Source organism: Lampetra planeri, chromosome 6 (genome assembly GCF_965212315.1).
Source record: "Lampetra planeri chromosome 6, kcLamPlan1.2.h2, whole genome shotgun sequence".
Taxonomy (NCBI): Eukaryota; Metazoa; Chordata; class Hyperoartia; order Petromyzontiformes; family Petromyzontidae; genus Lampetra; species Lampetra planeri.
The window spans coordinates 9,436,087-9,491,527 of record NC_136112.1 but is presented as its reverse complement, the minus strand read 5'-3'; the positions used below and the strand labels follow the sequence as shown (position 1 = coordinate 9,491,527).

General features: G+C 42.0%; 2 protein-coding genes across 6 annotated transcripts; one reads left to right on the top strand and one right to left on the bottom strand.

The window, feature by feature from the left end:
• Positions 1–11,616: 11,616 nt before the first annotated feature.
• LOC144719513 (serine/threonine-protein kinase TAO1-like) lies at positions 11,617–48,421 on the top strand. Of its 5 annotated transcripts, none has more exons than XM_078595508.1 (22): positions 11,619–11,883; positions 17,524–17,586; positions 19,980–20,066; positions 22,429–22,561; positions 23,491–23,562; positions 24,084–24,185; positions 25,507–25,552; positions 26,694–26,790; positions 27,350–27,463; positions 29,715–29,806; positions 30,288–30,381; positions 31,557–31,638; positions 31,977–32,144; positions 32,841–33,044; positions 33,846–33,992; positions 35,036–35,272; positions 36,164–36,292; positions 36,891–37,094; positions 37,765–38,004; positions 38,722–38,934; positions 39,057–39,239; positions 40,600–48,421. In XM_078595508.1, the coding sequence occupies exons 2-22, from the start codon at positions 17,573–17,575 to the stop codon at positions 40,984–40,986; spliced, it is 3,045 nt and encodes a 1,014-aa protein (XP_078451634.1). In that variant the 5' UTR covers positions 11,619–11,883; positions 17,524–17,572; the 3' UTR covers positions 40,987–48,421. The 5 variants fall into 5 exon arrangements, with proteins under 5 accessions (XP_078451635.1, XP_078451634.1, XP_078451632.1 ...); XM_078595506.1 differs by having other exon boundaries at positions 39,057–39,245; XM_078595507.1 differs by lacking the exon at positions 11,619–11,883 and adding an exon at positions 14,673–15,560 and having other exon boundaries at positions 39,057–39,245.
• Positions 48,422–51,815: 3,394 nt separating this feature from the next.
• On the bottom strand, positions 51,816–54,857 carry ATP5ME (ATP synthase membrane subunit e). The gene is made up of 4 exons (XM_078595511.1): positions 54,624–54,857; positions 53,628–53,682; positions 52,628–52,729; positions 51,816–52,165 (listed from the first exon to the last, which is right to left on the bottom strand). The coding sequence occupies exons 1-4, from the start codon at positions 54,657–54,659 to the stop codon at positions 52,143–52,145; spliced, it is 216 nt and encodes a 71-aa protein (XP_078451637.1). The 5' UTR covers positions 54,660–54,857; the 3' UTR covers positions 51,816–52,142.
• Positions 54,858–55,441: the final 584 nt, after the last annotated feature.

Sequence of the window (55,441 nt, the reverse complement as noted above, 5' to 3'; positions counted from 1 at the left end):
AATTAAATATTTAAAAAAAATTCCCTAAACAGTGTAAAATTTTTGAATTTTTTTTTCACGAAAACGCATTGTCACGCACAACGAGTCTGTGTGCAAAATGTCAGCTCGATTGGATCACGGGAAGTGGGTTAAAAAACGACCGAAAGATTTGCACGGTCCTAAGCAAGCAAGCGAACTTAATATAAAGGATTTAATAAGCCAGATGAGACACGTGGTGTCATTTCCTCTTCCAGGTTTTTAGCCTTTCCTTGTAATAATGGATGACTCGGCGCCACCATTTGGAAACCGAAGAGCTTTCGGGTCCCACAGTTCATCATCATCATCATGATATATCAGGCGATTATTTTAATTCGCATTCGGTGTATAATGCTGCATCGATCTATGCATTAACACGAATTCTTGACCTCACAGTATACGCGTGTCGAAGCGTGTGTGAGATCGATGTGTTTTGATTGGTTGTATGAGATACTGGCTTTACTATACCCGGCTTCGCCCTTGACTTGGATTCACCACGCCCGGCCGCCTTTGTCCCCCCAGTGGCGATGTTCTCACAGCAGACCAGTTACTCGTTTGAGGCTGGGTCGACCTAGGGGAGGCCCAGGACCGGTTAAAATAATCGTCACCGGCGGTGGCCGTGAGCGGGAATCGAACTCGGGTCGCTGGGTTCGTAGTGCAGCTACCCACTACACTACAATGCGTTACGCTGCCACATGCGCAGGTCACGTGACAGATTTGACGTCACAGCTGACTTGCCGTGCAAAAATAAATGCATTATTGAGCTCCCCCCCCAAAGTGTATTTTTATACTTTTTGCATGGTGTACAGTCTGGAAAGTACCCACATGGCAAATTTCAAGTTTGTTGCATGTCGGGAAGTACGCTAAACATTTTGAACAGACACATATAATCACAACTTTGCCTTTTATACATATGGAGATAAATAAGCAAGTTTCTAAAACCCCACCGCCGCCTCTGTCCATCTGGCAGTATGATTGGGCACACACCACAGTTCGTCGGTCGGCATGTCACGTGCGTGGTGGGGTCAAATGTGGCTACTCCCACCTCGTGCAAAAAGTCTGTTCAGTGTGGAAGAGTAGGCCAAAACAACCCTAGAGAGGTTTGCCAGAGCTCCCTCTAGCGGTGCTGCTTGAGTTCAGGGCTACACATTTTCTTCTTCTAGATGTTGTGTAAAACGGGTTCACTGAGAGTGGTGGGGGGTGAATCCTGTCACGAATCTTCCTCTGTCAGCCAATGTGCTTAATTGGCATGTAAAACATTCACAACCATCGTTGATCGGTGACATTGGAACACAATAATATCAGCTGCGCCTGTTTCAATGAGGCTGCCAGTCTGGCAATAGATGTGTCTCGCCACGGTGGCGAGATGTTAACTACCTCGCCTGGTCTGCAGGAGCCCGTGGGTTTGACCCCGACCCTGTCGCCTGTATACAGTATTTGGAGTTTGCATGTTCTCTCCGTGGTCGCGTGTATTTTTCTCTGGGTCCCCTGGGTTTTCCCCTCTACAATTACAAACACGTGTTTTGATTATTGACTGCTATACATTTCCACGTAATAAGCCACTTCGTTGAGCTATCATTTGTGGCCAGGTCGCTTCAAAAAATATATATATAGCTCCGTGGGCCTTACATGGTAAAAAAAATAGTTGAAAGAGCATAGGGCAAGGAATCCGACTACAGAGAAGGCGTGGGCTTCACATTTCGAGTGAAAGGTTAACAGATTGATGCAGGATTATACACCGAATGCGAATTAAATAATCGCCTGATACATAAGAGAGTAAGATGGGGAGATGTTGAAAGTGTGGTCTGGTAAATGACTAAACGTTTGACGGTAGATGGTGCTTTTTGCCCGTGTAGCGGAGGTGTCGTGGTTAACGCACTGTCCTACAAACCTGGCCGCCACAGTTCGATTCCGGGCTACAACCAACACCATTAGTGAATATGTTGTGCCGTAGAACCACGCGGAGAAAAGGAATGCTGTAAGTGCTGTAGCCGTTTATTAAACACAGTTGAACTCAACACTCGAACTCACACCAGAGGTTGGTGTTCTCTATCTGGGCTCTCCATTTTACCCCGGACTCTGAACAGTACCTGGTCCTGCCCTCGGCTATCCTTTAGGGCTCTCTCACTCGTCTGCCCAGAACGGGGGCTCATCCAACATCATCCGGCGACGAGGAGAGAGAACCCCTCTCTCAACCGATCCCTACTGAATACTCCGGACCCCACTCTCGTCTATTTCCTTGGCTCTCCCACTCGTCTGACGAGGAGGGATAAACACCTTGCAGCCGATCCTTGCCCTGGCTCCCCACAACGACCACGCCTTCGTCACGGGGCCCCCCTCAAGAAGCTCCTCCCCTTAGCTCGGACCCGCCTTTGTTCCCGCAGGTGCCTCTTACACCCCCCCCCCCCCCCCGTGACATGACGTGATCCTTAACTGTCAACTCGCTCGCACCTCTCTCTGTTCGCCCCCTCATGGTTGCTCACAATACTCCTCGACAAATATGAAAACCAGTTATGAGCATTCATTTCGGTCAACTCAGCCTTAAATGGTAATACTCAAACACAGACATAATTTTAACCGTGATGATGGGTACAAACTGAGTAATCATTGGAAAGATGTTATTAACCATGCAAAAAAAAGATTTAACTACACATATTTGGACCATCTTATTTGACAGGCACTATTCTTTAGTTACCGTACAGTTTACTTTTATTAATTTTAATTTTATTTTTTACCTACGTGACTTTACCGAAAAAACCTAAGAGTATGAATCCTTGCAGTCACGAAAGCTTCAAATCTAGAATTGAATGGGTAAGTTAACATCAGGACTGGGAGATACAAAGAGGGCCGGATTAAGGCGTGGGGGCTTTAGGGGCTGCAAGCCCAGGGGCCTCTGCCAACTGGAGGGCATCCAGAGGTTAAGTGAAAAGTTATTTTTCATTTGTGGATGCTGAATTTTATTTGTTGTTAGCCTTGTAAAAATATTTTTTTTTATTTAACTTTGTTTACCTTTTGAAAATATTACTGGGGGCCTCACAGTCGCTGTAGCCCAGGGGCCTACGAAATCTTATTCCGGCCATGGATACAAAGGTGGCCGGGAAATTGGGATAACCGCAGCACCCTGTCACGTTCCGTGCTGGCCTTAATAGGTGTTTGCTAACGCTACTTTCCCCAACAGTCTGGTAAAGGCTACATAGGGGATATTTTATTTTGTAAGCAAGAGTATATGTGCCTAAATACAGATTCTGCATATGTGGATCACACTTTGCATACTCTAATATTCCAGTGGTTAATGCATCGGTCGCATACACAGTTTGAATGGTTCAGTGGTTCGATTCAAGCCGCTTCTAATGAATACTTTATATATATTTTTTTAAAATGTACTTGGCTTTTGCAGCCCATTGTCAATCCACTGCTGGATGAAGTTCTCACCATGCCATGTTGGTAATGGGGCTAGTTTTGATTGACCATAAATAAAACTTCACCACGCTGATCAGTACGAGTTGGTGAAGGGGTGGGCCCAGAATCAGTCCTGATATATCACTCGCCACTGATGTGGGCCGTGGGTGTTACTGTTACTTAAATTGACAACGCTACATTCACTCTCTGCGGCTAACTCACACTTTAAAGCGTCGTCTGCTCGAGGCGTTGTCATCTCTGCGATTGTAAAAGTGTAACTCTTTTCCTGGAGCATGCACATTTTATAGTCCTTTGTCAATCCACTGCTGAATGAGAGACTCTCCAACTCCATGTGGGGGTTATTTGACCAAACTTCACAAAGCTGGTGAAAACAGTTTCAGTTTCATTTATTTGGTATCACCCTGTGAGCCATTCGGCTCTTGAATCGGGTGCAACCGCAACAAACAAAAAACAAAAACATGAACAAACAGAAAATCCAAGAAAAGACGGCAAAATATTGCAGAAAAATCACCGTACACCAACACTGTGTGCAAAATCCCAGTGGGATGCAAGTCAAACAACAACCACAAGACAACTTAGATTAAGGCCATCAGTCTAACTCCGTACTACAACAAACAAACATGGCCAAACCAAAAAACTTTTCGAAACCACCAAAATAAAGCCATAAAAGCAATGCAATAGTGATCATAGGAACTGTGACCGAATTTTCACAATAAACGACATAAACAACATGTACCACCAAACCCAGCAGCCATAGCTGGCTGCATGAGTCCCTCCACAACATCAGGAGCATCAGTCGGCACTTGGTGATTTGTGTATGTGTATGACACAAATCACCCAAAATGTGCACCCATTTCGTCAGATTTCGGAAGGCAGTGGGTTTGAACTTGTCCATCCAGTAGTGCTTGGATGCGGCGAACACCATGCATAACAGGTGCTGAATGTTGCGAGGATACAAGTTTGGCAGCAGAGGGCAGTGCGTTCAAAATCCATTGTTTCTCGAGACGCTTTCTCTGTCAAATAATGTAATCGACTCAATAAACAGAAGGTATTCTGTCTGCTGTATCAATAATGGTATTTTTTGTTGTTTGTTTAACAATGCAGCGAATATCGGTTTGAGAATTTACGCCACACCCCCGTTCATCCCCCTAGTCATTTGTTGAATTGTCACGAATCTGAGTCGTAATTGTAATTTGAATCAAGAGACAATATTTTTTTCACTGCAGTGATTGTTAACGCCTCTCGTGGCTGCGTCGGTCACGTGACGCAACAAATAGAGGGGAGAAACTTGCTTCGGCTATTATATTTATGTTACCGCATTATTTCACCACTATTTCTATGTATCAATGCGGCTCAGAGTTTTCATCATTGAGCTGTTATTTTTTTAAATCTTTGGACTTCAGTGCAAGGTTGAATAGCATTTTTGGGAGTGCATAGCTTGGAACATTACGTTCCGAACATAGATTACTTAATGTGGTTAAACACAGTCGAATTAAAGCTGCGTTTTTATTTATTTATCTGTTATATGGTATCTTTGATTAAACATCTAATGTTGGTACAAAAATGTGGTATTTGAACGTGGGTGTTTTCAGAAGTGAATTAGTAAAAAAAAATCTTGAACCACAATGTCATCAGGATCAAAAGTGTGCTTGTATTCGTATTTTTTTATGTCACATATTATTGCAACTATTGACAAGTGTCTGAAATAAAACAATTTAAATTTCCACACTTTCCTTGCAATCCATAAGCTGCAGAATCTTAGCCCACGGTGGAAGTGCATATATTTTTTTTATCTTCTAATTGCCATTTTGTTACTTTCTTCAAAGATTGCATTGGCGATCTATAAACATAAACGGGGGGGGGGAAATTGGAAACCATCTCAATAAGCTTCATCAATAAGAGAATACATTTGTTATATGGACACAACTGGGAAAACAGAGCACAATGTGTATATTTATGGCAATTATTGCAGGTGGGTGAGTTTCAAAATTATATATTTAAGAGGCCCAAGAGAGTAGGATGGAATACTCTTAGAAAACTGCATTTGACGATTAAAAGCAGCATGCCAATGTCCACCAAACAGAAAGTTTTCAATCAGCTTATATTACTCACCATGACAGATGGATCACAAACATGGACAATGGCAGAACAAATTGACAAAAACGGAAATATATGCAAAGAAGTATGGACAGATGCATGCTTAGAATCACACAGAGACTAAAAGAGGAACACATGGATCAGGAGCAAATATAAATGAAATACATCATCATTAGACCTCCTTTGCCAGTACCAAAATATAATAATAGGGGTTTTCCCCTTTTTTCTGACAACAAACCTGAAACCTTTTTACAACGATTCATGTCTGCATTAACCGCAATACTTGCAGTCAAAATGCAAACAAAAAGGAGGTCTAATGATGTAGATGCTCACCCCGGGCCCTCATTACTTTGATATTGCATTGTCTTTGAGCTGTACGCCTTTTGGCGTCCTTTGGTCGAGCACCAATTGAGTCGAGGCTCAAAAGAAATATGTCCCTTCGTGTGGACCAATCAGTTTCAAAGACAATGCATATATTATCATAGTGTGTTTTTGTTTGCATTTTGACTGCAAGTATTGTGGTTAATGCAGACATGAATCCTTGTAAAAAGGTTTCAGTTTTGTTGCCAGAAAAAAAGGGAAACAAACCTATTATTATACCGGTGTACGTTTTCAACATCAGTAAATTAAACTGTGAGTAAAGCAATAAACGTAATTTCTTTACGATGTTGACGCTCACCGGTCTGCTCTTTTGAACGCAATGTTATTATCCAGTGTTGATGCCTCCTTTAGGGAATTGAGGCATCCTCTGTTGAATAAAGGCAGTGTGTCATTAGCAGATTGGCAAGCATACCACGGACTGGGCTATCAAGACAATAGAGAGAGGCCAATATAATGCAGTAGCCCAGCATGCTCATCGGCGAAACTGCGAATTAGCCTCCAGATGCGGGATTTGTTGCCTGATGTCAACACCTTGAGTGTGACGTCATCCCTAAGCCAAGGTGGAGATAAAGTGAAGGTTTGTGAATGGCGACAGAGGGATTTGACCTAAGCTGCAACAGCAGCACACAAAGCCACTTGTCTGCTCCTCGACATTCGGTGGACCACAACATTAAATTATAATTTAATGGCCAAAAAAACCTGCGCTACAAAGGCTTCCTTAAAGGAAAAACACACCTCAAGAGAGAGCCAATATCAATGTGGAAACACGGGAGGAAATGTCAGCCAACCGTAGGCAGTGGAGAAGTGCTGTAGCCGACCGGGTCGAGTGGGTTAAAGAAAAAAAAGTGGTGGGGGGGGGAGAGGCTGGGAGGAAACCCCTATCAGCATCAACACCAGAAACGCCGCAACACAAATCTCACCGAGCAGACGAGCAACTCTTGCCCACAGTGCGGCCCGATGCTTCCGATCAAGGGCTGGGCTCCCATCCCACCAGCGTGCAGGAGTATGCTACTGCGAGCTGTTGACCGTAGTCGTCATCGTTCGCGATGGGCAGCCAAAGATAATTAATGTATTACACTGCAACTTCATTCATAGAGGGCGTAGATCAAATGAAAGGTAAAGGGAGTAAGGGTACAGCCCTGTGATTACATCCTCTCGTCACTGCTGGTGGAATGGCCTTCACTAGAGGGACCTCTTTCAAGGGCATTTTGAAACAAGCGCATCGTTTCAGAATCAAATACCGTATCTATTTATACTGGAGGAATCCAATTAGCTATAAAGCTCTTTTTCACAGATGTCCAGTCGGGGCGGGTAAGAATGTTACAACAACAAACAGTATAAAACATGATAGTAGTGCCAAGTACAAGAAAGGAAAACAAATCACCCAAACACATAAAACTAAGCGATTACCATCTTACCAGGCAAAGTCCACTGAGGTATAAACTTATTTTTCATAAGCGACCTGGCCACAAATGGTAGCTCAACAAAGTGGCCCATCATTTGGACATTTTTAGCACCAAAACAATCTCAATAATCTCAATGCATGTCTCATCTGCCACACCGGGAGATTGAACCAGCGAGTTCAGTATGCTTACCATTACACCACAGCAGCATCCGCATAAATAATATGAACGTCTTGTCAACTTGTACAAACCTCCTGGGTTTCAGGTCCCTCTGATCCAGGTGCTTCCTGCTGTACACATCGCGTATGTTGCTTTTTGTCAGGAGGATATAGTCTGCATCTCTTTAGATTTGACTTGAAAACATTTTATTCCAAGATGTGTTACACTTATTACAACAACCAACTGCAACAACAAGCCACAGCTTGCTTTTAGATATTTTAAACAACTGTAGATAGTATGTAAATATACATATTTGTTCTCATTGTTTTAATTTGTTTAATGTTATGTTGAGTAGTATTGTGATGGTGCTTTGAGTTGCAGATTTGTGCCAAAACGGCGCCACGTATGTAAACAAAAATAAAATTTGCTTGGCTTGATTGATGGTGTTCGACTGAAGCAACAACTGAAATATAGTTTCCCTCACTATTTTGTTCAATAACTAATTTTGGTTTTAATTTGTCCTGAATTTAACGTGCAATTTAAAGATAGTCTCAGAAGGAAAATAGGGTGAACTGAGTTTTAAAAACATTTGCCAAATGGCCTGAAAGGCCACTGCTTATTCGATAATATTTTTACGCTCTTATGTTCTTATAATAGTATGCTGCATTTTCAAAGGTGGGAACAAATTGCATGGTGGGAACAGAAAACAATCCCCTCTAAGCTGTTTTGTTTACAAGGATTAGCTACATTCTTTCATGTAAAGTCTAAGTCCTGGTATGTAATCTCTTGTGCAGCTAAATGTTTGCACGGTATTTTACAGATGGTCCTGTGTGAGCACACTTTTCCTGCAACTGTGAGGCAGGCACTTCATCTTTACACCTGCAGAATGATTCTGTGATGAGATTAAAAGTGCACATCGCCCGCACGAGCTAATGTTTTATCCTGATGGTGCTGTTATGCAATAATGGTACAGCTTATTCTTGTGATCAGTAACTTACATGCAGATTTATTTTCTGAAATTAAATATATCTGGATTCAAAAGATGGTTTGCGGTTGGGTTCAACACACTTAGACATTCAGCATTTGTAAGAAAGAAAAAAAAATATTGGGCCAGAAGAAAACTTTGTTGATTCCAAACTTACGAACATGTTACATTAAATTTAATCTTTCTTTGCTCTTTCGAAAACGTATTTGAAAGAGGATGGCGCCTTGACAAAAAATACATTAGCAGACCGTTAACTTTCAATCATATATGTCTTTATGTACAGGCATTGGAGAGATAACTTAAGAAACGATATTCGTTGTAAAGCTAAAAGTACAATTAATTTACATTTAAGAATGATTATGCATAAGAGGTAGCCGGGTAACTCAGATGCTATTGTTGAGCTGGGACTGCTGATATCCTGCGCTTGAATCCAGGCAGCCACCTGTGATTGAGTTCAGTTCACAATTGTTGCAAGTTGATGGTTTCAGCCTGGTCACCCACAACTGAACAAAACCCATTGTTTATGGTTAAAGTAAAAAAATACATGTTTATCTTGTATTCCTAATTCATTGTTCCAATCAAACATGCAAGAGCTGCACTGTTTTTCATAATTACCATTATATTAAATCAACTCCCAATCAAATACACAACCTATAATGAGCAAATATGAATGTAATCTGTATCAACATTCTTCATTCAATACGTTCTTGTCTACGCAGCATTTTCAATTTTACACCAGTCGAATAAGCTCTTGCTATGTGCAATCTGATTAAATATTCTATGCATTGACTTTCAAAATAAAACAGGCTGTATATATTTATATACTTATACTGTAAATATATAGTATATACTTATACTGTAAACGCATTTATTCTCTGCAGCACAATCTAGCATAAGCAGCTCTACTCTGCATTCGTGTAGCACTATCCATGAAGAAGTTTTGCAGTAACAGTTGACATTTCGAGCTTTTGAGTAAATTATTTTATGCATATAGGTGTACTGTTGAATTTTGAAGGTTTTGTTTTGGTATTCAGTGTACTAAAGGGAAATATATTGTGTTAATTCAAAACTCTTCTTTTGTAAACTTGATTAAAACGTCCAAGTTTTCTGAAGGCTTCGTATTGTAAAGTAAAATTTCCAAAGTCAGTACATTTCTCTTTCCCCCCTCTCTCTCTGCTCTAAAGAAGGTCCATTGTCCGAAATGTGATTTTATTTGATTGTTTTTGAAAGGCAGTGCTAATGATGAATGTGTTGAGTTTGTTTTTACTGTTTGCACTTGTGCACCACTGCCAATGCAGTCTCCACGCTTCTTGCTTTAACCCTTAAAAATATTTTCACTCTTGTGGTTTTTGCCAGGCCTTGGTTTTACTTGAAAAATATTTTATGCCACCACGAGGTGGGTTTATGGCTTCCTGGCAAGGTTGAGTAATTGTGGGATGCAGGTAACTTCTCCATATATCTGTCCCTCCACATAAAAAATGAAAGTTTTCTTTATACATCGCATCAGCCATAAGGCCTTCTGGGAATGCATAATTTCAGCAGCATTCATTCAGTAACACGCAAACTCCACACGGGTTTCGAAATACTGTCTCCTGAAAATTACTCTTGAAACTCACCGAAGCTTGCCTAAGTAAATAAGACTTTATTTATGTATTGATCAAGGGGCCACTGTGATGTCGTGGTGGTGGTCAGTGGAGAGGGGCAGTTTTTTTTACGTGAAATGAAATGTAAGCAGAACTTAATTTTGTATCCACATACAATGATTTCGTCCATCATCCTATTGGCTTTCCAGACCAAATGAATGAAGCAGCATTTGCTGAAGCAAGCAAACTCTAGCTCAATTTCGATATTTTGAATCTCATCAGCAGTGACAGGCTTGTTAAACAAATACTGCTGGTTTAAGCCGATTTTAATGTAAAGAAACACTCCATATACATTAAAACTAAGTATCTGGTGGTGATGCTGCTCTGGCATTGGTGCACAAGCACAAATATCAATTACAACGTGGCATTAAAAGGGAAAAATAGATATAACAAACAAAGTCTCGGGCAATGATCCCTTTTCATGGCACATGAATCCATATAAAATACTGTAGTAAAAATAATAATCATCATCAAAAGAACTCACAAACATCTCGTGAAAGACCCAACGCAGAAGATCCCTGAGTTTGATATTTCACGAAGCTAATGGTCCATCCTAAATGGCATTCACTGCACAAACCATGGCAGATGCGGATACCTGATGCACAAATGGAAAATGGAAAACTCTCCAGGAGTGTGCGACTGTGGTCATTCAGAACAGACCGTGCAACGTTTAATGACGAAATACCCGATCCACACATACGAAGGGGACATCACAACGATACTCTCCGTGCTACTCCTGACGCGGTTATATGGCTTGACCACCTTGAATGTGAAATTGTAGTTGTTGCTCTGCATCTACATCAGCCATACGAAAAAAGAAGACTCCATATAGAATACAACGAATTATCTTGTGCTGCTGGTGATGCTGCTGCTGCACTGGGACACGGACAACTAACATTTACACAATGGCATTAAAGGGAAATAAATATCTATAAATAAAAACCAGACAATGTTTGTATTTGCATGTTCACCACAAGTATATGTGGTTAATGTAGACATGATTCCTTAAAAAAGGTTTCTGTTTGGTTCTGTTACATATTGACACCTGTTTTATTGCCAGAAAGGGTAAACCCCTACATGTGTAACAGGCGACCCCTACATGTGTAACAGGCGACGTTTCGGGCAATGATCCTTCCTCATGGCATATGAATCCACATGAAATAGGAACAATCATCATCATAACAACAACGTGGTGGTAGTGCCATTTGAAGAGCTCCATCCATCATCCATCCCTCCCCATTGCTGACCGCGGGCACAGGGAGGGGCCCCGGGGCCCTGATCCGGATAACGAGAAGGGGGGGAGGGGCCCCACCCACCCCCACCCACCCCCACCCACTTCCACCCCCGCATTAAATTTCCCAACGCTCATTAGCGGCGCCCGCGGCCTCAAAGCGCGCGCTACGATTGGTCAAATTGGCGTTACGTCATTCCATCGGACCAATCGTCGCGCGCGTTCGGTAGCCGTTGCCCACCGACACCGCCCCCCCCCGCAAGCCCGTGCGGTGGCCGCAGCTTATCTGGCGTAGCAAATGTGATGGCGAGTTAAATGTTAGAAGGCTCGGCCGCGATAAAAACACCATAAAAACTGCGCCGCAGCTGCCGCCGTCGCCGCCTAAAGTTTCTCGTCGTCACGGCGTTCATCCTCGTCGGCGGGGATTTAACCGCGTCTGTGTGTGAAGGGGGGAGAAAAAAAAAACCAGTCGCCTCGTTTCGTTCTTCAAGAACCCCCCCCCCCTCCCCGGAGACCGTGGACCGCGACGTCGCTACCGGTTCGACGTGGGTACGTAGCCCGCGATCGGCGCGCTTCGGCCGGCAGAGCCGCTAGTCGAGCGTCGGGGGTTCGGGCCTAAAACGCCCGATGGCGTGGGCCCTCTTTATCACGGCGCCAGACCCACCCCCCCCCAAAAAAAAAAGCCAACACAAAGACGGGACATTTCTTCGGATCGTTTGATCGCCTTTGGTTTGTTTACGCGTCGCATGTGTGAGTATATTATAGGCGTCGTGGCGATGTTTGATATGTGTATTGGGAAAATGTCCCGTTGTGCGGGGAATGCGATAATGTATTGTGGTAACGATCTTGGTCACGTACAGTAGAGACACGGGGGAGACGGGATGCCTTTTGTATTTGAAAATATTACATGGCACGATGCTGCCATGTAAACAAGAATACGTGACCCCCCCCCTCTCTCGTCCATGTCTTCTTGTGCCTTTGTTTGCGATGCGATGTGTTAACAATAATTAAAGGCCCACCCAATTTGTGGCGTTGTTTTGTACATCTCACCTGTTTACAGTGAAAATTTGTACAAATCTGGGCATGTGTTTTTTTTCTTCATGAACCAGACTGAGACACATTGTGCCGTGCGATATGTCAAACTGACACTTTTTCGCCTTGATAAAATATGAATGCTCGTATGAATAAAACCTGGCCGCGTGTTGGACCAACGTTATTTTCATATTCATTACTGAGCAGTAGGTTAAGAGTACATGAATGTAATTTGCTTATACGGCTGAACGTGGCCACTATAATAGAGGTCCCTTTTAATTAATAATTGGAGCGATATGACCTGGGAATTTAAACACACGAAGCTGAACATTCTTTAACCAGGACAGGTTTGCAAGTAGGGCACGTGTTGGTCCCGGTGGAGTTATTTGTGAAGCAAGGTTTTACAAATAAAATTGTGTAAAATAACCTGCGCTGCTCGCAAAAAAACTGCATATTTACTGATATGGCATGCGGTGATTGAACAAGCTTGGCCAGTATCGGCTATTGGTACCGTTTATTTTTATAAATGTCATTTTTTTCAATCGTGTCGCACACTGGACCGTACGGCCTCCTTCGGTTCAGTCAAACAGGCAGGGGACGTCTTATTGACGGCTGCCCAAATGGCGGTTTTTCTTAAAAGTATACATTTGCTTACTCTTTACTTCACATGCATATATCGGATTATCGTACAAATATACACGCAAGGAAACGATGTATTGATCGGTATATAGTCTATACAGTTAATTTAAAATCTGCGTGAGGCTCAGAATTACTTGGTATGTTGCCCTATGTAAAGTACATCGTTTTGTTATGGGGTGACGTTACAAATTAGGTAGACAGCACAATGACAAGATGTTACGTAAGTGTAACATGCCAATGATGTGCTTCATCGAAATACTTACCTGACGTGGGGGGAAGTCCCTTAGAGTCTTAGACATACAAGAAAGAGAAAAAAAACTGTAGAAATAATTTTGGCAGGGACTTTTAAAACAAGTTTATTGGTCATAACTGCCATGCTTATCCGTATCTCGTTTTTGACTACATCCGTACCAGTTTTTTTCCCCATGGAATTTGTAGTCGACAATTTGTCCATTTGGCTTTTTCTGGCAGAAAGATATAAATAGATGTTAACATTTATTTGGAGCTATAAGCATATACATTGTATATTCAAGTTCTATCGGCCTATAGGTTTTGAGCACGGGTGGGTGGGTTATGCGTGCTTTGCGGCATTTTAACTAAATTAAAGTTATCTTGATTATAAGACTGTCCATCCATTTTATAGCCTATAAATATTAAAAGTCAATATTACTACTGTGATTATCAACAGCGTTGTCATTGCTAGAATGTGCTACTCGTCTAAAATCTCAAATGAGGGGTCTGATTGACTTCTATGAAATTAGGAGATGTATCATTTGCTGCAGCAATGTGTGCGATTCCCAAACTTGCCGATTGCTGTACATAATTGAGTTTAAAATGGGTCCATGTGTTAAGTGTTTCCAGTTAGCGAGTAGTGCTGTCATCACTCTGATCATGGGGCCAAGAAAGGCTCATTGGACTTGCTGAAACATGTCTGCGTTTCAGATAACCCCCTGTAAGTGTTAAAATGTGGTTCTTGTCCTGATCATTCTTGGCACCAGTTCAACTCCTGCTTTTATTTAGACCAACTCTGGCTAGATCCCGTCCTTTTCTCGTACCATCCAAACTCTGTTGGACAGTTACGATAGTTATATCCTAGGTTGCTTGTCCAACTTAGCTGTAATGATGAACGCTCTGAGTGGGCCAAAACATGGATGGGTTTAATTCAATGGAGAGGGATATAATGCTGTTGTTTTAATCATATTCTGTCACAAGCTTGATCAGCAAAGTTGCAAGACAATATATGAAGAGCACTGGAGCTTTTCTCACGGTATATTTGCATTTGTTTCTAATTAAATGGTAATATTGAGGAAGTTGAGGATAAAGATTAGCTTGATACTTATACAGTACTTGTTTCTTCATTTCTTTCTTGACAGCTACGTTTTGAATTTACAATCGAGGCAAAAGGGTAGTGCCAAAATAACGTGCCATGCTTTTTGTGTTTAGTTGTCCTTCCCCCACACCTCTGATTAGCACGGTTGGCTATGTAAGGTTCAAACGAAGTTCAACATTCACACATCATCATATGGAGAACTTGATCCTGGCCTAAGTAGGCATTGTATTGGAAAGCCATCTTGAACAAAAATGGTATGCTTAAATCGTACTATTCAACATGCAGAATTTCATGCATTATTATTTTAAAGGTATAATTTAATAATGGTGCATGAGGAAAAAAAACACCTTAAATGTGTATAACAATATTGTATTATAAAATAACTGATACATTATTCCATTGTATAGATATGCAGGTGTGTTGATGTTGCAAGATGGCCTTGTGAGTCACTTTTAGGGATCATGATTCATCTTAACACCTCTGCAGTAGTCTGCCCAAGTGAGTTGGAGGTTGTTTCATCTCAAGGATCACAGATCACATCCCTGACCCAGTCTTTCGTGCTTAGAAGTGAGTGTAACATTGCAATGGCAGGCTGTCCTTTGGAGGTGACGCCAAGTCATTTCACCCATCCGCTTTTGGACTTTAAAGGTCCCCTGACACTTTGCACAGTGGAACACGGTGTGCTAGTGTGACCAAATTAAGCATCTGCCTTGAGTCGTTATTCTCAGGACTTGCATGCAGCTGTGTATCACTTAATGACACTACCCATTTACGTAAAGATACTTGGTATTAATAAGAGTAATGGCTTCAGGGTTGTTCTTGTCCCACCTCCCCTGACTACCTGCCGCTATCCGCTCCAACGTATGTTGTCCTGAGACACTTTGCATCGCTAGCTGTTTGTCAAGCATGCCAAGCTGTGTGGTGCCTCACAGAAAGGTCACTGACACGAGTGAGTCCACTCATGGTTCTGCTGTAGTGCAAGGTATTCTGATTGTCCAGTGATATTCTTAGTGCTCACCTGCACCACATGAGTAGAGTTATTGGTGTCTTCCTTTGTGAATGAATGTAGCTGTTGGATAGTACCTCTTGACCGTGTTAATACTTACTGGTTCACTTGTGTGCTTACAGATTACTCACTTTTGTCACATGGCAGTGGTGTTGTTCATTGATGTATTTGCTGGGGCAGATTGATTTTAGCCAAGGTAACATGGCTGTCCATTAATAGGTAAGCTTGTCTGACTCTCCTTCAACATGAGAAATTATGTTCATCCATCTAGTACGGATTTGTAACATTGACTTCCCTTTCAAACAAATTTGTCTATGTCAAAAAGGGTACGAGTGTTTTTACCAAGTTATGCCGAATATTAATTCTGAAAAGTGTGCCTGTCCACACATGCTGGTTTGAACGTGGCAATTATTATACCAGATTGTGCATTGCTTCTTGGAATATTCTTGCCAAAATTATGAACAATTTTAGACAATAAGTATTTGTATGTAGGAATAGTTTAACCCAAATGTAATGCTTTTACAATTATAACTTTTTTTCTTATTGACACTCCTGTACTTGGTAACAATAAAGTATTTAATGGTACTGCTTTGTAGGCAGAACCATATTAATGATATAATTGCACATTCTTTATTCAACATCATCAGGGCTGTTTAAAAGGTGGTAATTTTGTTTAATTTGATACCTACATCCAGGGAAGTCTAATTAAAGTGCAGATAGCCTGTCCACAAGCAGGGGCCCGTTTTTTAATGTAATGCATTGAAGCAGAGTAGCTCCATTAAACCATTTATGGCCCCGTTTTACAAGGAGGACCTGTTTTGTTATGACCCTCTGCTTGGTGCGCCAAAACACTCGATTTCTTTTTACCCAGCCTCTCAGAACGTTATCGACACGTTGCACCATTGCTTACACGTGTGTGGTGGCATATCACCTGTTACAATTTGAAGTCGTAGCCTTTCTGTTGTTCTTTCCTGCTGTGTGTTGTTTCGTCTAGCAAAGGAGATGTGAAACATTGCTGGCCCATTGTTAATATAGGCCTGTATGGGGATGAAGCAATATCTTCAAAAATACTTGAAAAAATTGAAGCAGTGGAGTGACAATTTGTTTTAACGTTTTAATGATGCAATGATAACTGATGTAAAATGTTGAAACATATTTATCAGAATCGGAATCTTTATTTAGACTTTTTCACATGTCCAGAAGAGCCATATATAAACATACCCTATTATGTATGCCTTTACAGCTGTACTAAATCGATGACACATTTTTCAGTATACAGCAATAGTTACATTATCAGCAATGAGAGCACTTAAACTTCTGGGTATTATTTATTGACTAGTTAATTAATACAATCTAATTGTGGAAATAGCTTATGCAAGCACGTGGGAATAAAGCATATCATATTACGCGAATTTAAAAGGGAGATATTTGTTGCTGAGTGCACTACCTAAATAATAATGAATTCCCAAAAAAAACCTCTTCAATGCTTCCATTGTTTCATGCCGATCCATTCTAATTTAGTAAATAAGTCTTTCCCTCCTTGTGCTGCCCGAGTACAAAGAAACCAATCGCCACCAGCATACCAGAAACAAGAGTACAGTGTAGGACCACGTGACTGATTGCCGTGACGCTAGGAATAAAGAGTGAAGACGCTTCTTACTCAAGTTGGCCAAGCAGACGATATGTCTCCTTAATATATGTTTCCACGTAAAAAAATATATATAAAGGTAGTTTTTTTCACACCCATCAGTCTCACGGCCTTCTAGAAGTGAATAATTTCTGCAGCATTGATTCAATAGAAGCAAACTCAGGACCAGTTTTAACATACCGTCTCCCATCAGGCTTGCTTCACTCAATGCTGGTGAACTACTAGATACAAAAACAAGGGGCGGCGCCCTATTTAAGATATGTGTCCAAGTTCGACCCAAACTGTTATAATACATAATTCAACAAAATCGTTTGCGTAGTTGTGGGGAATAAAAGAAGACAATGTTTCCTTAATATATGTCCTTGGACATATTTTTTGTATTTTAAACCCCATTGACCCCACGGCCAAGTTCGATTGAATCAAAAGGTGCATACATCTATAGCCATCGGTAATGCAGTGTACTGAAGTGCAGCAGCTATTTTATTTTTGTTTGTGTTCGGTTTTTTCTAATCATTTACTTTTATTTTCTCACAGGAGTGCCATACCATCCGTTGGACCCCACAGGCTTACACTACCGGTGTCCATGAATCAACACAGGTAAGCATAAGGGGTCCATGTTTGTCTTTAACCCTTACTTTGCCACCGACGCCACAGGAAGAGAGTGTTTTATTATAGCGAAGTGTGGAAACTGCGGAAACCCAAGATTGTAATCATATCACATTTAACCCAAGCATTGACGTCCGATTGGGTTGGGTGGTTGTTGAAAATCGTTGTATCCTGCATTTGAACAATTCTATTTTGTTTATTGATTTAGTAATTTATACACTTCATGCTCTGGGTTATGAGAACTGAGTGGTTAATTTGTGCTGTAATATGGAGATCACGTTCTTAAAACACGTTTGAACAGCGATGTCATTGTTCCATTCTGACAATACATGTTGGCCCTTGAACCAATGCTCGTGGATAGTTTGTGGTCCTTAAGGTATGCAATTGGATAGGACCACGTGTAATAATCTCTTGCCCAGAAAGATTGAACGTTATTAATTAGTGTTGAATCATTGAGCCCAACAAGGAAGCTGGGAGTTGTCCACATTTGTGTGTCTGTTTGAGCTGTGGGAGCAGGGAATTGTATCCTGGTTTTGGCTTCATTACAGTGCTGGTTTCGTAATTTATGTATCGTAAAAAATCTAATTATTTTGACACATGCCATAGTTGTCAACCACCACCTGGGAAGGACGCTGAATTTTGATGCTCCACACTGCACGAGGTGTAACACTCTGTAACTGACTTAAGCCTCCCAGCATGGTGCAAGAAAGAGGGATTTGGTACCAAAAAAGTATATCTCCCGTGATGCTTTGTCATCATAATTAATTATATTTTTGGGCAGGCAGCTGTTTTTGTAGTTACCAAGCTCACATGTAGATAAAGGCCTCGTAAGTGTGACTACAGCCGTAGGCACCGAACGATGCACAATGAGAATATTCCTGAATAATCGGTCTGGCTGATAATTTACGCCGACATTAAATCCCCTGTGGATTGTGATAATTTTGTGAATTTACCATGGCTGCATTTCACGAGACTATTTAATTACTAAATGACTGCATTTTTCTATTCTTCAGTATTTACAAGTGGTGGATGATGTTTAGAAAATTGCAAGGAATTATTCAGTATATGGATTATTATCTGAAAACGATTTCCTTAATTGTATCATCGCACGACTACTCTCATGCTTAGTTCTGTCCATTACGTTCGAGATGAACAACTGCATTAATTGATAGCTTTGGCATGAACACACTGATAAACGTGCAGCTACACTCCTCACTGTCGTGTATTGTCCTTGTGCTCTGGCAAGACAGTGGTGCAACTTTTATATTTCACTGCAGGGTTCCGTTTTGTGAAATTGGGCAGCCAGAATTGTGCCACACTGTCCCCTTCAGTCACATGAATCTTGGCACACATGACTCACCAAGCACGCAGGAAGTTGGAGGCACATGACCTCCTTCTTGTTACTTATTGGGTGTACTAAGCAATGGAAGCCACATAAGTGGAATGCAAGCATTTGCCTCACAGGGCCTGATCTCATAACACAGGCAAGTGTTGCGACAGAATTTGTTCTGTTGTGAGGCTTATCACCAAAGGTTGATCTACTGCTTATGTCCACTTTTAAACAAATGTAGATATTCTACTGACTACTGACTATAGCCACAGGCAGTACAACATCGTCTCACGAAAACAGATTATCGCATACTTCAACGATAAAATGTGTTATTGTCGACCGAAAGAAAGGCCAAAAGTGGAAAAGTGTACATATCTGTTTAAACTTTAACCATAGTTGAGTGGAATGAGGTGTTAATAAAAAAAATTGTGATCTATTAGGTGAGAAGGGCTGAAATGTAAATATCTACTCTGAATAAAGGGAGCAAAATCTCCTATCACATGGCATAGGAACTAAATTAACACGGGACCATTTGTTGTCAAATCATGTCGTTGCTTTCCTGAAATTCTCGTCATTATCTTTATTTTGATGTAAATAATTTCTCCATCCGTTGGTTGAATCAATAGTGCAATGTTATGAGGGTGCTAAGGGAATTGCAAGATTTTTCTTTATTATTGTGGTTTATAAGAAGGTAGAAGAAAACCCTGTTATAAAACCAATACATTTCCACAAACTGGTTTTGACTGCCAATAGTTTGTGTGCATGTGCCTTCCATATATGCACATTTGCCTTGAAAATTGTACATCATATTACACATGCGCTATGTGCAGTTTGTGTTACACTGTACTCGTGTCCCCATTGCAAAGGTGATGCATGATCTAAATGGTCTTTAATATATTTAAAGGAGCCTCTCAAATGAATTTTAGAAACCAACTCAATTCTGAGAATTAAAATTACGTTTCTCAGATTTTAATTACACGTGCTCTTCGGTGACGTATCAACGTGATTTCCTGCTTAAATGAGCATTGAGGCGGTGCTCATTTGTTGTTTACAGCCCTGAGCCATTGGTGGAAATTCCACCATCCTATGGTGGAGACGAGTCTGTCCATAGGACTCCCACCGTTGACTTCCCCACAAACTGGTACTCGTTTTTATTGACCCCGGAGGGATGATGGCCTGAGTCAACCCCCAACCAGGATTTTAACTTGCAACCGTATTGTTGCGAGCAACTCGCAATACAGCTGAGCCGCCTGGCCGGATTGATTCAATGTACCTCTTATATTAAGTGATTTCCAAACTAATTTTTGTTTTACTCCCAAAGAAATGGGTTAAATGCATCAATGTTAATGTGTATAATGGATATGATAGGGTTGCTATCAAGAGGTAACTTATTTACATGTAGACCACTGTGACTTGTCAATTTGCCTGGCCACAAGCGATGATTAATCCACCGGATATACATTTACAAGGAAAACTGGTTGGGTCACTCAGTATTATAATTTGCGGTCTCACGAAATTGAATATAATTGTAAACTTACTAATATATCTTGATGTTTTTATTGTTGTTCAGTAAATCAGTGTTGTAAATATGTAAAAAGCTGTAAATACCATGGTTTTATAATGTTATTGCTGTGATACCTTTATGCATTGTACAACAACATACTTAAGTTTAAGCTACCTTCGTGATTCATATCCATTGTTAACGCATCGTATCATAAATGCATGTGTTTTACGTAATGGTTTGAATGAGTATTATGACCATCTTTGTTTAGTTTTGATCTTGAGAATTCACCTGAATTCCAAGAATCAACTTTACACCTTTGCTCTCTTCTTAGAAAAGGTCTTGCACAAGCTGGATGCAGTTTATTACACCCTGCCTTGTCTTTCCAGACAGTTATAAGCTAAGGTACCCTCAATGAGGGCTACCAAAGCAATAAGCAGTGTCATTTAATCTTTTTAGGAATGGAAATTTAGCAGCCCAATCTTAACATTATGCAAAAATGTATTATTGACGTTGAGGTACAGTGTATTTCAGAGTTATGCACGCACTGAAGCGAAAGCCGTCTTGTTTAGTTATTTTGAAGACTTAAAAATGTCTTCAGACGAAATGCCAGAAGTATATAGAATAGAGATATGAATGTTTCACAGAACATTCTTCAGCTATCTCCTGGTGTCCTGTATGTGTTTATAAGCAAGCGACTGTTCACACTGTTTTCTTCAAAAATGTAAACTATTTTATATAACATACACATAATCCCTGAATAAATTATAAGTACATGTTAGAATAGAGATAGGGGTGGAGCACGGGTGGCCCTTTGGTTGTTACACTGGAGCTATAATAAACCTGACCATCTAAGTTTGAGTTCCAGCCACAGATGTCGGTGGACAGTGATATCTTAAGCCGTACTGGGCCTTCTCTTCGCCAACTTGCACTAACCAATGGAAGGAAGTATGGTCAAACAATTCCCACAATAGCGTGGGGAGGCCGTATTCCAGTAGTGGATTGATGCAAGGGCTGTCCTGTATATTATAAATTGTTCCAGTTATAATACACGAGAGATTTGTTAAAGTTAATTTCTTATGTGCATGTCACGGCCCTGAACGATTGTGTATCAAATGTATACGTATGATGTTTGTACAACAGTGAGTTGCGATCCTATTTCATGGACTAAACTGAGGGGTGAGATGGTCGCGTCAGGCAGGGCATAGTACGCCACAACCTTGAGTACACATCATTAAACATTCTTGACAGGACATATCATCCAATTTAACCAATAATATCTGAACATATTACTCTGGGAGACTTTTTTTTATTCCAGGTAGCCATAGGCCTGCATTGACCCTGGCCCCATTGCGATATAATTTTCACAATTCAGGATTTTTATTTAAATAAAAAATCTGTTCTTTTTTAACATTGTGGTGCATTGTACTTTTTGTAGCAGCAGGTGGCATTGAAATTATTTACACCCAACGTATACGAATTGAAAATAGTCAAAATGCTAATTATTAGCTGGTATCGTGTGTTGATATCAACATTGGCGAGATCAAGCAGCTGGGCATGGAGATTGTGACCCCAGCCCTTTGTGCCATGCCAGCCTTAATAACAATTTACCATGTAACAATTCGTCCTCCAGTGATCAGATGAATTGTCACGATTCTGAGTCATGATTTGATTTATGAATTGATTATTTTTCATCTAATTTGCTGTCTTTTTGTATGATTTAATTGCCATATCATTTGCATGTAATTTATTTAAAATATGTAAAAGGATCAATTCTTATAATATGATGCATGTAGCGTGATTAATTATCGCTTCTAATTGATAAATCGGTGCATTGTCGCAAGCCTATGTAATAGGTACCCTCGAGTAGCACTTATGCTTGGAGTTCATAGAACGAGAGATGGTGGTTATTGGGCTTTTCTTGGCTTGCTTTATAGTCGCGTGCAGCATGTACCAACTTGTTTGTGTTCGCGGGATCCCCACTCCCTCTGCCTGTTTGCAGGATGCCGTCCAATAGTCGGGCAGGAAGCCTTCGAGATCCGGAGGTGGCAGAGCTCTTCTTTAAGGAGGACCCTGAGAAGCTGTTCTGCGACCTCAAGGAGATTGGCCATGGCAGCTTTGGTGCAGTCTACTTTGTGAGTATCTGTGGGAACTAATGAAGGGAGATGGATATGTGGGGGGGGACACCTGTATGAGATGTTGAGGCATGAGTGATTGCAGGATGTGATGGAAAGTCTCATGGATGGGTACTTTTCTTACCTCATTCTTCATCTTCTCATGAGTAACTTGCACAATAAATCACCTGTTAAGTTTATTTTTTCCACATTAGCAATGTGTGTGTCTTATAGTAGGAAATGTTAGGAATTCTTTCTCACAGCAGATATGACACTTTAAAGTAACCTGCATGAATACAAACATGATGCAGGTAGTGCCCACATAGGCACTGCTTTTTTTTGTTACGAGGGAAGCTACCAGAGCCACATGGTAAGGTTTTAGATTGTTTTGGTGTTTGGGCTGATCTTCACGTAAATTGCAGCGTTATGATGTTACAACATAATATTAAATAACGGCCATGCATAAATACTATGTGACGGTCATTTTTCTGTTATATATAATCTTTGGTTCTAGATAGTTTGAGTACACTAATTATTAATATTGAACTGCATATCATTGTCAAAACATAGTAATGTGATAGAAAATGTAATTATTGTTATTAGAATTTATTTCGCATGAATGCTCACCAAAAACCCAGTGATGTTTGAGGTGTCTTAGCCAGAAATGTGAGTCATGTTCTGGGATTCGTACTGAGATATTTTACGTCCAACAATTTGCCATTAAAATGTGGTTTTACTTAATACACGACTTGGACACATCTTGCTTTTGCATACGCATTCATACGTATACATTTCCTGAATGCTTGAAAAACAAAAAAGCCCCCCTGCATGTACACAAACGTGCACATACTTTACAGATGACCCGTAACTTAAGTTGGCTTGAGATCACCTTCAAGCAATCTTGTGGTTATATAATTAAAGCCAGAAATGTGTTTTATTGTGACTTGCAGGCACGAAACATCCACACCAGTGAGGTTGTGGCTATTAAGAAAATGTCCTACAGTGGAAAACAGTCTAATGAGGTAAGGGAACGTTTTCAGTTTGCTGTATCAGTGTTTTTTTTTGTAATTGGTTTAATAATAAAATTCTGCTGGTGTTTCCTAGGGTCAGTAGCAACACACAGCGAGTTGAAGTTGTTTTGGATTGTCAAAATAATAAAATATTTCTGAGCATTGGATGGAAATCTTCACTGATTTCGTTACACGCCCCTGTTGTCGGTTTACTGCATTCTGTTTTTATTGTGTTCGATGCATTGGTGCTCTTGGCTTGACTATCGCATATCATAATCATACAGTTTACTTAATTCTGATACCATTGCACTGTGTGAAGACCTATTAAAATATTTAAACGAGACTCTAGCTTAAATACAGATGATTGGTAATTAGATGCACTTGACTCTTGTCTTGATCTTAGTCCTCTGCCGTTTAATGTCCATAACATCTGCTAATCCACGCGTGGACATGCCATCACATGACTGTAGAACTTGAGTGAACCTTGCTATGTGTGCTTACAAGCTGTGCTCCATTCCTTTTCTTGTTCCCAGAAATGGCAAGATATCATTAAAGAAGTTAAGTTTTTGACGAAGTTGAAACATCCCAACATCATTGAGTACAAGGGTTGCTACCTCCGTGAGCACACTGCTTGGGTGAGTTCACGCGATGAAAACAAAAATAAAGATGCATGATTTTCGTTCATTGAACATGTTTTTAAATCATGAAATGGAACCTAATACATATCTTTTAGTAAATAGCAGAGGTGTGGACTCGAGTCATGTGACTTGGACTCGAGTCAGACTCGAGTCATGAATTTGATGACTTGCGACTCGACTTGGACTTGCATAACAATGACTTTGTCTCACCTATGAGATGTGGACTCGAGTCATGTGACTTGGACTCGAGTCAGACTCGAGTCATGAATTTGATGACTTGCGACTCGACTTGGACTTGCATAACAATGACTTTGTCTCACCTATGAGATGTGGACTCGAGTCATGTGACTTGGACTCGAGTCAGACTCGAGTCATTAATTTGATGACTTGCGACTCGACTTGGACTTGCATAACAATGACTTTGTCCCACCTCTGGTAAAAAGCAATATCATCCTAAAATACAAAGAGTTGATCATTAACAGTTGTACATTCAGGCTGTGGTTGGTGAGCCAGTGGCTGACCTAAGAAGTAGCCTGCTGAACATATATCTGAAATATCTGAATTGTTGCTGGCGAATAATCTTGAGCGGGCAGTGGTGTACTGTGTGGTTCATGTTTTGAGATTGGTAACCGTAGTCCCACTGGTTTAAACGCAGTGTTCCTTTTAATGTACAAAATAGCTGCATCTCCCTTGTGATATTCTGATGTGCTTCAGTGCATACGATTGTTTGTGGAGTAAATTTGAAACTAGGATGTTCTTCCGTGGGCTCGACAATGAAGTGCATGTTTGGTTCACTGGCCATATCCCAAATTGCGCTCTCTCCACTGTGGCTTGGAATTGAATGAGAGCACTTTTCAGAGCTTACGCGCGATTCTAAAATTGCCCAAAAGTAACTTTTTCTTACAGTATAGTGATTTTTCTTAAATCCTAAACGAATTGGAGCCACACTGAGGTATGCAAATGTAAATTCTAATAACATGTACAGTTAAGTGTTCATAATTAAAACTTTAAACAAAGTAAGTGGGCTTCGGCAGGACATGTTGCTGTAATTGATGAATGGCCAATTGGATGTGCAAGTGACGGAATAGTAACCATAGGAGAGAGCGTTCCTGAGTTTGTGCAGTAGTGAGACGATTGCTATGTCACAGGACACTGAGGGGGAAGGCTTTCATCCAGCAGTGAATAGGCAATGGCCTATTATGATGATGTTTGTCATGACTTTTAAGAGGTTATTTTGACTTGTGGTTGTCAAGCAATTTTAATTCACGATTGTTGCATATTAACAGGCTTGTGCTATAATATCTACTCTGTATTTTAGATGATAATGGAGTACTGTCTTGGATCAGCATCTGACCTACTTGAAGGTAAAATTGTGACCATAAACAGTATATCTTTCCAGATAAATGCCAAAGATATACAGGACACAACAAGAGTGAAATACAAAAGGTTGTAGTAGGAGCGGCATTTGAAGCTTCATGAAAAATTAAGTGTGCCAAAGCGCTGCATTATTATATTGGATTGTTTTGGATACCTTCACAATGGAGTCACATTAAAAGCAGTTTCAACTTATTAACTGCAAATATTTAATAAACTTTAATGAATCAGTTACAGCATTCAAATATTGCTCATTGTTGCTTTAGAAAATGTGGCATTTGTGTGTTTTCATCTTTTGTGGCCTGGCTGCTGATGATAGTGCCCAGGCTAATGTTGGCTCAAATTGAATCTTATAGCCCAAGAATGATACAAATGAGGGTTGGGATTAAATATCTTGCCTATGGTAAGGGCATTATTAATGGCCATATGGAGAAAGAGTAGAACTTTTGACCTTGGTCGTTAATGGTGGCTTGGCAAGTCCGGCCTCGTGTCAGCTCATCAAAGGGAGGCGTGAGGCGCTCCTGTCCGCTAGCCTTCGGGGCATCCTTGGGCAGGGTGAACTACCCCATCAGCTTCCCAGGTCAGGGCACGGTGAACCCCCATCAGGAGTAGCTCTGGCCAGCTTGTGCTTGTACGAGCCATCTCGCATGGCTCGGCTTGTTCTGCGCCTGTGGACATTGGCTAGCTTTGAGAAAAGGGTTAGGTCAGGTTTCAAGGCAGAATCTGCTGCTGTAATGACAGCAGATGGTAACGCCTGCAACGGTCAAAGTGAAATGCCAAGCAGCAGTTGCCTAACTTGACAGCTTGGGCTTACAGAGAAGGGTTTTGACCTGCGAGGTAAGGGAGGAGCCCCTCAGAAAACCCACCTCGTGCTCACAGGGGAACGGTTTTGACCATTGAGCCAAGGAAAGGAACCTGGCCCAATCCAAGGACAGTCAGGCTTGGCCAGCCGGTTTCTAAAATTGTGCTCTTCAAAATTGTGCCCTGTAGCCATCTTAATTGCACAAGGCAAAGAAGACTTTAGCCTAGGTCGATCTAACCTTTCCTTGCTGGCCTTTAACGGTGCCTGGTGTGATGTTGTTTTTTTGATGCTTTGTCATTGAACGGTTTGGGTTTATTTTTTGTGTACAGTGCATAAGAAACCTCTGCAGGAGATTGAAATAGCTGCTATTGCTCATGGAGCCCTCCAGGGTCTGGCTTTCCTACACAACCACACTATGATCCACAGGTAATCCCGTCCCATTTGATTTGCCTTGAACTCACAACACCAATCACCGGCGGCACTTTGATAGCGTTGACGTGATACATATTTTAGGTTAACATTGAATTGCTAGAAGAAGTAAGTGAGTGAGCCTCGATTGCATTGGTATGTGGAACTTGCAATAAAATTTGTAACAATGCAGGAAATGTACTATTTGCTACAACTGTTGTAATTAATTGACGTCACTTAATCATGAGTGTGATATTCATGCAAAACCTGCACTACAAGCTCGCAGCATCATCCACCACTAACCCATCCATTACATGTTGTGAAAATTGTTATTTGTGGAATGTTCACTAAATACAATTAATGACTAATACAAATTATGCATTCCTTGCACTGCTCATCTCACGATAAACCTTAGTCTAATTATTTGAGGGTAGGCAGTTGTTATTCATTGGGTGTGTGTAGGAATGCATGTGTGCAGGCATGCAGACATGGGTGTGGTGTGCGCGTGGTTGTTGTTTTATTTGTGTTTTTAATTGTGTGTGTGTGCGTGCGTGCATGCGCTCACATGCGTGTACAGGGATGTTAAGGCGGGAAACATCCTCCTTACAGAACCCGGCCAGGTCAAGTTGGCAGACTTTGGCTCTGCCTCCCTCACTGCACCCGCCAACTCCTTCGTGGGAACGCCTTACTGGTAAACAACGCATAGCTTTAGCCAGTACTCACAAACAACTCCACGATGTATTGGTATCCATGGCTCGTTCAAAATAACACATCAAGTGTAATACATGCCTTGTTCCTATTGTAGTTCCAGCCATCTTGAGTGTAACTTAAAATCGAATCACAACAACCTTTGCAGTCTCTGCTTTCACACTGTTTAAAAAAGTTATGTACAGTGCTTACATCTTTAATTCTCTCTACATTATTATCTTAAGTCATTTTAGGATTGTGAAAAATGTAAAATAATGAAAAACCAAGGTTATAAATTTATTAATCATATAACTATTATGATAATTAGCTAGTACTGTCAAATGCAGTGGAAAATCCCAGTACAAAAATGTTTCCTTGTAAGGTTGTGAGATTTTGAGATTTTGATTGCGCAAGCAAACAGGATGGGCAGGTTATGATTGTGTCATTTCAAGGCAGCATACATTATTTTCATGGCAGCAAAGAGAGCAAGTAGGGGGGTGCAACATAGCTCAGCTTATTGAACAAGATTTCCAATACTGGCATATTACATATTTAATCATAGCTATACAATCAATGTTGCAGTCAAATTCAAAATAACAGGTCAATAAATAGCTGTAATCAAAGGAATATGACCTGCCTTTCTTTAGTTGAGGTGCTTGCTGGCTCGTAAACTGTGCCCAGTCCTATATTTTACGTTTGCCAAGTGCTGGGGGTTACTCATAATATTCCGCTTGAAAGCAAGGAAGTATTTTTATTCAGTTTTAAGATAGACCATTGAACAGCCATCTGTCAAATTTTAATTCGTAGTCGAGTAAATACCAATCGGATATCAGGTTCATCTTAGTTTTAGGAGCAAACTAATGATCAATTCAATGGCAGTGTTATTGACATGTGAGTTTTTTACTTGTCAATTTTATTGAAAACCAACTGCAGTAAAATCAAACCAACCACGTTGTTTTTTGCCAAAGTAGTACTCTAAAGCATTTCAGATATTGTTTTAAATGATAGCTGTATATTTTTTGTGACATCAATGCAGCTGGAAAACATTAATCCTCACTTTCAGCAGTGATGTTATCTGGTGTACATACGTTGTGTGTATTTAAAGTTAACATCTGTTCATCATCTCTAGGACCCTTTTCATCTTTACATCCTTATTTCTTTATAAATGTAAGGTGTTTAATAACATTGTAAATGCAAATAAATTAGTAATGAAAAGAAAAGCAGAGCAACACCAACAAACGTGTTACTTTAATGACAACATGAAAGCAACACGGTGTGAAAAAATATCATCAGGTGCATGATGGTGTCATATAGCGGTGCACACTTTTATTCAAGCACCTTCGAGGCAAGGGCTGGTGGATCACATAGATTGTGAGACTTTAATATTTTCTGGTTTGCAAAGTAGCCAGGAAATGGAAATACAGCATTTTGAGCCCATCTATGCAACATTGTGTGATGTATGTATGTTGAACTTCTTTAAAAGCATACATAGCCAACCGTACTAATCTCAGGTGTTGTTCCCTTTTTAAACGGTTTTACTTAACTTGAAAGCTGTGTTGTGGTCAAATCTTGTAATCAAAAGTTAGTCGACTTTCCGTTTTTTAAATTTTGCACACGTACTCAGATCCGGTGACAATGCATGCCCGTATTGAAATCGGCATCAACTCATCAATTAATTGCCTCCTTTCAAGCAATACAAAAAAATTCATGGACGGCATATTCATTATATATTTTTTATGTAGGTGAAAAACGCCGCCATCCCTAAACAGTGGAATCGGCTCGCTCAGATGTCGTCCACGTCCTGTTGTCCCATCGAGTTATTTACCTTTTAGTGCACTTTAAAATAAAACCGTTGTTTAAAAAAAATATTTTTTAAAGGAGTTTTTGTGTGTGGTTTTCTCCAAGTACTCTGTTTCGTTGCACATTAAAGACAGTTTTACATGGAACTAACCAAACGTCTCAATTCCGGGACTTTTACGTAAATTGACATGTGTACAATTATACTTGTGTTTATATAATACACATTTTGCAATTCTTAAGAATTGTGTAATACTGTAATAACAACATTGTATGTCAATGATTCATACTTTCCCCGTGACTAGTTACATGAATTGCGTTTATCTAGCGTGTATTATGTCACCGTAGAAAAAACATTTTAGAGTTGTAATCACGATCATGGTCAGACCGGTTTATGGTAGAGCTGGCCAAGGAAGAGCTGCTCTGGTGAACTCCCCCCCCCACCCTGCTATGTGCAGGATGGCTCCAGAGGTGATTCTCGCCATGGATGAAGGCCAGTACGACGGCAAGGTGGATGTGTGGTCTCTGGGCATCACGTGTATAGAGCTGGGTAAGTGCACTCCGCTACAGCCTGATTGGCTCTATAGAATTGCACCAGTGCTGCCCATTTCATTTTAGTCACTGCCAGCTGTAACAATATCTTTATAAGAATGTCACATAATTGTGTAGTGATTACTTGTTTTTGTCTGGGGCAGTCTACAGTATGTATTGCTAAAGAATGTGTGATTATGCATCTGTTAGAGTAAATTTATATGCATCGCTATGCATGTTTTAAGTTACTCGGGTAAGGACTAAGAATTGTAAATGTCATACATTTTTAATTCATAGGCAAAATAATATGGTACAAAACAAGGCAGACGATATGAATGAAACAGAACCACCGACATGACACAGTACAAAATAAGACGAACTAACCAAAATGAATCTATGCTTAAAATAAACTGAACCCGAATCGTAACGGTTCATCAAATCTTGGGAAGGTTAAAATGTTCCATGCCTAATGATGTCTTTTTTTCTTTCCATGTTCTTAGCCGAGAGGAAGCCCCCACTGTTCAACATGAACGCAATGAGTGCCTTGTATCACATAGCGCAGAATGACTCTCCCACACTGCAGTCGCCCGAGTGGTGAGTACCTCACCACATGGCGGGGGAGTCTTGCTTTACCCTGTACACACACTTTTGTATCGCCGTGACACTATATGCCACCATGTTCAGCTTTAAGCAGCAGCTGCTAATTGCCCCTAGCAAGTGTGCACACCTGTCCCCTCTTTCAACAATTTACTATGCTACCATAATAATCGGACATGACTGGCGTGTAGTCATCAGATGCTTGAGTTAAATTATTTTGTCTGAAACATGACATTGCCTATGTACATATGTACATGTCAACTTTATATAGGGGTGACACGGTGGCAAGATGTTAACTACCTCACCTGGAATACAGAAGGGCCATGGGATCGATGCCGACCCTGATGCCTGTATATTTGGAGTTTGCATGTTCTCCCCATGGTCGTGTGGATTTTTCTCCGCGTCCTCCGGTTTTTCCCTCCCATGTTTTGAAACGCAGTATTTGGCTACGATAAATTTCCACGTGATGAGCCACTTCGTTGAGCTATCATTTCTGACCAAGTCGTTTCTGCAAAAGAGCTATATAGCTTAGTGGCTCTTATCTGGTAAATTAAAAATTGTAAGTAGTTATCCTAACCATTGAAGTTATCTCTTTATTTAATGATTACTTATTTGCAAATTTGACCACCATCAACTGCTATTTATTGTAATTGGAGTATAAAGCCAATAGCACTGATCTGAACATTACTGTACAAGACATCTGTTATACATTTTTGTTTACGTTTTACTTAAGAATGCTAATAATTGACCTGGTAAAAACGTCAGTCCCAAGACTTATTTTAGGACCGTCATACATTTGGAGGTTTTACAGTAACATTCATGAGTGTTTGGCTTCGTGTAAGTTAAAACTATAAAACCCACAACAAGGGGTTGCAAGTTGGCCAGAAAATGGCCAACTTGCAGCATGGCAAACCCTGGTGTCACCCATTTAAGAACTAATCAGACTCAGCCCTGCTTAGTTTCTGAGATGCCACGATCAAGCACATTCACGGTGATTGGTTTTACTCAACATTAAATGAGATGTAATGTTCTTGTTATTACTGATTAATTACTCTATGAGATTAGGAAGACCTTTTTACAGTCATTATTTCAGTGCCGCATGCTGCCTCTGTCTGCTGTCCTGGCATAAGTAGCCACTGACACCAACCTCTTGACTGTGAAATGTCATGCAGGTCGGACTACTTTAGGAACTTCGTTGACTCCTGTTTGCAGAAGAATGGACAGGATCGACCCACTTCTGCCGGCCTTTTGCGAGTAAGTACTGTACCATGCTTTTTTCTTGCTGTGACTTTGGCACATACTTGTAAGTTGACGCAATTTCGAGCTGGACACATGGGTATTGTAGGGTTGACGAGGTCAGATTGGGCGTCCAGATAAGCCCACACTTTAAATTTGGACAGGTGCAGACGATGATGCTTACTGCGGAGGACTGCCTTTATCACCAGACTGCACGGACACCTTGGAGTATTGAACACTGCAGACAATAACGCTGCAGCCTGGCTTAGCCCAGTACGCCTATACTAGACTAATAAATGTGTCTTGACGTGTGTGCCTGTGCCCACCCCCCTCCCCCACCCCCTTCTTGTATCCAGCACGCTTTTGTGATGCGAGACCGGCCCGAGTCTGTACTCATCGAGATGATCCAGCGCACCAAGGATGCGGTGCGCGAACTGGACAACCTGCAGTACCGAAAAATGAAGAAGCTGCTCTTCCAGGAGACTCAGAATGGTCCGTCTGCAGAACCACAAGAGGACGATGAGGTGAGCTTGGCCAGGATAATACCTTTCAAGTCTGGTGCAACACATTCCTCGGCCACCCTTAATGTACGTTGTGCTGTTGATGTATATATTTAGAATGATGCATTACTATCAAGATGCCTTCGACCAAATCACCTGGAATGCATCCGATTCCAGACGCCAAGCAGGGTTGAGCCTGCATAGTGATTGGATGGGTGGCCTCCACGCATAAAACAGTGTGGTAGGCTTCTGTGTGGTCACGTTGTCAGCAAAGGGCAGTGCAGCAAAATCCATTGTTGTACTGTCCTATGTGTACTTCGACTTTTATACTCTCAGCCTTTACCATTCTGCACTGACTAGCATGGTTAGTGTAGGTCAGTTAACCCCATGACCTGCACTGCATGGGGAGGCCCTTATCCAGCAGTGGAGTGGCAATAGGCTGTAGAACCTATTATCGACTTAACAATTATTGAATGTGAAAATGACAATCGTAAAACTATTCTTATAACCATTATATTTAATCAATTTAAGCTGCCAATGTAGTCTGCTTTAATCTGATGCCTGCCGCGTGTGCATCTGCCTACATCACTTTAACGCTGACAAATGATAAATAAACTTATACGCAATCCAATCATTTTCAATTAAATGTGCCATATACGCGTGAATAAGGATGAGCGACCAATGTTGAATGGATTAATGAACGTGCGCATGCCCGGGCAGGAGGTGGATCCGTACCTTCACCGTTCGGGCACGGTGAGCAGCGTGAGCAGCACGCAGTCCATCCCCAGCACGTCGGTGAGCGCTGGCAGCCAGGGCAGCAGTGTGGCCAGCATGCCGGAGGCCCCCGACCCCGAGGGCCACCTGCACATGATGTACGATGACTGCACTGTGATGTCCAGCAACTCCGTCATTCATGTGACACCGGTGAGTGTGACGGGGCAAGGTGTGCGACGGCTTGCGCAGAGGCCACGCGCTCCTGTTCGCTAATAGTATACGTAACATTTACCGTATTCTCTGGATTATAAGAAGCTCCGAAAAGTAAGACTTGCCCCAAGGCTTGTGCGTGGTTTCGTTAAAATATATTCAAATATGGTTAAATACACACACGCACTGGGTTTGAAATGCCTACTGAACTTATTCTTTCAAATACAGGGGAAAACGGTGCGACTTATAATATGGAGATTATGGTAGTCTGGTAACCATTCACCTTTGTCCCCCCCCTCCCTCCCCATCTCGCGATTTGATGAATTGTAACTATTCAAATTGGGAATCGTTTATTTGTTTTGTTTCTAATGCCTTGTTTGCAATGTCTGCCCTTATTTGTACTGTCTGTTCTGCCTCATTCTGTGTCATTTGTACAGTATGTCTCAACTTGCCTTGCATCATTTCTGCATTTTTGTTTTGTCTCTCTCCTACCATTAACCTAAATGAATGATTTGCATAGCATTAGCACGAATCTAAATTAAAAGATTCTTAAATCCAGGAATGCATGCATGTGTCAGGAACTTATTAATGTAAAGCTCTGGCTCATTACATGTGTGGGGGAAAAACTCATGTTATGGAATTGCATACAAACTTGCTTGCTGTACCGCCTTCTGCAGGAATTTCACATCACAATTTCAGACTGATCTACCAACCCCGACTCCCAAAGTGCTGGATTGCATCCATAGCATAAACATATACACTATAGTGTGTGTTTGTGTGTGCGTGTGCTTACGTTTGCAGGAGCAGTACTGCCTGCTGGAGGAGCGACTCCGAAGGGGCTCGGACCCAGACACGTCACGCACCCCTCCGCTACCACCGCACCGCGCTAGCCAACATCACCGCCACCACAACCACAACCACTTCCAGACCATTCGCACGGCCTCTGTGGTGAGTGCAACAACACAACTGCACCACCATCCCTATGCTCGCATGTTTTTCCAACAGAATTAGAGCATTCGTTTGTTGGGTTTGATCCCATGACTTTGCACAGAGGTGGAATTACACTTTCAGGATGTATTGCATAATTTCTCTTGAGGAATGGTAATGTTGACGTAACAATTTAGTCTCCATTATAAGATACTTTATTGAGTCGGCAGTTGCTTGAGTAAATTTAGTCGCACGCAGTTTAGTAAGAGTCGCATTCTGAACTAAAGGAACCAAGGAAATTAAGACTAATGTATGACTTGTGACCTTGGACTTAAGTGAAAAAAGTGACTGAAAATGTTTACCATGATAAACTTTCGGGTTTAGGCAATTCTAAACTCTTTTTCATAGTCCTTTATTAGGAGGCCACTGGAGCTATGCACTTTTAAATCTAGATTTAAAACTAATTTCTTTAGAACTGCTTTTTGTTTTTCATTTGTTGTCTTTGCCTCACCTATTAGCACTGTTCACTACGTACAGTGAAAAAAGTTAAACATAAATAAATGCATGCATATTTATGAATTTAGACTTGAAAATGGTTTTGTAAAATGAAGAATATTGGGACAAATATAATACTGGTAGGAACCTCCTGGTTACACCAGCCCACGGGATTATTGTGTTCGTCCGTCCATCGTGCAGGGAGGGGCTGGGTGGGGAGGGGAGGGGCTGGGTGGGGAGGGTGGGGAGGGGCTGGGTGGGGAGGGTGGGAGGGGTAGGGCTGGGTGGGGAGGGGCTGGTCACCCCGTGGTGCCCTTATTAAACTCAACGTTTAACCTACTCACGCCGGCTTGTGCCCGCCCTCACATGCGGGCATATTTGCGAAATACACCACGCCGCCGTTGACCCTGGCCATTGACCGAGCAACCCAACGTTCCTACCAGCTCCCTCCGCAGGAATGTGTTCTTTGGTGGGGGACTTAAACTGAGATTTTACAAGCATTTTTTGTTAGTGTAAACGAAGGTTTAAAGAGGCGAATGATATGACACCTTGTGATTCCTGCTCTTCAGGTGACGCGGCAGATGCACGAGCACGAGCAGGAGAGCGAGCTGCGCGAGCAGATGTCGGGCTACAAGCGCATGCGGCGACAGCACCAGAAGCAGCTGATGGCGCTGGAAAACAAACTGAAGGCGGAAATGGATGAGCACCGACTACGCCTTGACAAGGAGCTGGAGACGCACACCAATGGAGCCGCCAGCGACATGGAGAAGCTGCTCAAGAAGCACCAGGCCCTGCTCGACAAGGAGGTAGGCCATGGACGTGCCCGAGCACGGCGTCTCGGCACGACTCGGCCTCCTTTCATCGAGGAGACCAGTGCTGTCGTTTAGAAACGTGCGTTCAGAGTATTCGGCTGCTATACATTTCCACATGATAAGCCACGTCGGTGAGCTATCATTTGTGGCCAGGTTGCTTTTGACCTTCTTTCGCACTGTACGTAGCCAGCCGTTTTAATCAAAGGTGTGAAGTGGGCCTTATCTGGTGTTAAAGTGAAAAAAAAATGTGTTCTCGACAAATGTAAGCATGAGTCTATTTGAATAATCGGCATGAAAAATAACAGTAGCTGATGGTAGCGATGATGTCACCAAGTTCCGTCCATCACCTTCTAACGGCACACGTGGGAATAGAGGGGGGAGACATTTGTTTTCCAACTGTTTCTGTGTAATCTGTTTACTTGAGATATCAAACTGATATTCAGAAGCATCATCGATTCCCGAAATAATCTCATAGCCCAGCTCTAGTGCTGCATGTGCCCTAAACAGTGTTGTAGTTTATTTGTGTGTTTAATGTTTGGGGAAAAATAATCACACATTGGTTGTTTTAAGCAATACATTGTGGAAGAAAATTGGTTTGTAATCACAGTTTATGGTTGTCTCTTACAAATAATTGCCTTTTTTGCTGGTATTGATTCTTGCATCATCGACAATACATGTTCCTTAAAATCACATCATATGATTATGGTGCCAATAGAAGTAAGCAAATGGCTTGTGTGAGTGATGGAGTGACACAATTTCGTTACATTTAAATTGATTTCTAGTTGTAATATTTATTATTTCTTGATAAATGGGCCACGATTTTGTATTTTCCGTGATGAAACATAAGGCTGAATGCGTTTTCTCTGCCACCTGGCCATATTCCAGGTGAAGGCTGCAGGGGCAGAGGAAAAGAAGTTCCAGCAGCACATCTTGTCCCAGCAGAAGAAAGAACTCAACAGCTTCCTGGAGGCACAGAAGAGGGAATACAACATGCGAAAGGAGCAACTCAAGAGGGTAATGACAAAACGGTCACACGATAACGGTATCCATGAATTTAACATAGCTTTGAGTGCACATGCTACCACTTTGTTAGAAAATAAGCACTTGTGCAAAGTAATTATGTTCAACGCAGGCTGATATCCTGTTTTTAATGTTGGCCACATAGCTTTAAGTAGTTGTGGCTATCCACCCTTTTTCCCTCCACTGGGTCCAGTCATTAATTTGGTTTTACTATTGTGTGCACATAGGTGTTGGAGAATGTGTATAACTTATCATAGTCCATTTATTGTAGGACCCTAAACCAAGCTGTCATCCTTTTTCTAATTTGCACACCAATATGTTCTGATGTTTTGTATGGAAATATAGCAAATGCAACTTGTGCACTGTTTAAGCGCTAACAATCCCCAGTTGTGATGTTTGCAAAACTAGCGATATGTCAAACTTAGCGTCGCCTTTTTAATGCAACCAATCACATTTTTCGACGCTTGAAAAGTTTAACGGCAGTTACTAAATCTGTAAAAAGAGACTGGTGCAATGGGGGGGGGGGGGGGGACAACTGACTCGTTCATCCGGGCTAATATTATACCCTCTTATTTCCCTGTTTTCTTGCAAGGAGTTGAATGAGAATCAAAGCACGCCCAAGAAAGAGAAGCAGGAGTGGCTGTCCCGGCAGAAGGAGACGATTCAGCACTTCCAGGCGGAGGAGGAGGCGACCATGCTGCGCAGCCAGCGTCACTACCTGGAGCTCGAGTGCCGGCGCTTCAAGCGGCGCATGCTGCTGGAGAGGCACAACCTCGAGCAGGGTCTGCTCCGAGAGGTAACGCTACGTGTTGGCACGCGTGAATCTTGTATATACCCATATGGTGTTGATGCAACACTCCTGTAACGTGTGGCAGCAGACTATTCATCTGGCATTGACTTACAGCAGATGTTTGGTTCATCGGGTCTCTCGGCTCGTTCAAATTCCACCTTAATACACACCCGTTCTTAAAGGCCTTTTTACTTAATATTTTTTTTTATACTTTCGGTTAACAATTTGGTGGGATGTTCTAAACACTAGCCTGCATGCTTTTATAATTTTTTCAGATTTTTTTCTATAATACTGTTTTTAGCTATGTACAGCACTTCGTGACTTCCTCTTTAAACATTGCTTTTAGAAGTTTATAATATTATTATTTGACTAGACTGCATATGTAATTTTCATGCATGTAGCCTCTTACCTTCAACTGATATTGACAATGTAGCAACAATCTTGATTTGAAGCTTTTGTGACTGCAACTGCAGGAATTCATACGCTCTGGTTCTTTCAGTAAAGTCACGTAGGTATAAAATAAAATAAATAACGACGTTTCGGGCGCAACACAAGCGTCCGTCATCGGGTGGGAAAGAGAGTAATGTAGCAACAGCCATGGATATGTCACTGTATTGGTGTTCCCTCACCTATGTGTGTGTGTACGCGCTTGTTCGTTTGTCGCATGCTCACAAAGGAGCTGAACAAGAAGCAGATGCAGAAGGACTCGGAGCATGCGATGCTGCTACGGCACCACGAGGCCACCCAGGATCTGGAGTTCCGTCACCTGAACACGGTGCAGCGCATGCGCAGCGAGCTGATCCGCCTGCAGCACCAGACGGAGCTCGCCAACCAGATGGAGTATAACAAGGGGCGTGAGCGCGAGCTGCGGCGCAAGCACGTCATGGAGATCCGCCAGCAGCCCAAGTGTCTCAGGGTCAGTGTTGAGCATTTAAGATGCTTTTCGAAATCTGAATAAGAGTATTTATTTACTGGAGGAATGCGATGAGCTTATGAAGCTCTTTTTCACAGATATCCAATTGACTTTGGCCCGAGTCGGGTTGAAGTGTTGTGTGGTGGGTCATTCTGAGTGAGGTTACCCGCAGTAGTTTAAGCAAGGGACGGTGGTATTTTGGATTTTAAAGGTTTTGATCGATGCGAAGCATTTTTTGTAAACAATATTTAACAACACAAAAACGACATCGATTACAAGAAAAAGGCATCGCCAGCTGTTTGAGTCCACCTTTCGTAAACAAGTCACGTGAAAAACTGCCCATTCATTGATGAGAATAGTTATATGTAGAGAGTGGGGTGTAATCTCAAGCAAGTATTTTTAAAATATGCATAATTTCACATCTAATAAAAGGCATCATTCATGTTTGCACAAAAATTTGCACAATTTTTAAATATGATTACGCACACAAACACGGATCTATTTTAACCAAATGGATGTTGTAATGTCCTACTTTAATCTGTTAACTTCTTGCTTAACCCTTTTTGTGCCTTCTATGATTCAATGCACAAACGTTGTTTCGTTCACTGCACATCATCTCTATAATCCACCACCACGAAACTGCCTCCACAATGCACATGACATCGACAGCTACCTCAAGCTTGCTTCTCTGCCCCTTTCTCCCTTTCTGCCGTGATTCAGGTAAAAGAAATCCAGATCAAAAAGCAGTTCCAGGACACGTGCAAGGTGCAGACACGGCAGTACAAGGCTCTGCGCAACCATCTGCTGGAGACCACGCCCAAGGGCGACCATAAAGCCGTGCTCAAGCGCCTCAAGGACGAGCAGACGCGCAAACTCGCCATCTTGGCAGAGCAGTACGAGCACACCATCAACGAGATGATGTCCACACAGGCGGTAAGTGGTCATGGTGGGGTTCACCCCTGCTTTTATATTTTTCATCCGCGCGCATTTTAAGCCGGTCGTTCCTTCTCGGCGTTGAATCGTCACTCAAATCCAAATGTTGCTACCGCTTGCAGCTCCGCCTGGACGAGGCACAGGAGGGCGAGTGCCAGGCCCTGAAGGTGCAGCTGCAGCAGGAGCTGGAGCTGCTCAACGCCTACCAGAGCAAGATCAAGATGCGCACAGATGCGCAGCATGAGCGGGAGCGCAAAGAGCTGGAGCAGAAGGTGTCCCTGCGCCGTGCGCTGCTTGAGCAGAAGGTGAACGTATGTATTTGTTTGCGCATAGGTGCACGTGCATGCGCACACCCAGGGTTGCCGCAAGTTGGCTATACTACGATATATCGTGCGATTATAATATCCACAACCGCATTTTCCCATGCTGATTTTCCCACGTCAATGCTGCCGTCCACAGGTTTTCATCATTTATTAATTTAGCATCTTCCCTGCGGGCACTTAGTGTCATGTCATTTACCCAGCCTTCCAAATTGTTTTTCAAACACATTAATTCAAGTTGTAAATAAAGAGTTCTTACCCATTAAATTATTGCTCGGAAAAGTGCTTATTTTTTCCGCAGAAATTGTCATAATTTAAGTTAATTTAAATTGTCATACAGTAATGTGTGTTATAAGTGTTTATAAAGGCACAATGATTCGAAGATGTATGGAAGGCTGAAGTTAAGTGAAATGTCTAAAGCACAAACAATACAATACGAATCGGAGAAAGTTATGGGTAAATTTGTGTCGTGATTATGAAATTTGATATCTTACCGTAAACAATGATATTGCGGCAACCCTACTTATACTAATACCTCACTCGCACAACAGTCTTTCTATTAGTTTAACACGTAGGCTTTCGCGACCAATATTATTAATAATAAACATTTTTGGGTTAGATTGCGTTATTTATAAATGTGTCGTAACCCTCCACCACCCGACATGGCCAATCAGCAAAAAAGTGGCACGTTGACAAAAGACAAATAGTTCACTACTTTAGCCCACCGGTGTGTTGAAGAGTGAATCCACAACATTTACAGTTTTTGAGTACGATGTTTCCCTGGTAATTACATCCAGCATCATCGGGCAATTCGCCGGAATTAGCCAAATGTATAATTCTGGCTACTTGCCCGATGATGCTGGTTGTACTCCAAAACTGTAAATGTTGTGGATTCACTCTTCAACACACCGGTGGGCTAAATTAGTGAACTATTTGTCTTTTGTCAACGTGACACTTTTTTGCTGATTGGCTGTGTCGGGTGGTGGAGGGTTACGGCACATTTATAAATAACGCGATCTAACCCAAAAACGTTTATTATGGGTCTTTCTATTGTGATCAAAATTAGTGTAATATGAAACAGTGGATAAGCATGGAGAGCTCTTAATGGTTTCACAAAAGTTATTGGTGTGATTGTAGACTGCATATTAAACAGATGCACTTTTGTCAGCTTGTGTACCTAATGCCTGATTGATCATGTGTTGCTCTTATCACTGCTAGTTCTTATACTTGCAATGGTAGAATTGATTGGAGTTGGAGCACTAAAATGTGTTTAAAATCACCTAAAGTGACACGGTTCACAACACCAATGTTTACGTTTCCCCATGAACCCTTTTGTGTCCTCTAGATTGAAGAGGAGATGGTAGCTCTTCAGACAGAGCGTTCAGACAAGATCCGCTCCCTCCTGGAGCGCCAGGCTCGCGAGATCGAGCTCTTCGACTCGGAGAGCGTGCGCCTGGGCTTCAGTAACCTGGTGCTCTCCAACTTGCCAGCCGAAGCTTTCAGCCACAGTTACCCGGGAGCCCAGGGCTACTCAGGATCCCAGTCGGGCTATGGGGGAGCTGGTGGCGGCGGCGGTGGCAGTGGGGGCAGCCGTGCAGGCAACCCTGGCATGAGAAACAGCCCCCAGCCCATGCGGCGCACGGCCTCCGCATCCGGAGGACAGGGCGACCGTGGCATGAGTCGCAGTTCCAGCGCCTCTTCTCATTTCTCCAATGGATCCTACTACAATTAGCACGGGTGGCCCCCCCCCCCGGGTTGTGTGCTTGCATACTGCCCGTGGCTCCCGCTCTGTCCCCTCCTTCCCTCCCTCCACGTCACATCGCCACTGAGCCAGACCCACAGGAGAGGAGCCGGGGCGTGAGCACACGTGTTTGTTACGACTCAAGATGGAAAGTCGGACTTTATGTTTGCACCACAGTCCCATTTTTTATGTTTGCTTTGGTGGTGTTACCGACGACCGACCGTTTAAGCGTGGGATTGTCATTGTATACATTTGGCTAATCTGTCTTCATATTTTTGCATCTCCTGCCTGTGGAAGTCAGAATTTGCTCAAACCCCCCCAATTTATTGGGATTTTAAAGCCCTTATCGCTTTTAGCAGTCTGCCAATATTTTATTTGCCCCACATTTCTTTTGTCCTTACACTTTGGATTAGGCCAAAACTAGAGCGTAAAACTGGCCTCGGGTTTTTAGTTTGGCCCAACATATTCTTGATGGATCCATGGTTATGTCTAAGGCCTTTTTGTTATTTTTTTCAATAGCCCAGGGTTTGTAACATAAATGTACTGCATTACAAACACAGTGTTGGGGCAGCTGAATTAGTTTTAAGTTTTTATACAAAGTAATAGAAATATGATTTTTGTTTTGACTTAAGGCGTGCTTGTTAGGCACTGGCTTGCCTGTATATATCTGCTGCCATTCTATTACGTTTACACCTTTTGGGTTTTAAACTGTGAATATGTCACAATGCCCGGATCTGTGATATCACTTGTCTCTCCACCGTGTACATCCCTTGTCAGCTATTGTTTAAATTCAGTGGAATAAGCTTACACATAAATTACATTGTTTGCATGATACACTGAACTATTGTCAGCATTACAGGGTTAGGTTTTGAAAAAAAAAAGGTTTGTGCTAAGAAAATATACATTACCCATACAAGGCTGTCGTACACTTGTGCTTGTTCTTCCATACTCGAACAGCATTCCTCACTGAACATTAATGGTAGACATAGCAGAGGCCCTTTCTGGCAGAAAGACAGATGTGGCCATCGTTTAGAGCCATGCTTTTTCAGTTCAGGCAAAGAAATCGGAGAATTGTGCTTGCATCCAATTGTACGTCGTGTGTACATGTGGAATATTGTGAGAAAATGTGGTTTGTTTTCACCATGCATATTTTTTTGCGCACATAGTATCACCTCTTATCAGAAGTGACATTTGCAGTAAATGTAATCATGCTTTATGGTTATAAAATAAGAACAAAAGTTTTATTCAACACGCTTATGCCTAGAGCCTTCGAGCATGAATAGGGTAAACATGCGCTGGGCAGTTTGGTGTATTGTAACCGTGCGTCCAGGTGTTGGGCACAGCTGCCGGCCACAAGCTTAGACGCGGGTGCTCTCAATCATATCACACGTTCACTCCCGCAACGGGAGGGAATGCTTGTAAAGAACTGTGCCAAGCATCCTGAAATACCAGAGCAGTTAATGCATATGCTGCCAAATAGAATCACCTCTTCATGGGCTTTGTTGAGCATTTGCCGTGCCGGTAGCTATTGCAAGCTTGCGTGTGTTCATGACTTGTAAACTTGGTCGGTAGGAACCACGCCTGCTCTTTTAACATCGCAACCATCTAGTGGCCTGATTGGTTTCAATGTGGTTTCTTCAGTGGTGTGTCTAACAATGAGTACTGCATTTTAGGGCCTCCATTTGTACTTGCAGCATCGCAAAGCCATTTTACATGAATTGATATTTACAGTTTAGCAGGTGACTGTGTTTCGTGTATATTTGGAGTTAAATTAGATGTTAAAGAGAATAGTGTCTTCCCAGTTCTTTTGTAATGGGCACTCCTTTGCTGGATTGCTTTAGAATTAATGTAATGAGAATATATGTGATGTATGTTAATGTAACTAATTATACTTAGGTTTTGTAAATACATTTAAAGAAGTGACTAAATATTTCTTATTTATATGGCATTTAGCTGTCATAAAAAAATATTTTTGGCGTAGCAGAAGGCTCAAATGAAAACAAAGCACATTGGAGCTCAACTGTCCAAATTACAATCTTGTTTAAATTTAGCTATTTGTGTCAGGTGCTGTTAAACTGGATGCTTTTATTTTATTTTGAGCTGTGCATCTCAACAAGCCTTAGGCTTCAGTTTTTCCTAAGCTGTTGCCTAGCCAGAGGTGGTGTCTCACCAGGCATGTTGGCCAAGTGATCGTTGGTGCTAGGATCGATTGCCTATGCCGATGTGAGGTCCCAGTCAGGGTTTGATGCCAAGTGCGTGTTTGTGCTTATACAGCTTGCCTCATCATAGTTCTGGCCATTCTAGGTTCAAGGCCTGGTAACAACTCAAGCTTAACCATACTTTGAGACCCAAGCCAGAGTTTGAGATGGCCGACACCATGTTTCACTCTTCCTATGTACATTGCCACGTCATTTTAGATTTGCTTTTTTTCTGTTGAAATGTCACAGTTGGTGTATTCTAAACTCACTTATATTTGAGTATAGTATACACAGGAATAACGTGTAACCTTTATTAATACCAACAGATAAATATACCGCACTGATTAACATGGTTGGCTACGTTCGGTGCAAAAGAAGTTCTACATACATACAACACCACCAAAACCATGATAAACTTCATTGACATGCCTCGGTACCAAAATAATGGGAGAATCAAGTACTTATATTTACTCACTGTTCATCACTTGGCACCTGTCCAGATGCAGAGCCGGGGGGGGGGGGTATTGAGAGGCTAGTTTTGAATCAGGATCTAACTAGGATACAGGCTTAGCCAATGAAGGTAGCATTCTGCCAGGGTTCTTGAGAGATGGCCATTTTTAGTCTGGATTAGTGCCTGATCAAACATTGAGCCCTTAGGCTGCACAGTTTCGTTCTTGCCAGAGCTGATAGTGGTCTGGCTGAGTTTGAGGATTAGCCGGAGTTGGATGCTTATCTGAGTGTGAAGCCAAACCAGGAGAAATGGTGTACTTGCCAGTGTTTAGCGTTTAAACCATGCTGCTTGTGGTTTGGCTAGCATTGGTGTTTGCCAAAAAATGGATGCAAATGTTACACACCTACTTTAGAAATCCATGTATTTACTGCAGCCAGGGTTGAGGTTAGTTATTTGGGTGCCACAGTTGAGCCCTAATTTGTTAACTCCCTCTTGTCATTGACCACAATCCAGTTAACACCCTTGCCAATCAAAACAGTAAATGTGTCCATAAGGAGTGTGAAAGAGTTGTATTTTGGTTACTTGGAGGCTTCATACATTGTGCAATTGCGCTGTCGAATTGAAGCAAGTGTAAAAAAAGAATTAAATGCATAAATGTTCTTAACTTTAATGCATGTCTTGTGTTACTTGATATTTTAATTTCCGAGTGTCAACTCATTTAGAAATTCTGAATGTGCAGAGATCTAAGTTAATGTAATATTTAGCCTACTACTTTATCCAGTTGTGTTTGTTGTTTCCAGGTGCGTTTATATTTTGGCTGAGCCATGGACTGCACTGCTGGTAGCTAATGATAAAGCATTCTAAAAAGGCACCCACGGCCACCATACTGCACAGCATGCATTTAAAAGCTTTACACAAGCATACGGTACCATGTGTCGCGTTATTCAACTGTCAGGAAATTAAGAAACAAACGTTGAAAAAGGGGTAAAAATCTGCTGTCCATCTGCTTGGATAGGTTACAATTGAGCAGTACAAGTGGGGTCTGTGACACTTGAGTAAAGGTGTTTTGCACACATTAGCAATGTGATCGGTCTTGTTGCCGAGATGTTTATATATCTCTTTGCTGAAAAGGTGCGCATAGATTTGTAATGTCCTGCAGCTTTCAATGAATCCCTGTTCAAAATACGATAGGTTCCCCATGAGCAGTATGGAAGGGGAAGACCCTTGATGGCATTAACATCAGGAGCTGGAGCCTTGTTGAGAGCAGTGGTGAGGTTGTTAGGTCCAGGTAGGAAAGACTTGTTTGCTCTATTTTAACCACGTCAGGTGTGATTAATTCCAGGTACCTACAGAATAGTACTATACGTGTGTTTTCTTAAATTAGCCACATGTCTTGTCGAGTAATACAGCATGGAGAAGGTCATGTTCTGAACTGGATTGCAGCCATGCCACTGGTTGGTCGTGACTGATGCTTGGCAAGGTAACCTTGATAAACAATTGTTTGATCAAGGTATTCTTGGTAAATAGACTTGTGATGCCTTGATAATGTAGCATTCATTTCTTAAGGCACGCCACTGTTTAGGCACATGCACAGGCCACACCTGCATGTACTTTTCTATAGAATACATGTAGTAAAAAAACAAGAGGGCAGTGATGTAACAACAGGGTCCCCTACCATTGTTATCTCAAGGGGTTACATGAAACATCCTTTAGTTATAAGAGGAAAGCTTTAAACATATATATGTGAAATAATGAGCTGAAACTTTATCTCTTTGAGCTTCAGCAAAGTGTACGAGGCCCACCGCCAGCAGCTGGTGTGCAATACTGTCACTCATGAGATATCTCAATTGTTTGAGAATATAAAAACACACATCTTGACATCAGGCTGGTTTCTTTAGTCATTATTTCACTGAATGCACACACAACTACACAAATTTGACCGGGCCTGCAATTAATGCAACAGCCTGTGCTGAGTGATCCCTTTGAGGCACCAAAGGGGGGGGGGGGTCCACTGAGCATCGGAGCACAACGGCACCACGTTTAGAACTCTGAAATAACAACACGTAAAATATTGCTTAGGGGCTCCCCATTATTGCTGTTGCACATGGACTCTGTTGAGGCACATAACGAAAAAGTATCAATGTATCCATTTCCGACGGTGCGTGGACTCCTTGGTGACCCTCCCACCACCACCACCCCCCTTTTTTCAGTGCAGGCACATGGGGGTGGGCATAGCTCTTGAGGGTCGTGGCACCGTTAACTGCAGCGTGTTCTGCTTTATGTGGGTCGTAAAAAGTTCCTCGTGTGCAGGTGTGAACTACAGCGTCGACGATAATTTTGTGGGAAGGTTTATGTCACTAAATTGAGTGCCGCGTGTGCAAAAAGTTATCGGATTTGAAAGCGGCATCCAGTTATGTCACATCACTCACACACGCCTCTAACCTCGCAACCTCAATGACACACTCCATCGCCCTTCTCACCCAGAGAACCAGTTAAACAGACTTAAGCATAGGTATCACTTTTACTCGGCGTCAGCTTGAGCTGGTTTGTTTATGTTGTGCTTTGTGTTTCAATATCCACCGTCAGGTTTCGCAGCCATGTTACGCGGGGCACAGGTAAAATGATTCGGTACTGATCGTAGTTGAGTCCAAAAAAATCCGCCGTAAAAATCAGGAAGTACGAATTTCACATTTAGTGATGGGTTTGTTAATTTAGCCTATTTTCTATCCACCGTTTTAATGATATGTACACTAACACGCACACAAGCTGCAGCCCTCTCGTGCATGAAACATTGCATCGTATGGGGGGGTATCGAATTCTCTATTAATACAAGCCAATGCAGCCACATGCTTTACTTTCTCTAACGTGGCATCTGTTCCTTAGGCCAATGTTGACGCTTGACTTGCAGCAATGTTTATGCTTAGCAATGTTTTAAATCACAGAAATGGAGTGAAAAAAAGACTGCTGATTTTTGGTCACTCATGGGACACCCTATAGCAAGAATGTGTAACTTGAGACGCAATCCATTGTCTCTCCATGCAATTATTGTAAATTTGATTATGAGCATAACACATTAAAAAAATTGGTACATGTGGAAATATGATCTGTGCAGCGTGCGAGATCTTAAATTCTCCCAAACCTGATTTATAATATTAATACATAGTGCTTAAATTTCTTGAATTTTGTTGCATTTTTAAAGGGGCAAAACGTATTATCATTTACAATGCATTGTTCGGCGGCTGCATGCCATGTCTATCATATGCCCAGTGCTCCAATATGCACATTACCCGGTGGAAGAAATTAGTTTTCTGCTTTTAGCCCTACCTTTTTTTTTACTAAACATGAATTGACTGTTGGACCGTTCAGTGTTCTTCGTTTTTAATTGCAGTGTTATTATTTTCAGCTCCTAAGCAAGTAAAATAGATGGGGATTTACAAAACTGGGACTGAACGGAACTACGGGTTCTCTTAACGATGGGATCCCATCGCGCTTGCATCTGGGTCGTGCCGAACTCATCTTTGCACCATAAATCGATCGCTGGTTTCACGAATCAAGTGTGCGGGTTTGTGACTCGGACGGCTTCCTGTACCAGGGGACGCATGGGGGTGGCATGCGGTGGCCTTGATTTGAAGCGTTCGTGACTGCAAGGATTCATACTCTTAGGTTGTTTCGGTAAAGTCACGTAGGTAAAAAATACATAATAAAATATAATAGAAATAATATTTTATTTCTATTATTTTTTAATAAAATATATAATAGAAATAATATTTTATTTCTATTATGAATTTTTATTATTTATTTTTTTCCTACGTGACTTTACCGAAAAACCTAAGAGTATATGGTGACCTCCCAACGAAAGATAGGTGGGGTGGCCCTGCCACTCCGTGCGCTTGTATCTTGCACGCCAACTTGCACTCGCAAAATGCACGCCCCATCTGGCAATGGTTTGTTGACAATGGGTGGCGTTTCCATGAGTTCAATAACATGTTTTGTTTTAATTTGCATTAAATCATTTATTTAAAAACAAAAAAGTTGGATCTCTGTGCTGGACCATTTCCTTGTCGCCGAACATTACGCACCGATGTTCATTTCACGTTCGTCCTTTGTTCTGCTTTGTTGGTTGTAGGAATTAGAGCTCGCTCTTCTGGCAAGCGGGTTCCTTGACCAATTCTCAACACATTGGGTGTTCTTACAAATCAAATGATTGTTTTGCCACCATCTCGCATAGAGAATCTTAGGCGAGCAGGTTTATCACTTCTGTTGCAATCGCAGTGTCATTTACAGCTTTTCGAACTGAACCGTGACGCTTCTATTATAACTATTAATAGTTAAGGCTTTGGTTTTTTTATTGGTGTTACAGAGTTGTGGGCAAAGGTTGAAACTGAATTGGGATGTACAGTAACTTAGTTGTGAACTATTAACGCACAGTGGATTCTTGTATTATTTTTTTATTATGATTATGATCGAGGCGTTTGGTCATGCGGTCCAGTTCAGCTGAGCGGCCGTGAAGATGCTGAACTGACTTTACAGTATTTGTTTTTATTATTTAGCGCTAATAATTCTCCTAGAAACGTGAATTCTCGCTGCGTTTTACTGCAATTAATATTTCACAACTGTGTTAATACATAATATATTTAACGGGAGGGGATACACCTATTTTGATTAAAACTTGGTTCGAAGTTTTAAAGTTCTGTGCATATAGTTATACGGTGTAATGTAAAGTGAGCGGAAAAAAAGACCTGCACATTTTAATAAACATTAAATCTCACAAAAGGAACCACTTGAGCCGATGTACTTGTTTCTTCAGTTGAGAAATACTCAATTTAATGTGAAATACGTTTAAGGCAAGATGAATTAATTCTACAGATGAATATAAATTTGGATTGCTTGTTCAATTAAGCGCTGTTAATATACAGGGCTCATGAAAAAAACCCTACCATGCGTTCCGCGGACGATTTCCCTTGTAAAAAAATGCATCTTAAAAAATGAATTTCGCACCCACACCAGGGACTACGATTTGCGAAAGTAAACGAGCGCAGTGTACCGTTTTTACAAAACAGTGAAGTATATTCTGTTGTGTAGATGCGTACAAGTATTTCCTCGACGGTATAAAATATCCCTGCAACTTGTCACCGTGAGAGTTACTTTTGGTGCGCGTCTCTCAAGAACTCTGTGTGTACGAGGGGACAACGCTTTGTGGCTGCAGCGGTGTGCTATGGTATTAGTTGTGTGCTGTAGTTGTACTTCAATACGTCGTGCTGTGATAACCCTGTGATGTTTAGACGCCGTTTGCTTAACTGGCACGACACTGCTATGCAGGATGGCCAGGCCAGCATCTCCCACTGTTAATTCCGCTTCACTCACTACCCCCCCCCCCCCCATCTTCACACCACCAGCACACACCACAATGCTTCATGTCATTCCACATTTTAAAAAATCACTCTCACTCCACGTCTCTCGAAGAGGCTGGCGTGGAAGTGATTACCCTAATTGCGAACTCTTTACATCCAGAGGAGCCTATACGGCCGACTTTGTTGGGGCGGCTCGATTTTAGGATTGCAAACGCAATCAACCCATTGTCCTGCAACACACAGGCTGATCATATAATTCGTGTACTGTCCTGGGAAGGAGTAGAGTTATAAGCCAGATGATCCAGGGCAATGTTTTTCAAGAGTTCTCGTGAGCTCCCTTATCAGCTACTTGCGCTGATGATCAAACCAATCAAGAGCTTCGTGTAAAGTGTGCGGAGGCTGACATTGCTTCTGAACAGCAAAGATTAATAAGCAGAAATCTGCACCATGGGGGGCCGGGGGTCACGAGAACTCAAGATTTGAGAATCGCTGATCTAAGAGGGATCCGCACTCTTACTTGTCTGGTCGTGGCCCTGTGTAGCCGATATGATTTGTATGCCGTGCATAGCCGTACGCACTTCACAGATGGTTGTCCTGTTGGTTAATATTGCCAACAATTCAGGTGTGCATGCATTGTTGTAAAGGGATCATTATTATGAGCAGGTGTTTCTCATTTATATGCAAGTTGAAAAGCAAATATACTGGAGGTGGTCAAAAAGGATGAGGGTGGTATATTAAAAGTAGGCACTTTTTAAAGACTAAACTTTACGTAATGTAATGTTTTAATAAGCAGAAAGGAAGAGGACAACCATGTTTGTGAAGTCTGCCTTATCGTTTCTTTACACATCTGTTGGGGAACAGTTGTACTTTACAGAAGTGAATTCTGTTTTCAATGTAAGCGCACATTTTAATTGTAATATACAGGTACAGAAAGAACAATCCGTAGCGTTGTGTACTGTACTGTATTGGTCGCAAATGAAATGTGGGTTTCGAAATATTGCCAATGCTATGTTGAATTTGTTAGCGACTCAAGTCTCAAAATATTTGACCACCCCTTGTACACAACCTAATTGTCCTCTTTCAGGTGGGGTTTTCAGAAAGGCTCTGTAAATAAGATTTATCTAATAGGCTTTGCTTTGTACAATGAAAGTTTTTAACGTTGCTTGTATTAAGTGATACGTGATGAGTGTCTATCAAGTGCCACAACCATCGATGTTTTTCAACATGTTACCAGGACCACGGCTCGGCTAGGTAATGTCAAAATAACACCCTCTACCTTTCCAGCATCTTTCCTAATCACTGCCCTCCACCCATGCAGTTGTCTTAATGAAGTGATTGTGTAGACGTGTTAAAAAGGCGTAAGGCATTTGTGCAGACCGAGTCAATTTGACCCTGCCATGTTACATATGCCACACAGAACGAACCCTTGCTTTTGTAGCATTTGTCCATTGGCTTGTGGCCAGTGGGTTAAATGCACGCCTCTGTCCTTCCTCGTTATCCTTTGGACAGAACTTGCTTTGGGCGTCCCAGAAAATGTGCACTTGCATATTTTTCCTCTGCGATTATAAATCTACTCTTATCAGGCAACAGTACAACCTGATTTTTTTTTCATGAGGGGCACATTATACATATTGATTAAAAACATTGCAAAGTTTTGCAAAAAATTACTTAATACGACATTCATGGTCACATTTTATAACTGTATAGTTTATAATGTCCTGCTTTGGGTGTATACTGTAACGGTCTTTAATATGGCCAACATGGTTGTAGCTATGCTTTCAATATAACGTTATCAATCAACACATTTTTTTAAATGTGATGTTGGGAGCGTAGTTTGCGATTAACTATTGCCATCTAGTAAACAGAAGGCATCTGAAGCGAAAGCGACTTCAACTGTTACTTAAATGCTACTGGAAATGCATTAAAATGAAATATCTTTCATGCAGTTTTGCGTGTTTTTTCATGTTGAATTTAACAAAAGGTAATTACTTAAACTTCTTATATTTGATGTTAACTTCACATGTGAAAGACAGTTTAATTGGATCATTATAAGGCATGTAGGATGTAGTATTACGATTTCCACTTGCCATAATTCACATTTTAACTGAAGTGCACATTTGGCTTGAGTCATATCTTTGGAATATTAACTCTCAAAAGAGAAGCAAGTTATGCCGATTTTTCAGTAATAACCTGAAGCGCACTCAACCCTGTTGGTACACTGCCAATTGTTTTAAGATTACATACTTCTGGTTTATTGGGCTCAATGTATCCCCATATGTTGGGCATTCAAGTTAGTTGAGAATCATCTAAATGAGGGGGAGGGGTGGAGTAGTGGCACCAATGGTGAACGCACTGCTACCACAACTCGATAACCAGTCATGGATAACTAATCACGTGATATCTGAACTATCAGTTCTGACACAACCTCCAGCATCCAAATTTACTGAGCATTACAGTACTATAGCAGCATTTACAGCATGAGGTACTTGGTTTATTCTTAACTATGCACAATATGCAGGTGAAGATTGTGTGAACACAGGCAGTTAAGCCACGAGAGTTATACAGAATGGAGGCCTGGACTTCAAAGGTCCGAAACTACCATTTACAATTCATACTTAATTGCAAAACCAAGCCCCCAGTAAGTGCAGCAAAGTTGATTATATAACCCTACACAACTATTAATTACCCACCAGTGGATGAGATGGTTAAATAGCAGCCATCTGCCAATTCACAAACTTTCGCAGCAAGTGAAGCCTGAGAATGCATGCATACCTTCAAGTGATACACTGCAATTGCATAACAAATAGGCAGCTAATACGATGACATTTACTCCGCTTTATTGACGTCCAAACAGACGAACCTTACAGCTCACAATGAGGGAGACATATTTAGAAGACAAATGCCAACCTCGAGTGGGAGTATTCTCAGGGTGTCTTGTCGAGTGCTTGTAGAATCGCCAGTGTGAATCCTGCTGGATACGCATGCTGTTTGTGTACTCTGTGTATTCTTGTGTTTATGCTTCAGATGTGTGTGCCATGTTGTTCGCGTCTTGTGTAGTAAGTCCATTCTGTGCAGTGTGATTTTGCTGTGTCGTGTGTGCACTGAGCGTCTCTCGCTTCTTTGCATTTCACCCAGCTCTACAAGTTGTCACTTGAGGATAGTGTCGTCAGCTGCAGGTAGAGAAGCACAAGTAGATACAGCATTAGAAATTGAGTACCAATTTCATATGATGGCGGAAAACATTGTCATATATGCAACAGGAGGAAACCACAATACCCACTAAACTCGGAAAATAAATGTATAACACTGCAAAATACATAAAGACTGTATGAAATATAGTGTTTATATAGTGCTTGTCAGTTAGCCTAAATCTGGCTCGTGAAAGCAGTGGTTTGCCAAAACTTGGCATGAACAAAAATCACGCGATTGAAATATATCACCTGTGTTCCAGTAGCTGTTTCAGAACAAGTCCCGTTGCAATAAATCTGTGCCGGCTTGTGTTTTATACATTTCGTGTGAACAAGAAGTTTGATGCACATGGCTTTTTGAAGAACACAGAGATCGACCGAGCGCTGTGTCGAAAAGGGTGTCACGTTAACGAGTGACAAGGTTGAGTGAATGCGAGTATGTACATGCGGCAGCGATCTCGCGTGCAATCCGTTCTGACTCCTCTCGCTTCTGCCGCTCCTCCTCCTCTATCCGCCGCTCCTCTGCCGCGATGGGCTTCAGCCGTGCTACACGTGAAGCCACACATTTAAATGTCAATACACAAATACATTTGCACACTCCAGCTTATATTGTATAAGATGTTCTAATTGCACATAAAGTTATCTGCCATACCTGGACGTGATATTGACACCGTTATAATTTAGCAACATAGTCAAACCATGTGTCTTGTAAAATAATGTATTACACGTCAACTTATGGCGTACAACTATTGTGCTTATACTTTAAAACACGATAGCATACATGAAAAGCATGCGAAGTCCAAGTAATGTTTTACATAATGCCTCTGTGTGCTATCTGCATGACCTTTGGAAAATTATGTCACAAATCTTATTCTGTAATCCTTTTACCTGAGATTACACATTCCCTATCCATCGGTGTTTGATGCATCACCATCGGACCAAAGGTTTATGGACCAGCAATAACCCAAATGTTTTGTAAAAAATAATTGAAAGTTTAACACGTAGGCTTTCGGACTAATATCCATAATACAGTTTTTTTGGGTTAGTTCACCTGAAGCTAGTTGTAATTATTGGCGAAACGTTGTACTCAGATTATACACACCGGTTTGCTGTACTAGTAACGAAGTGGCATGTTCTGTTTGCGTGACAAACCTTACTAATTAGCTGTGTCGGTTGGTGGTGGGCTTAACGACACATATTTACGCGATCCAACCCAAAAAAAACCTGTATTATGGAGAATGTTAAGTTTTTGGTGTAGTCAATTATCAGACCAACAACTTGTTCGACTTGTGAATTCAGCTTAATGTGGTGGCTTAAACCCAGATTACAACAAAGGGACTTTGTGGTGCACACTCGTAATCAGCTCCACGAGCCAACCAGCAACTGCGCAATATTTGGAGGACGCTCCAGCGCACAGCTCAGTAAATTCTCATGGTCACTTTACCCAATCTGGCGGAGCCGTAGACGATACCAAGTCCCAGCGCAGAGTAGCGCGCCATCTGAAATGAAGAGCACCAGAAAATCCACGTTTAGTCTCGACAACAGCTCAGGTAACTGTCATAAAGGGGATAAATACATTTAATCTTATAACTGGACAAATAAACTCAAGCTGCGTCTCAAGGGTTATCCGACACGTTAAAGATTGAACAATGAGAAAAGCCTCTAAAGGGACGGTCAGGCGCAAAATATCAGCACTGATGTTCCTGCATTGACGTATTAAACTTACGTAGTACCAAATACTCTAAATGTGGACCGAAAACCCGGAGAAAAATCCACGCGACCACGGGGAGAACATGCAAACGCGTCAGGGTCGGAATCGAACCCACGATCTCCTGTATACCAGGCGAGGTAGTTAACATCTCCGCACCGCAGCGCCCTACAGAATAACTTATGTTGTTTCTTCCTTCTAAAATGTGCCTCACAGACCAGGTCTGGTCCCGCACGAGTTGAAAGCTTTGTTGATTGCTCGGGGGACGATCGCGATGTAGCGCGTCTGTATTGCACTCGAGTGCCATCATCAACCTTGAGATCGCCCGCACATGGAGCAGGTCAGACAACGTCCACACGTCATTCGCGCTCTATGACAGCGGCGCCTGACCCTCTCTGCATGGCCCTCAGCTTTGTTAACGCATCATAGGCACGCGTCGCCACGAGTGAGAAAGACTGCCTCGGCCTAAGTTTCGACGAAGAAAACAGCGCGGGAAGAACCGGGCGTCACCTCGCTCGCGCCTACCGAGTCCGGGCAAGGTGACCCGGCACAGCAACTAGGCAAGCCAGGGCGCCTCCCTAGGCCGCCGCACGGAAGAGCTCGGCGGAAAGCGAAGCGTTGGGAAAAACGAGGGAATCAAACGCGCGGCGACTCCCTGGAAGTTGAGGAGAGACTTCCCGAGGCCAGGTTTGAGAGGGACGCTCAGGGAGCCGCGCGTGAGGCAACAATAACCTTGATGAGCGGAGACACTTGCACGGGGGGCACCATCTTGCTGGCCTGCTGCTGCTGGACGACTCGTCGCGCGCTGACGTCACCGCGTACAATTATAAGGACGTCTGACGTCACCGCGTACAATTATAATGGCGCGGGACGTCACCGCGTACAATTATCAAGACGTCTGACGTCACCGTGTACGATGAAAATGGCGCGTGACGCTACCGCGAACAATTGTAAAAAACTTGCCTGACGTCACTACGAACAATTGTAAGGGCTTCCGGGACGTCACCGCGTACAAATATAATTGCGCGTGACGTTTAGCGTACAATAAAGAAGACTTGTGACGTCACCACGTACAGTTAGAATTGAGCGTGACGTTACTAGCCGGTGACGTCACGCTCAATTATAGTCACATCAACGCGTGAGCTTTTTTTAAGTGTCGCGTGACGTCATCACGATATGGCCCCCCACAGTGTTGCTGGGTGCGACTTCGCGTCATCCTGTACACATCGATGATGGCGCGTGACGTCACCGCGCTTGTGTCACGACGAGACATGTCGTGCGCGCGCCGCCGCTTCGTTGCGGATTATCGAGACGCGTGACGTCATGGCAACTGGTCACGTGAACCACATCACGGTCATTTTTATTGACTTTGCAATCAACGCATTGAGGCTACCACCAACACTGCCCGGCTTCCTCTACACACAGCTCATCAGTGACCCCACCACCACACTGCCGGCTTCCTCTACACACAGCTCATCAGTGAACCCACCACCACTGCCGGCTTCCTCTACACACATCTCATCAGTGACCCCACCACCACACTGCCAGCT

Coding starts and splice junctions, on each gene's coding strand:
- ATP5ME (XM_078595511.1), bottom strand. CDS start 54,659: ATGGTGCCCCCCGTGCAAGTGTCTCCGCTCATCAAG. Junction 52,730..53,627: donor CTACGGCTCCGCCAGATTGG/GTAAAGTGACCA, acceptor CTTCACGTGTAG/CACGGCTGAAGCCCATCGCG. Junction 52,166..52,627: donor ACGCGAGATCGCTGCCGCAT/GTACATACTCGC, acceptor CTCTACCTGCAG/CTGACGACACTATCCTCAAG.
- LOC144719513 (XM_078595506.1), top strand. Junction 29,807..30,287: donor CATCACGTGTATAGAGCTGG/GTAAGTGCACTC, acceptor CCATGTTCTTAG/CCGAGAGGAAGCCCCCACTG. Junction 33,045..33,845: donor CCGTCATTCATGTGACACCG/GTGAGTGTGACG, acceptor TTACGTTTGCAG/GAGCAGTACTGCCTGCTGGA.